This window comes from Globicephala melas, chromosome 7, assembly GCF_963455315.2.
Source record: "Globicephala melas chromosome 7, mGloMel1.2, whole genome shotgun sequence".
NCBI classification, from domain to species: Eukaryota; Metazoa; Chordata; class Mammalia; order Artiodactyla; family Delphinidae; genus Globicephala; species Globicephala melas.
In genome coordinates this window covers 31,818,389-31,890,477 of record NC_083320.1, presented here as the reverse complement: position 1 = coordinate 31,890,477, position 72,089 = coordinate 31,818,389, and the positions used below count along the sequence as shown (strand labels likewise).

The following is a 72,089-nucleotide window of genomic DNA, read 5'->3' as shown; positions in this document are numbered from 1 at the left end:
TGATTTCTAGACATACCTATTTCTAAACATATATGTTTAGAAAGATGGTGGAATAAATTAGAAATTATAACGATGCTCCTTGAGAACTTTTAAACTCTTATAAAGCCCATTTAGATGAATTCAATAAATATTTATTAGGTACCTTTTGTGAACCTAGTTTCTACCAATTACTCACAAGAAGACAGACCCTCTCCTCATAATCTTAAAGACCAAATCAATTATGGAGCAGTCAAGTAGGAATAGAAACTTCAAGTAAAAAGCTATGTTTCCCCATTTTCCTTGCTCTCTAAACCCCTCACTGTCTGCTGCGGTAGCTCCCTGTATCTGTCAGGGTCCAGTAGGGGGACAGAAACCACACTATTTGGACAGAGAGAATTTAACATAAAGAATTGTTAACCAGGCATAGTGATGTGAAGTAGGTAATTGAGAAGCAAAAAGAGAACTCTAATGTATCATGGAGGCAGCAACAGCAACGACCACCCCCGGGGGCAGGAGGAACAAGAAGAAGGGGTTAAAATGACTAAAACTTAGAAACTTACAGGAGGAGGCTTGTATGCCTGGGACCCAGACCTCTGAGGAGGGGTCTCCAGTCAGGGCTGGCATCTCTGGGGAGTGTGGGTAGGGGTAATGAAACTAGCTCTGCACATCTTAGAAAAAATTGCAATGTGGATTCAGCTGATGCTAATGGAAGGCATTGCTGCTGCCTCGGTGCCCTGGGGTGATGTTCACACAAACATGGGGCAGATGGAGAAGAGCAAGTCCCTTCTTCCTGCTTCAGCCTTGCAGTCTCCTTCTAGTGCCTCTATTGGCAAGAGCCAAAATGGATCCGGTTGTCAAAAGTAGAAACGTAGGGCTTCCCTTGTGGCGCAGTGGTTGAGAGTCCGCCTGCCGATGCAGGGGACGCTGGTTCGTGCCCCGGTCCTGGAAGATCCCACATGCCGCGGAGCGGCTGGGCCCGTGAGCCATGGCCGCTGGGCCTGCGTGTCCGGAGCCTGTGCTCCACGGCGGGAGAGGCCACAACAGTGAGAGGCCCGCGTACCGCAAAAAAAAAAAAAAAAAAAAAAGTAGAAACGTAGTTTTCAGCCTCCTAGCCTCAGCATCACAATGCAGAGTACAGAAGAATCAATTTGAGCTGAGAGACCATCACTTAATGACTGGTCCATCTAAATGCTTCTCCTGGGTCACATGTTGCCTTCTCCAATGGAACCCCCGCCCTGTACCAGAACGATCTTTCCAAAGCCCTGCAAATCTTCTCATGATCTCAGAATAAAGGCAAAGGTCCCTACCATGATGCACAGACCTGCATGATTTGACTCCTTCACGTTGTGTTTCCATCCTCATCCTGGACCTCGATGTATCTGGAGCCTGTTTGCCTGCCTGCCAGTCCTTGAATGTGCCATGTTCTCTTCTCCTTCAGGGCTTTTGTACACACTACTCCCTGTGCTTGGAATATTCTTCCCCTCCTCTTTGCCTAGTGTAGTCCTATTCAATGTTGAGATCTCGGCTCAAGAACGGTTAATTCTTTAGGAGAGCCTCTTCTGCTCCCTAGACTGGAGGCCTCTCTGTTAAACATTTCCATGGCTTCCTTGCTCTCTTCATGATTTGAAATTGGGTTGTTGTATTTGACTAACGTGTCTTTCCCCACTATATAGTGAGCAACTCAAGGGTAGGGATAATGTCTGGTTTGCTTCCCACTGTTTTTCAGTGTCTACAAGGTGTCTGGCACGTAGCAGGTGCTCAACGAACACTTATCACATGACCAAATGACTGAAACAAATTATTTTGTGAGGATGAAGGGTTTATTATAATAATTTAGGAAGCGATTGTCACAAATACTGTCATTTCACTATAAAGAAAAACAGTTGGTAAGGAGCACTCTGAAAACTTGTTAATTTTTCAGGGTCCAGGTTCAGAACAGTGAGTCCCAAACAGTGGGAGGCTTTTCCTTGTTAACTCATTCCAAGGTCCAGTTTCCCAGTGCTCTTTTTATTTCCTAGATTAGTTTATTTCTAAAGGAGGTCAATCCTGTTCACAGAGTAGATTATACACCATCACAACAGAATGTAACAGGCCAGTACTTTTACAGACAATACACATACAGAGGTATATGTGTATGGATAAGTGTGTGTGTGTGAGGTCTTATAGTTTCCCTTTCTGAATTCCAAAAGTAAAGGGCAGCTTGCTTATTGATTGCCTGACTGATGGATTGACTTAAAGCTTTCTCAGAGCTGGGGTCGCATGGGTTTCCACAGCACCACAAGTTGGGTTGTAATGACAGAGTTCTGACTGGGTGGCACGAAGCCCAGGCCAGTTGACTTTTCCGTGAAGTGAAATAGTCTGTACATCCTTCATTTTCAAGGTCCTAGCAACAGATTTTCTGCATGCCTCTCTTCATACAAAATCCTGCTCCATGGGAACCAGCGCAGACATGCAGGCCCAGCACCATCCAAGTTCATTCTTAGAAAAGAAACATTTCTTCAAAGGAAGCATGTTCTCCCCACCCTACAGACAACCTTTTACATTCTCAGAAGAGCAGTTCGTTTTCCTGGTGCGACACGTCTCAGACACCTGTATTTATTATTAGGGTCTTTGTTCTATAAACTGAAGGCCTACTCCAATAATTTCCCCAGAACCACAGACTGGTCTCTACCAAACATTCTTCTGAGTCTCCGCCTTGCGAGACAGAAAAGTGTTTACAGCCTTGAAGCGGCAGTTCCAGTTTTCACCCTTCCCATCAATGCCGCAAAGATGTGAAGGCTAAGTTACGGTCAGGGTTTAGGTTTAAAGTACCGTGAGTAACACGGCCCCCCAGCAGGCTCTGCAAGAAGAAAGTTTTTTACAAGCGTGTTTATTCATTTAGTCATCCACTCATTCAACCCACATTTACTGAGTGTTTACTATGTGTGAAGCATTGCTCTAGGCACTGGAACTATTGAGTTGATAGGGAGAAACACATCATAAATAAATAAGATAGTATCAGGCTATGATCAGCACCAAAATGAGTATAGGGAGGGACTTGTGGACCTGCACTGGCATGGGTGGTCACTGATGTCATTGATGAGATGAGCTTTAAGTAGAAATCTGAGTGACAAGAAGGCACCGATTATTAAGACGTGTGGGAAGAGCATTTCAGGTAGAAGGGGAAATTGTGCTAAAGCCCTCACGTGGAAGTGAATTCGGCTAAGCGTGGCTGGTGTGTAGCGGGTGAGGGGCCTGGGAAGGAGAACCCAGCCCAGAGGTGATGGCATAGAAGAGTGACTTACCTCCTCCACACTCTGTCCCATTTTGTCTTTTCCCTGTGCTGGGACTAATGCATTTTCTGTTCTATCCATTCATGATTTCTGCTTAGGTACAGTTGGAGCACCCATTTGCTCTATGACTATACTCCATCAGTTCAACTTTAAGTATAGTTTGAGAAAAAGATAATACAGTTCTGAGCTTAACCTTGGAATATTGTATAAGGCAGCTACTACATAATACACTTGGGTTTTAGAAAATAAGATAAGTAAAATTGGCTATGGGGCTGTATGTTCTGCCAGATAACCCCCTCCCCACTAATCCTCTGTTAGATTTTTACAGCCCATAAGAACAAATTCATGTGTTTATTAAGCCTTCAGCAAAGCTGTACATTCACTGACTTCCCAGCCTACCCTAGAACCATAGAGTCTGGGTTGGTACAAGCCTTAGGGTCACCTAATAATCTACACCAACCTCCCTCTAATTCTAATTGTTTTGTGTCCTGATGAGTGGTCATCCTGCCTTTGCTTGAACACGCGCAGTGGCTGTCTGCTTTTTGAGTCACCTTGTTTCATTGCTGGATAGCTCTGGTCATTAATACAAAGAGTGGCTTCCTAAGTTGAACTCTGCTACCCTATCTTTCACCCTTGGGGCAGGCAAGGACAAACAACAAAGGAACTTCCCAGTATGGCTTCTAGCTTTTTTGGACTCTTTGTAGGCTAATCGGAGGTACGGTATAACTGAACACTCTCACAAACACACACACACACACATTCAAAAGCAACTGTAAAATTGGAGTTAGGTTACAATTTTATCAGAGGACCTTAGGAGGGGGTACTTCTGTCACTGTTTTGTCTCAAATCTTTGCCGTTTTCAGAGCCAGCAGAAGTAATGAGGCCTGGGTGTCTCTGACTGACTATATGTTTTGGCTCCTCCTATGGCTGAGACCTGTAAGCACCAAGTCCTTTACTTTGGATTTCTGGGATCTAGAAGCAGACCTTTTATATTCCTCTCAAAACAAGGCCAGGGCTTCCAGAGGGTAGAAGATTGAAAGTATTGAGAAAGAGTGAAAACATGCTTGCAGTATTCTGTAGTTTGGCAAAATGGTGATTCTCACAGAATGTCTCCCCATCCCCCCTGCAGATGAATCACCTGGGACCATTTTTATTTTTAATTTTTAATTAATTTATTTTTTCCCAACCTTACAGTGTTTATTTGATCATTTTTTCATTTATCTGGTTGTGTTTACATGCATTAGATTCTTTATTCATTTGGTTTTTAAAAATTTTTTATTGGAATATAGTTGATTTACAATGTTGTGTTAGTTTCAGGTGTACAGCAAAGTGAATCAGTTATACATATATCCACTCTTTTTTAGCTTTTTTTTCCCTATATAGGCCATTACAGAGTACTGAGTAGAGTCCCCTGTGCAAACAGTAGGTCCTTATTAGTTATCTATTTTATATATAGTAGTGTATATATGTCAATCCCAATCTTCCAATTTATCCCTCCCCCTCCCCCCTTACCCCCTGGTAACCATAAGTTTGTTTTCTACATCTGTAACTCTATTTCTGTTTTGTAGATAAGTTCATTTGTACCCTTTTTTTTAGATTCCACATATAAGTGATATCATATGATATTTGTCTTTCTCTGTCTGACTTACTTCACTCAGTATGAAAATCTCTAGGTCCATCCATGTTGCTGCAAATGGCATTAAGGATCTTTTTTAAATGTACAGGTTCTTATGACTGGCTTCAGTCAAATGAATTCATATTTCTAGGGGCAGGGATCCCGTGTCTGAATTGTTTGTTTGTTTGTTTTTTGTTTTTTTGCGGTACGCAGGCCTCTCACTGTTGTGGCCTCTCCCGTTGTGGAGCACAGGCTCCAGACGCGCAGTCTCAGCAGCCATGGCTCATGGACCCAGCCGCTCCGCGGCATGTGGGATCTTCCCGGACTGGGGCACGAACCCGTGTCCCCTGCATCGGCAGGCGGACTCTCAACCACTGCGCCACCAGAGAAGCCCCCGTGTCTGAATTTTTAACCAGCTCTTCAGGAAGCCATAATGCTCATAAAATTATGAGAATACTGCTATAAAACATAAGGAAAAAGAAGAAAAAGGAATGAGGAATAGCTCTGATGAAGGAGAATAAGAAGGGAGGAAAGGCCTCCTACGAGTGGTCTCAGATAGAAAAAGGATCCCTTATGTAAGTTATGGTACAAACAACCATCATAAAATATAGCAAGCAAATGCTGTAGATGAATATATATTGACATGAAAATATATCGATGATATACTGCCAAGTGCAAAATAGTGTGATGAGATAATTCCATTTTATATGTGTATATGCATAGAAAAATCTCTCAATTCATGCAGCCTAAGGCTATTCTTTGAGTTAACAGTGGTGAACAAGACTGGTAGAGTACTTTGTTCACAGTCTAGTAAGTATACATTCAGCACTGTGTTAGCACACTACTTATGGATATAGAAATTTCTATTGCCTTTATGAATTTTCCAACTTATACATAGCTACCACATTGTTTTCATAATAAAAAATGAACATAAATGCTCTAATACAGTATATGCCTTACGTATTATGAATCATGTTCTTTTCTGCCCTCTTCTTCTTTTGCACTGGTTTTTTTTTTCGTCACGGTCTATCCTTTGTTTTCTATATCCAAGTCATCAGTAATATTCCACCAATTTTGTGTGGAGAAAAATCAAGTTCACTTCATTTATTATGCATATAACATGTATGGGTATATCGATATCCGGCTGCATAAGTATTGTTCATGACATCTTTCCTGTTGTTTTCTCTCCACTCTGGTGCTTTTTTCTGGTTCAGACTACATGATACACAAATGAGTAATAATTCCTGGTAAGGAAGCCAGGAGTCAGTGGCAGTACGTCTCAGTGTATTTCAGATCGGTCCGTAGTATGGGAGTACTCCCTGAGATTTTATGTCCAGTTCTAACTGGTCCCTCTTCCAGAACCAAACAAGACTGGACATGAACTAAAGGCAGTCAAGTGACTTTAACAGGGAAGCACCTTGAACTCAGCTGTATTGGCTGAAGGAGGAGCTGTACAGTGAAAGGGGAGAAGTAGCAATTGTGTCAGGCAGCCTTTCTGCCTTCCCTTCCCTCCTGACCAGACTTGGTTTAAAGACTCTCTTTTGTTTTATAGACATAGTTTCAATAATCCTGAATTTTATAGGCTATAGGAAGACTGAGCAGGTGCAACATCTTTTAAATTCAACTTTACTGGAGACTGAGACCTGAGGAAGTCTATTGCACAAGTATTCAGTTACCCCAGATGATGCAAATCTAGAAATGAGAAACATGTTTTCTTTCCTTTTTTCCTTCTTTCTGGTTTAGCAAAGTCACCAAAACTCTAGGTTATCATGTTGTAATATGTTTTCAACATATTTTCAGCTCACAGATGCCTTTGCTTGATTTCCTTCCAGCAGACCCTGTTCCTCATGCATTTCTAATGTTAAGTCATGGCCCACAGTCAAGCATAGGATAAGCCTTATGTTTCTTCTGGACCAATGTGAGTGAGGCTTAGACTTAGAGCTGTGGGAGAATGTAGATGGGAAGAGGAGTGAGGGGTTTCTCCCATACTCCAAGCCCACTGTTAAGCTATTACTATCCTGGGAATGATAGAGAGAACATTGCTGAGATATTTGCTGTGTGGGACCAGGGTTGTGTGTGTGTGTGTGTGTGTGTGTGTGTGTGTGTGTGTGTGATCCTGACAGTTATACCTTCACTTCAACATTGCTTTAAAGCAACATGTAAAGAGGCTGTGATGCAGGGATCTTAAGAACAGCATTTTATTATTCTTTTCTCAGCCCCAAACCATTAGAAATCTCTTTCCATGGACATCTGGAAACCATTTAGGACCTCCTCCTTGTGCATGTTGGAGACTGAACAAGTGCTATCAACTCTAATGCAGTTGGGAAGTTGCAAATTCATAAGAGCAGCTGTGATTCTTACCAGCATTCTTTCCAGCTTCCTAGTAAAAGTAGGGCTGTGTCCAGGTTAAAATGGAAAGTTCTGATTTGGTGTCCATATGTTTTTCAATTTAACATTCCACATCTAGATTTTAAAAAAGTCTCAGTGCCTGACTGTTAGAATATTCATTGTGATTTTTGATACCTGCCTGGAACCTCCAAACATGTGAACACAGATTGTTTGTACTTTTGGAAAGGTTTTGTTATTGCCTTTGAGAAGCCACCATAATGGAAGGCAGTCTGATAGAATGGATAAATGAGTGTGCTGATTGACCAAAGAAAAGAAATGCGAAGAGGGCAGATAAGGAAAAAAAATAAACATAAATGTAAAGCTATGCTACACGTTCCCACCTCCTCTGGGAGATAATCCTGAAGCAGTTTATTTATTTATTATGTGCGCACTCACTATTCAAAATGCTGATGACATGAAAATAAAAATGATATGGTCCCTGCCTTCAAGGAATAGAATATGGAGAGAAGACCTGTGAATTAACAAAAGTTGCTGATTAGGTACATCCTGGCAGAAGAAAAAGTGGTAAATCTATTGGGGTGGAGATGAGGGAGGGGGAAAGAAGAAAATAATTCATGGAAAAGTAGGCATTTGCCAGGCTAATGAAAAGGTAGGGCAGCCCAGACAGAAGGAGTTACGTGAGCAAAATAAGTTTCAAAGAGCCTGGTAGGTTAAATGGATTGGTCTTACCAAAGAGCAGGGTGCAGGAATGCGGAAGATTCAGGAGCTAGGCAGTAACCTCCAGAGAAGTTGGATCTTCATCCTCCTGACCATTCTGTGGAATATGATTAAACATTCCCCAGGCAGCAGCACCTCAGATTGCTGTTTCTCTTTAGTCAGTTAATGTTCAGTTTTATGAGCAAAAACTAATTAATAAAAACAGACTAAAATAATGAGAAAACTTTCACATTTATGAAATTCGTGGATATTAAAAAAAGATAGGAATATCAGAAAAGCTGCAAAATCTATATACTTCTGATGAGGATGTAAATGAATAGACTTGCCCAGAACTTTATATATGTATGTTAAAAGCCATACAATTCTTTGACTCATGGTCCCACTGCTGGAAATTAACCTTTTAGAATAAAATTAATCCTTGATTTTAAGATAAAATATGGGACTTAGTTTTTTTGTGTGTAACTTTAGGAACATGAATGACTGTCACACCACCAATGAAGAGGAGATTGGGAAAATTATGGCTTGTTATTTGAGAAAGCTTTAAGTAAGCCTACATGTGAGTGCATGGAGTTTGAATTAGAACTACCTGCATGAAGTAGGTAATCCAAATGGAAATAACATTAAAACTAGTCTTTATCTGGTAAAACACTTAGGGTTCCAGCAGAAGCAAATTAGAAACTGCTCGGTCGGGACATCTCCAAACCTGAACACCCTGGGATGCCAATGGTAAACAACTTCAGTGAAGATGAGCTCACAATAAATAAATAAATAAATAAATCACAAACTTCCAGGCTTCCAGATCTTCATCTACAAGGAGCATAATTGACCAAGGCCTCCAGATGCTGCACTCTAAAGCCCCTCAATCTGTTTTTACTGAAGCCAGTCTTCCCACAGGCTGCTCCCAGCTAATGCTTGAATGTGGCAGGGTTACCTAGGCAGGCATCCCTAGGTATGGGAGACACATGACACTGTTTATAGCTGTGTTTAGCATGAGGGTTCCCCAGAGGTTTGCTCAACCTTTCTTAGACTATGGAGCTTCTAACCAACCTTCCTTCCCTTCCACTTTCACTCAGGATTAGAGTTGCATGATAACCTGATGGCTCTCCCAGCCTTCTCCAGTTCCTTCCTCATTGTATCCCATGCATCTGTTTGAATAAAATCTTTAATTTCATTTTGGCATTTGTTTCTTCCGAGAAGAAGAAACCTTGATCTTGGAATTTGGGTCTAGCTTGTCCCATTAACCAGCAGGTGAAAGGACACAGTCCTCACTAGTAGATGCAGATAGTCCCTGACAAAAGGTCAATTGCTAAAGATTTCACCAATCATGACCTAAGAAAATGTCCAGGTGGAGGGGAGTACTGAGTAAGGTGCAATGATCCAGGCTATTAAAAAATATGGAAGGAATAATGCAAACAAAGATAGTGGGGTTGGCTGGCTACTACTATGTTGTATTAATGCCCCGCAGAAGGATACTGGCAGGCTGGGGCTGTTAGGAAGCATTGCTAAGTGTGAAAATCAGAGAACTTCTGTGGTAGCTCTCAAAGAGCCCTGTATCCCCTGCAGTAAAAGGACAGATGTAATTAAAGGCAGATTGAGGACCTAATTGTTAGAGTCACAGAACTCCAAAGACATTTGAATGTTCAGCCAAGGCAGGTCTATTATGAAAAGGTCAGGGATCTGGTGGGAAAATTTAGAATACTGAAACATGGGCTAAAGATATCTAGATAGTGCCCTGCGGATGTTGACTCTGCAACCTTCACAAACTCTCTTGGCTTGCAGAGGTGGCCCGCCTTCTGTATTAAGAGCTAGCAGTTCTATGGTGCTGAAGGATGCTGCAGAAATCTCACCTCCATAACAGAGGCCACCTTCAGGACCTGACCCCACCTCCTCTCCTTCCTGCCAAGCCATTAACTAAGGCTAAACCCCAGTATACCATAGTTGAGGTCATGCTGGGCCTCAACCCAGCATGAAAGAGACTTGACATCCAAAGAATTGTAATAATTATCTAGCATGTTTTGGCAGGAGCCAGGGGAATACTCATGGGATTGAATTCTGAGGGGGTTTGATCAAGGGGGCTGGAATGTAAGACTGGATAAGAAAGAATTAGTTGACTTAAGAGCGCTTTCTTGAGACATGGGATTTAGCAACCTAGTGAAGTTGGTAGGGGATGGGTCAAACTCACAAACTCTTAGAAGTCTGGATAAAGCAATGGCCACCACTCACAAAGTGGAAATGCCTGAGGTGCCCAGCAGATGGTAAAAGAAGGACTAAAGACCCTGAAGAAGTGGGCATGGGCAAATCATTCACCAAGGCCATAGGGAATGTGCTGAGGAGAGGGGCATCAGCAGCTCAGTGGTTGCCTCCTCTGGATGCCAGAGATTATGGTAGGACAGGCAGTCACAGATCTGGGCTTATTAACATCCATGGGGATGATGGAGCTCTGGGAAGCCATGAGACTGAAAGAAAAATGAGGCAAGAGTGGAGGATCAGGAGACTGAGGACTGTTGCTCCAATAAAAAGTCAAAATCCCTTTCTCAATTCCTTGACCTGAGCCAGTTTTCAGATCTGGAATCCATTAACTGAAGAGGTGACCAGGTACCTAGGAGGAAGGACCCTTCAGCACTGTGGCAAGAATATACTGTGACAATTACCTCTGTCTTTCTCCCAAGGGACTTATGACAACTTATTCAGATGGGGGAAAGGGGAATAACCAGATATACTGAGAGTTAATGGACATAGGGTCTGTTCTTAGAACCCCTAAGTGTCACCATGGTACCCTTTGTTAGAATTAGAGCCTATGGAGGCCAAGTAATAAATGGAATCCTGGAGGACTGCACAATTGGAGTTGATATATTTGGAAATGGAGTAAGTTCACACAGGTTTCCTGGTCTGTGGAATAAGAGTTATCATAGCAGGGAAGGCCAAGTGTAAACCTTTGAAATTTCCCAACCCCCTTTCTGTCCCATCCAAGATAATAGACCCCCCCAATATCATATCTTGGGGAAAGGGGATGGTGGAGATTAGTGTCATCATTAAAGACCTAAAGGACGCAGGGGTGGTAGTTGCTACCATATCTCCATTTAATTTACCAGAATAGTACCTTCTAGAAAATGGATGGATCCCAATAGTTCTGTAGATTACAATAGTAGTAGCAGCTCCAAGTGCAGCTGCTGTACCAGATGAGGAATCATTCCTAGAACAGATGAGTAAGGACTCAGGCTTGTAGTATGTAGCTATTGTCTTGGCAAATGAATTTTCTTTTTCCAGTTAGGAAAGAGGATCAGAAACAACATTCACGTGGCATGGGCAACAATATTCATTTACAATTTTGTCTCAGGTCTATCTCTCTCCCATTCTCTGTTGTAGAATAGTCTGAAGAGACCTGGACTGCCTGAACATCCCACAGGACATCAAGCCAATCCACCTCGGTCCACCTCGGCTCAAGGAACTTGACAGTCTGGCCAAAGCTTTCTTAGACTTCACGGGGGTCTAGAGCGCTTCCACTCAACCTTCCTTCCCTCCTTCCTTTCCTTGGGAGTAAGATTTGCATCCTGATCTGATGTTTATCCCAGAAATCCCTATCTCCTTCCCTATTTTCAGTCACAGATAATTCCCTGAACAAAACCCTTATATGTTTAATCACATTTTGGCCCCAAATGTCAATAGTCCTGAGGTTGAGAAACCCTGGCTTAGAAAGATAATAACAAGGGGAGTTGGGCATCAATATCGGCTTAATTATTTTGTGATTCCCTGGAGATAGAGCTCTCGGGGTTTGGTCCAGATAGCAGACACTGCACCAAGGAAAATCATGTTTCTGAGAAGCAGTTTGACTAAGAGTATCCTGTTCCTGAGGGCTTTGGTCAGAACTGGCTTGCTCTGAGAATGCATGGACTTAATAATCCTTGTCTGCTTGTTTGACTTCCCTCCCTCCCTCCCTCCCTCCTCCCTTCCTTCCTTCCTCCCTTCCTTCGTTCCTTCCTTCCTTCCTTTTTCCCTCCCTCCCTCCTTCCTTCCTTTTTCCCTCCCTCCCTCCCTCCTTCCTTCCTCCCTTCATTCCTTCCTCCCTCCCTCCTTCCTTTCTTCCTTCCTTTCTTCCTTCCTCTCTTCCTCCCTCCCTCTCCCCTCCCTCCCTCCCTCTCCCCTTCCTCCCTCCCTCCCTTCCTCCCTCCCTCTCTTCCTCCCTCCCTCTCTTCCTTCCTTCCTTCAAGCCTTCATTCTTTCTCTCTCTCCCTCTCCCTCCATACCCTCCCACTCTTTCTTTTCTGGCCCCAGTGACTTCTTGTCTCCTACCTCAACATAGTAGTAAGAAAATAACAATGATTACTTGATAGTTCCATCCTGAGAACGCAACTCTCATGCAAACAGTTAACAATGACTTATAGTTTGAAATTTCTCATGGTTCAGTTTCGGATAAAGGGTGAATGTTCTTGGAAAGTTTGCACTTAATCAGAAAAGTTATTTTCGAATTATGGTCTTAGAGTAATTGCTGGGCTTTTAGATTTGGAAATATTTTCTTACCAGGTATTGTCCACTCATTGCTCCGAGATTTGGGTTAATAATTTTATCACTTAATAATTTTTTCCTCCTCTTCAGTTCTTACACACTTGCACATATTTAGTTTCACTTCTACTGTGAGCACTGCACCCCCAAATTACAGCTGAATTCACGCCAACCTCAAGTTCTAACTGGGTCAGGTTTGTTCATAATCAAGCCCAGTTTAATCAACTTTTTCATAAAATTGATCTGGGTTTCAAGAACGTAATGAAACCAGAACATGGGGGAGTTTAGAATATAGTCTGGTCTCAATTTGCCTGCTCTTTGAAAACCACAGTGTGGTTTCAACCCATCTAAACTTGGATAGTTTAATTGAAAAAAAATGGTGACTGGAAAATCCCACCAACCAATGCAATGTAATAGCACCCTTCTAAGGACAATAACCCAGAGGGAAATGTTATTTTTCTTGTTAGGTTTGTCAGTAAAGTGATAGATATTCTACAATAAATGTATCAGAATTTATGAGTGCTGATCGCTTTAGAAAGTGACCTTGGACATCCAATCAGTCATTATTTAATATGAATAATCAAGAAACTGTCTTGATCAGTTTATTTCATCTGTGTTCCCAAGTGTCTCACCTCACCTTCAGACTCTGTTTTACCTCCTAAAATTCTCAGTCTTTCACTGAATGAGGCTTAGCATTAGTAACTATCCAAGACTTGGATCCAAAGAAGTTTTGACTATTGGGCTTACACCTTGGGAAATAGTCACTAGGCTCTCTCCATACTCAGGCAAGGCCCAGCTTTCTTCCAAGTCCCTTTGTCTGGATCTCAGGACTGAGTTTCTGCTTTGAGACTTCTGACTGTCTTGCTCTGTCTTGCCCTTTCCCTGAGGCCAGAAACTTTCTATCTTGGGACCTGGGACTCATTAGTCTGTGGGGAAACCTTCTGAATGAAGAAGAATCCAGTTACTATCTACCTGGATGCCTACTTTTTGTGTTCTACTCACCATATACAATCTTTTCCTTGGGCTTCAGTACTGCTACTTGTGCCTTGTGAAGGTTTGGAATTACCCCTCCTCTGATCCCCCAGGGGCCTGAAGCTTATCTGCAGTCCATCACTAGTGATGGGTAATGAGAGAATCAGCCTTCCTCTCCATCTCCACATGACTTGTGTGGCAGGATTATATCTCCTGCTCAAATCCAAGATGTGAGAGCTCATCCTTTGTTCTATGATGCCACCATTACTGAAAATGTTCTTGGTATTGAAAGGCCTGTAGCACAAGCCTTCCAACATTTTCAAAGGCAGCAGTTATTTGTTGTCTGAATATGAATATGGTATTTTTCCCTCAACAATTTCTTCATTAACTGAGGACCTTGGTGACCAAACCAGGTGTTTCCAATTTTGTATCAAAACCAAAATATAATTGTAAAGTAACAAGACACGGAATTTATTTTCTCCACCACAAAAGTGAGAAGAATTTCAAAAGAGGCATTCCAGGGATGTCTTAAACAATGACAGTGTCACTGGAAAAATACAGTCTTCCAAGATGGCATATTTGATGAACTGCCACCATTTGGATTGGCAGTTTTATGCTCATATCCAGCTGAAGATGAAGCAATTGAATCTTTCATCACTCAGAGCTTTTTTTTGTTTGTTTTGTTTTGTTTTCCCAGCTATAATGAGCTATGGGGAGCTAGTCATCCTCCCATTTCCTTGGGATTCTCCTTGTGACACAGTGACGATGTCTCCTCTAATGTTACTGTGTAACCTAAGTGTGGAGAACTAAAAGAACTCCCTGTGCTAAAGAAAGCTGAGTCTCTTCTTTTCCCCTTGCCTCTTTCTGCCAAAGAGGCTGGCATGGTTGAGGGCCTTAGACTACACTCCCATAGCATAAAGGGAAAAGTATCAAGTAGGAATACAATTTTGACATAGAGAAATTGGCCAGAGAATTTCTAAAATTGCTTAGGATTGGTCCTTTAATTTTCTGCCCTTGTTATGCTCAAGGTCATGTCTAATTTGTGTTACTGAATATGGGAATTTCTAGGAATTCTCTGATACCTGATTCTGACATTTTTACCCCTTGACACCTGAAGTCCACCTTAAATGGCAGGTCATCTGTTTGAATGACCTGCTTGGTATATCTTGTGTAGTTTCTATAAAGTTAGAAACCAAGGACGTGCATTCAGAGAATGGAAAGTTTTCAGTGGGATGTGAAGCCAGGCTTATCTACCTGCCTGGAAGGATCAGTTTCTCCTTGTCACAGCTAGTAAGAGATGGACTTTAAACTTAAGATTCCCACATTCAACATCTCAATGAATTAAGACCTGAATCAGACTACATTTAATAAACTTCCTTTTTTAAAATTTAGCCCACTAATGTCTCTCTCCTATGTTGGTCACATAATCCATTTATTTGCATGTCTAATTAACCATGTCCATAAACATTATGTATCTGTATGGTACATTATGTATGTAAGGAATGTGTTTCTTAATGTGTACAGTATTTTTCATAGTATTCTAGGAAAGTTAACACAAGAAATGCTTTTAGATTATTGTGATGGTGATGGGTAGCTGATGGCACAATATGTTGCGCTGGAGAAATTCTTCTTTGGTAGATATTTTAGAAACTGGAGTTCTTATATAGACTTATCTTGAATTTCAAATACCTGCATGAAAAGGAAGCTATATCCATATCTTATCTCCTTTAAACTTTTTACAAAAATAGGAATGCTAAAGTTCTGATAACTTGGCATACACTTAGTGCTCTATAAACATTAACAAGACCTTTAAGTTTTATTGTTTGCAATATCTTATCTGTTTTTCTGATCACAAATAGTACAGGTACATTCATAAAAATGGAAAATAGAGGTAGATGAAATAAGAAAATTAAAATTCTATGTAATCACCATTAACATGTCGCTGTATAAAATTCTGCATGTATTTTCACTTTATTTTTACAAAATGGATCATATTCTAAATACAATTTTCTAACCTGTTTTTTCCACTTACATATCATGAAAATTAGAGATTCTTCCTAATTGGGCCTCCTCATTTTCATAGATGAGAAAATTAAACTCTAGTGAAATTATATGACTAAAGTGGTTTCCACTTAGGTAGCATCAAAGCCACATCTATAACTCCAAACTCTTAAATCCCATGCCACCATTTTATGCATTTTTTTTTTTTTTTTTTTTTTTTTGGTGCGGTACGCTGGCCTCTCACTGTTGTGGCCTCTCCTGTTGCGGAGCACAGGCTCCGGACGCGCAGGCTCAGCGGCCATGGCTCACAGGCCCAGCCGCTCTGCGGCATGTGGGATCTTCCTGGACCGGGGCACGAACCTGTGTCCCCTGCATCGGCAGGCGGACTCTCAACCACTGCGCCACCAGGGAAGCCCCATTTTATGCATTTTATCTCTTATGTACTATAACTAAAGTCTGACTCAATAAGTTGGAATTAGGGAGCATGAGAAAGTCTTTATCTTCCCCTGATGTGTTTTATCTTGGCTGAATGTTTGCTGGGAAACACAGTGGGAAAGATTAACTAACTCAGAAGTTATTAAAAATATTTTATAGAAAATAATTTGTGAATTTTGTTGATTGGTTTTCAATCTTTAAAGCTTCAAATTGAGGCCTCTCTGCCAGAACAACTGGTTTTGCGGCATTAAATCTTGGTACATCCCAAACTGCTATAAATCTTAAAACTTTATTAGCTAAGCCAGTGTCAATAGAAATGTGGTTAAATCTAAGCAAGAGTTTCCTGACTTTTAAGCTAGTGAGTTAAAAAAAACATTTATACTGTGGTAATTTGAGTTAAAGGCTTAAAATATGTTTCTATGAATCAATCTTATCAATTACTATCAATTTTATTTGCTAAATTTAGTACTAGAGTGACATTATCTGTACATTCTTTGTATATAAACATCTAACAGAGCATCTTTTTTGGGGTTTTATGATATTAAGAGCTTTGTGGAATTTTATGAAAGTTCCACCCACAATCAAAACCAGTGTTCTCTGATTGTTGATTAATTCTGTCAGGTAGGTCAGAATTGATACTTTTTTGAATATATGCAAACTATCTTTCATTTAAAGTTTCTGTTTTAATAAATGCTGAAAAGGGTGTGGAGAAAGGGAACCCTCCTGCACTGTAAGTGGGAATGTAATTTGATACAGCCACTATGGAGAACAGTATGGAGATTCCTTAAAAAACTAAAAATAGAATTACCATATGACCCAGCAATCCCACTACTGGGCGTATACCCTAAGAAAATAATAATTCAAAAAGACACATGTACCACAATGTTCATTGCAGCACTATTTACAATAGGACATGGTTACAACCTAAATGTCCGACAGACAAATGGATTAAGAAGATGTGGCACATATATACAATGGAATATTACTCAGCCATAAAAAGGAATGAAATTGAGTTATTTGTAGTGAGGTTAGTGGACCTAGAGTCTGTCATACAGAGTGAAGTAAGTCAGAAAGAGAAAAGCAAATACCGTATGCTAATGCACATATATGGAATCTAGAAAAATGGTACTGATGAACCAGTGGTAGGGCAGGAATAAAGATGCAGATGTTGAGAACGGACTTGAGGACACAGCGGGGAAGGGGAGGCTGGGACATAGTGAGAGAGTAGCAATGACATACATATACTAACAAATGTAAAACAGATGGCTGGTGGGAAGCTGCCGCACAGCATGGGGAGATCAGCTCCATGATTTGTGACCACCTAGAGGGGTGGGATAGGGAGGGTGGGAGGGAGTCACAAGAGAGAGGTGATATGGGGATATGTGTGTGCATATAGCTGATTCACTTTGTTGTATGGCAGAAACTAACACAACATTTTGAAGCAATTATACTCCAATAAAGATATATTAAAAAAAGTTTCTGTTTTGCCTTCCTCTGCTCCATCCATTTGTCTCTCATTTCTCTTCTTCTTTCTTTTCATCTTCCTCTTTACTCCCATTCTCATAAAAATCCTGAGGATGTTTCCCCAAGTTTTTCTTTGCTATAAGAGATTTTGAAGTTAATCAATATGTTCAGATTATACAAATGGCATTCACTTAACATAGACATTTTATGACGCTAGTTAAAAGAAGGCCTGTATATCTAGAGAGCAAGCCAGAGAACTGAGAAGTGATTTATTTTCTCAAATGAAAAGAGTGCTTCCAAATGATGAGGAAAAAAATGTATTTACTCAACAATATTTATCACCATAAACTTGGTTACTGAATTTAACCTGTAAATCAGATAATAAATTCCAGTAGCAAAGACTTGATATTTATAAGTCATAACTTCCTTTAGCTCTTTTTTATATTGTGAATCAAAAATTCCTAACAAATTCATTTGGTTTTAAGCACACGTCTGTCTCTCTTATCCAGAGGGTGAAATGCAGGGGAGATAGTTGACCAATGCTTCTTGACCTTCGTATATTTGGGGAGGACAGGAAAAAAATGTTTCTGGTATTTTCTACTTGTCAGCATTTCTCAACCAATGTAAAAAAATGGCAAGAACTTTATGTGATCAGGCTGAATTTAAATAATGTTGAGAATTAACAAAAACACAAGAAATGGATTCCTCAGGGTTTTAAAGGCAGCTTCATTGCTGTAACATGATTCTCTTAGATGAGTACAGAAACTGGGCTCTACACATGTGCCAGACAAAACCTAAAGACCCTGGGTTTTAGTCATGGTGTATCACCCTTGCTGCCTTCAACAGGCCCTGATGTGACCAAGTAGGTGCCATTATTTAGCTTCCTACTCATAGATGAAGCTCTGGGCCAGAGACTTTCCTCTTGGAGCAGAATCCATGAAATAGAACCTGCTCACGAAAGCTGCTAAATGTAACCAACTGCTTCTAAATGATTTTCTCCTAAAGCATGCTTGAATAATACAGTTCACTGAGCCAAAGTTTCCTGCCATGGCCTCCCTCTATCTCATTTCGTTTTTCTACAACCAAGTAACCTATTAGAAAATTGTGCCCAGGAGAAGGTAGAGCCAAATGATGCATATTTTAGATTCTGGTTGGTAAATGGTTCAGCGTGACGTGTGGTCAGAATTGGAGGTGGTGAGGAGTAACCAGAATCTTTTCTCCCTTGCCTCAGTCAGATAATGACACGTTCACCAGTTCATCCCTTTTACTCTCGGAAAGAAGCAAAATTGGCTATGCGTTGTGTCCAGATTACACTCAGAGAAGAACAAAAAAGTATGGCCATATCAAGGATACGCTTTTTAAGATGGTGAATGCCACCCGAATCCATTGGCATGACCATATATTTGTGTGTGTGTATGGTAAATATAAACGTAACATAAAATTTACCATTTTAACCATTTTAAAGTGTACGATTCAGGTATTTATACATTCACTATGTTGTGCAACTATCACTACTGTCTAGTTCAAGAACGTTTTCATCACCCCCAAAAGAAATCCTGTACCCGTCAAGCAGTCATTCTTCATTTCCTGATTCTCCCCCCTGTCCCTGGCCATCCATAGACTGCTTTCTGTCTCTATGGACTTGTCTATTTTGGATATTTCATACAAATAGGATTATATAACGTATGGCCTTTTTTACTCAGCATAATGTTTTCAGGGTTCATCCGTGTTGTAGCATGCGTCAGTACTTCATTCCTTTTTATGGCCGAATAATATTCAATTGTATGGATATACCTCATTTTGTTTATCCATTCATCAGTTGATGAACACTTGGGTTGTTTCCATCTTTTGACTATTGTGATTAGTGTTGCTATAAGATCATGATTTTTTTTTAATTGAAATAAAATCTGATTTGCTGATTTGTGTTTTTGGGTACCCAAGCCCCACCAGGAAGTCTGATGGGGCTGGGTTTCAAGTTGCAAACTAGCAGGAAATTAGAGTCAGAAGCCCTGTTAATTTAGTAGGGCTTGGGAAGATGGGGAATGATGGTGAAGGCATGAGAAGAGAATTAAACTAGAGTTAAGGACTTTTGGGCTCTCATCTTGGCTCTGCTACTAACAGGATGTGCATGTAATTTTGGGTAGATCAGCCTGCCTCCCGGGGCCTTTGTTTACCGCCTATAAAATGGGAGAGCAGAACTCACATTTCCTCTAGGATTCAGTGCCTGCAACATGCTGTGCAAACCCGTGGTGTTCCTTATCATCTAACACACCTTTCTCCATCATCATAGCTGCTATCACTCACACTGCAAAGGACTAAAGATGCTCCTTTTCTGTATTCAAGGTGTGAATATAACAGTTTCCTTTGAACTGGATGTGTGGAGGAGGTCATGGCCTGAAATCATAAATGCTGCAGTAGCAGCAGGGCTTGAAATAACACAGCTCAAAATATGAAAACAGTGATTGTCTCTGTCACCAAGGATCTGAAATAAGTGCTTCAGGCTGAGATTACCCAGCCACAAATATCATGGGAAAAATGGGTTCCATTAAATATTTGACAGTTCCAATGTCCACTATTTATAGCTAGCAACTATTTGGGTGTCGGGTGGGTTATTCAGCATTAAAGACAATTTTGAATCATACTCCAAGGTTTCTTCCTCTTTCACTGAGGCAAGTAAACAGTGACTTGTGCAGTTTCTTCTTTTGTAAAATGGAAATGATACTGGGTCATCTCAACTTGTCCTAAATGGGAATCAGGCAGGCTCTTGAGTACCATTCAGGTGAAGAGAGCTGGGGTGCAGCATCACAGGTTAAATATTGGACTATTTATCCATCCCTTTCTGTCTATTTGTCCTTGATGATGAAGGAATAAGGCTTAGATGTGTGATCCTGGGCAAGCCAATTTACTTCTCAGCATCGGTTATCCAATCTATAAAAGTATCATCTATTGATATTTTGAAAACTTCTATTCTTGGTTTTTGATAAAGTCACTTACCTAAAATATTCATGGCTGGCTGTGTTGCAACAGGGGTGAAGGATTAAGGATAAAACACAGTTAACTTTAATTGTACTTTTTAGGTGTGAGAAGCTAAGAAGATTGAGAGATAATCAGTGATGATAATGGCTGAAACCAGAAATATGAGATCGTTATCCATAAATGGAGGTAAGATATTCAAAAGCACTCAATCATACGAAGTAAGGAGCTTGGGTAATTAGAACATAGATTCCCCCTTCACATTACTTTGTGATGGCTGTAGTCACAGTTGACTTTGTCATTTATTCATTCAAAAATATTTGTCTTCATCTCTGCATAAGTAAAGCTCTGATAGGTGAGGATTAACCTTCAGCTGAAGCAGCCCCTGCATTGCATTTTGTCATCCAGACCACCAAATAAAGCTCTGCTTCCCTGACAACAGTTTCCACTTTCCCCCCAGCGAGGGGACAATGTAGACTAAAAAGCCAGCAGGAATCTACTCTATTTCCCCGCTAAGGGACTGGCAGAAAGTCCACAGCTCAGAACCGTCCATTTTTACCTGACTTTATGATGTAGATTACAGTTTCCTAGGGACTGAAAATTCACCTACCACATTTATTTAAGTTCTTGCCCAGCCCATATTTTCACCCTTTAATGGTAATGAAGCTAAAATTTCTTTCCAGTCACTTTGCATATCATTTCCTTTCTCTTTAACTCTCTTTCGCAGTGAGATGATTGTTAGATCCTTCTTTAGCAATCACTTTGGTAGATGATTTTCTTTTTCCTTTGAAGTCCATTTTGAAAAGAGATGTACTGTGATGAGCTAATTACCATAAAAACACAGAACATATAACCTTAATTAGGCATGATTATAGGCTCAACGTAACGGGATGTCCTGAAACTGCACGCTATGCAAATATAGACTTTTCATTCTACCCGTTACGTCTGAAACCATCAAGCAAAGGATGTTTTGCAGTATGTACCACAGTCAATGCCAGGTGCAAATCTTTCAACAAAAGGTGTTTTTCTTTTTTTTTTGGTTGGGGGGTGGTTGGTGGTGTACCAGTTGGGGAAAGGATAATTAGGAGAAGGTTCAGAAAAAATAAAAACCTTTAAAAGTTCAATTAAGCTCAAGATGAGCTTTACAAATTCAGAGGAGTTTTACAATTAAGTAAAACAACACAGTTACCCTACCCGACCCATATCTCCTCTGGAATTCTGAAGGCACTCCACTCTAGGCATCATTGTGAATTATGCAAATCTTGAGAGATCTTTCAAATCCAGTAACCACTAAGAGTACTACAAAACCAGTCTGGGGTTTAGTCAAACTAGTAGGATATAGGAAGATGGTGAGGAAAGAAATCACAGTGAATCCCCAAACCCTAATTTTAGCCAATTATTTTCATTTCCTTTACCACCAACCTTTCTTTTCTAATTGGAGTGGTAAAAGTAAATAACAAAATTGATTTTCCCCTTCCTACCCTGAAATGAAAACATCCAAGGATGCAGTACGCTTAGACATTTAAATATTCAACCACTGAATAATTGAGATCTCACAATGGAGAAATCTTAGATTATGTCTAGCGTTGTGAGTTTTCAGACTGAATCAGGTAGCAAATAATAAGCTATTTGGTTCCAGATACTGATAGAGACAATGACAGCAGCAGAAATTCAATAAATGTGTGAGTTTTAGAAAAGAAAGTTAGTCTAATATACCATCCATTCACTAGCGCTGATAATGAAAGAAGGCTTTATATAACAGCTGAATTTTGAAATCCATAGTTTTCTCTGTATTTAATAGATGAGTTAACGTTTACCGGGCACGTACTGTATTCTAGGTCCAGTTTTCAACAATTTATTGGCATAGTTGAATGCCAATAACCATCGTTACAATAACCCTATAAGATGGTTATATAACTAGCCATATTTTATAGATGAGATAGCTGGGGATCAGAGAAGTTCGAAAACCTCACCCAGGATACATCTAGTAAGCAGCGGAGTCAGGATTTGAACTCAAGTCTGTCTGACTCCAGCCATGCTCTTAAGCACTGTGCTGGGCTCCTTGCTGTCTGTCAGTCCTCTGATGGAATCCTTACTTATTCGTACTTCTCCCAGAGCTGGAAATGAGATGCAAGAGACAGAAAAAGTGTTGAGAACAAAATTGAAATGCAGAAATCCTCCACCATTTTTTATGTACAAAGGAGGTCCTAGTTAGTTGCTAGGAGTGGCGTGAGGGTGCAAGATGGAATTATCAATAGAATTTGAAATAAGGGAGACAGAATTGCCCACAACTGTAATAAATACAAACCGGTATGACAAGACATGTTATTACTGTACATGACATAATAGGGGAAAAGTAGTACTGGGCGGGATGAGATCAGGATTTAAATCCGGTTTTCACCACATACTAGCTGAGGGACTGGGTCAATCAGAGACTCTACAGGAAACAGGTGGTTCAAATAAGAGACTCAGCGAAAGGACTACAGTTGACCCTTAAACAATGCAGGAGTTTGGGAAAATCTACAAATAATTTAGAGTCAACATTTGGTATCCATGGTTCCTTCATACATGTGGTTCAGCTTCTTTGGATTCAACCAACTGAGCATGGTGTGGTACTGTAGTGTTTATGATTGAAAACATCTGCATATAAATGGACCATTCAGTTCAAACCCCTATCGTTCAGGGGTCACTGTATTTTAGAGGTCTTAAGGAGGGCAGGGGCAGATGATATTAATGCTCTCAGACTCTAGAAACAGTGGAAGCTGATACCACTTACAGGACTGAAAAAAGCAGGGGAAGAGATAGTGAGAATTGGCATCATAGAAGTGGGGGTACCCGACAGGAACCACAGTTGTACAGAGCTACTGTCACTAGCAGAGACAGGGTCTGAATCTGGGAAAGAGCCGGGAAGAAATACCCCAACCTCCATCCTCATGCTCTCTGATCTTCCGCTGGTGCCTCAAATCAGCTGATCCCTCCAGGAAGCTAACCTGCCTGAGAACCCAATCTTCTGTGGGGGTCTGTCTCCCACATGGAGAATGGCTGTGAGGGAAGGGGTTGGAGAATAATCTTGAACAAGTCACCTCCTCTCTCTAAATTTCAGTTTGCTTATCTGTGCTATAGTGCCTACCATATTAATAGCGGCCCTATAATTTCTAATTTCAACTTTTGATTTTGAAAATTTTCAGTCTCACAAAAAATTTATAAGAAAAGTATTATGCACACAGTGATATAACCTTCACCTAGATTCTCCAGTTGTTAACATTTTGTCACTGTTGTTCTATTATTATTCTTCTTTCTCTCTGATGACACAAACATATACACATATTTTTGCTGAACCATTTGAGAGTTATTTGTCAACATCCTGAGACTTTATCCCTAAATATTTAAGCAAATATCACCCCCAAAGACATTTCCCTACATAACCCCAATAAGATGATAACACTCAGCAAATTTAAAATTAATGCAATACTATTATCAAATATAGTCTGTATTCAAATTTGCCCAAGTTTCTCAACAATATGCTTTATAGTTGATTTTTTTCAATCAAGGATTACACATTGGATTTTGTTGTCATGCCTCCTTAATCGCCTTTAATCTACAACAGTTTTTCAGGTTTTTTATTTTTTAATCTTTCAGGATATTAAGGCCAGTTTTGAAGGCCAGTTGTTTTGCAGAATGTTCCCACTATGGATTTTTCTAGTTGTTTTTTTCATAATTAGATTCAGTTTAAGCAATTTTGGCAATAATACTACAGAGGTGTGTTCTTCTCAGTGTATTGCATCTGGACTTGATGTCAGAATGCCCATCATAGGCGATCTTCAGTTTGATCACTTGGTTATGGCAGTATATGCTAGATTTATCCATTATTCTCTCCCCTTTGTAATTATCAAGTCATCTACGGGAGGATATATGTGAATATATCTTTTTCACCAACATCCTTTCACCCAGTGGTTTTTACAACTGTTGTTTGACAGAAATAGTCTCATAAAAGTATAATTAGGGGAGCTGGTAAGAGTTCTTCAAAAGTTTCTACTACGACCCTCATCTCTTTTTATGTTAAACTGTTTTCAGTCATTTATCTATTAAAATGTTTCTAGTGTGCTCATCACGTGCCTCGGCACTGTGAGATTTTTACCTGTGGCTTCATGGTTGCCGAAGCTGATATCTTTAGCTTGGCTCTATCTCCCGTGCTCCAGGTCCACACTGGCGGTTGCTTTTGAGGGTCTCCATGTTACCATCTGTGGATACCTTAAAGTCAACATGCCCGAATGGAACTCATCATCTTCACTTCCTGATCTGCTCTTCTTCTATTTTCTATTCCAGTAAATTACACTTCTGTTTTCTCAGTGACTCTGTAATAAAAAGGACTCCTAGTTACTGAGTGGCCAGCCTCCGTAATAGGTCTTTTATATACGTTACATGCATTATCTCATGAAATCCTTACAATAGAATTGCAGCTATTTTCTGAAGACCATTGGGCCCTTAGCCCCAGATAATCAGCTAGCAAGTCTTCATGCTAGGATTCAAATCCAGTTCTCTTCGGCTTCAAAGCCTTTGCTTTAGTATAGTGATTAACAGCATCATTGACTTCAAATCCTGGCTCTCCTACCAACGATGGGGGATTGGATAAGCCTCCTTAACTCTCAGTGCTTTGGTTTTCTCCTCTATAAATTGGGAAAGCCAATAATCCCTGCCTTGTAGGATGGTTTGGAGACTTGAATCAGATAAAACTTGACAAACATTTGAACAATTCCTGGCAGCACCAAGCCATAAATCTGGTGTCACCCTAAACTCCTCCATCCACTCACCGCTTGAGGATTAGCCCCCTTAGGGACCTTGTCACCACTGCTGTCATTGCCTTAGTTTAGACCTGGAGTTGGCAAACCATGGCCGGGAGGCCAAATCCAGCCTCCATCTGTTTTTGTAAATATTTCTTTTTTAAATTGAGGTATGATTGACATTAAAAATAAGGCGTTATTGGAACACAGCCATGCCCATTCATTTACATATTTTTTGTGATTGCTTTCACCTTACCACAGCAGCGTTGAGTAGTGGCAACAGAGACCACTCTGTTTGGCCTGCAAAGCCCAATATATTTACGGTCTGACCCTTTACAGAAAACAGTCTGCCAATTCCTGGTTGCCCGTGGTATTGCAATAGTCTCCTCCTTGGTTTTCCTGGTTATATCTTCTTCCTCCTTGAACTCATCCTCACCACCCCTCCTCCTGTGCCGGGGGAATCTCCCTAAAATGTGCACTTAATCATGCCTATTTGCTCCTTGTGGTGCATTGAAGACTATGAACCTAGTCTTCCACGTACTGGTGAGCCCCATACCAGGCTTGTTCTCTGGCTGTAATGAATGCTTTACGCCCTTTCTAGCCAGGCACACGCTGTTTTTCTGGTCTGAATACCCGCCTCTTGCCCCTTGTCCTTAACAAAAAGTTCAGCGTTTACTTCTCTGAGAAGCGCTTTCTGACTTCCACAGGCTGAACCAATGGCTTCTGCCCCTTTATGTCTTCAGCAATACTTCAACTTCAGCATTTATCCACAATTTCATGATCATGGGTTTAAATGTCTGCCTTGTGACTGCTGTGACTTCCTCTCAAGATTAGGAACATACATTTTTCACTTTTGTATCTGGATGTGGCCCTTAGTAAGCGTCCTTTAAGTTGTTACTGCCTGCTGGCATTTCAGGTGGGGTTTGAAGGCTTACATAAGGAGTTTGAGGAGTATGGGAAAGAGGCAGGTCAGGAGAGAGGTGGCACCTTAGCTAACAGCTGGAGGATAAAACAAGATAATGGGAGGGAGAAGGCAGTAGGAACAGTGTTGGTTAAGCTGATGAAACCTGAAAGAGGTGTGTTGGAGAGATGACGAGCAGAGGAAGGGGGCATGTGAGGGGATGCTGGAAGATAGTCTAAGAAGAGAGGCGTCAGGCCCGTACTCTACACAGCCTCCTTTGCTGTGCTGAGGAGTCTGGACAAGGGAAACCATGAAGGGCTGCAGGAAGCAAACACCATACTGTCTGCTCGTGTGTCGGTCTTCTGGAAGTCCTTTGAGGCATTGACTACGTTTTTGTTTTGTCGTCATTCAGTCCTACACGCACACAATTTCTGGCATATCATAGGCTCTCAATAAGTGTGTCTTTCATCGTTGAAATATAAGAAAAGTCCTCAGTTTTAAGAGTGGGTTAGTCTCCGGTGCTTAGTATTTTCTTAGAGGATGAACATTTGCTCTGTCTGCGACTTTCATAAATTTAAGAACTTCAGTCATATTTCACCTCAGTCCTTGGATTTTCTGCTTGAAAACTTCCCATTAGGAAAAAAGAGTCTATTCTCTGATGGAAGGTTTGAATTTCTTGGATCTTCTTCATTGACTTTTTCTTCTTCAATTCTGTTTTGTCTTTGTTGAGTTAAGGCTTTCAAGAGCACCAGAATTCTTTCCTGCAAAACCAGAGGCAGATCAATTTATTTCTTGTGATTTTGGTATTTTCTCCTAACAAAAATCTTAAATGGAGCTAGGAGAAATAAACTCTGATTTGCAAAGCGTGCCAAAGATGGTGCCTCACAGGTGGAATGCAAAGCCTTCATTAATGATGCCCAGACTAATTCTGTCTTTAGCACAAGGGCTCAGAGAGCCAGCAACTTAGCAGGTTTTTGTTGGGGGGTGGGGGCGCGTGTCAATGAAATAAATTGGGTCGTAAAATATGCCTAGACAATTGGATAAAACTGGGACTTAGGGGGACTCCTGCACTCCAGGGAATTCTCCAAGTCTCCACTTATCCTCAAAATGAACAAGAAGCTTCAGTTTCAAATTGAGTGCATTTTCCATCCATGGATTGGCTTGTTTTGTTCAGTTTTACTTTGAGTATTTGAGGTTATCTTTTCGACGTAACAGCTAAACCCACGGCTTCCTTTCTCGTAAAACCAAAACAAAAAGGCTAGAAATTCAGGTGCCTTCTGCGTGTGCACATGTGTTGTACATACCTGGGATCAAAGCCTGCTATATAAAGTCCTTGATTCTGTGTGGGTTCAAACACATTTCAAAGCTTCAGGATCCTGAAAGTTTTCGCTCTGCTTCCTGAAGACCTGAACACCGCTCCCATAAAGCCATGGCTTGCTTTGGCTTCCAGAGTCATGGGGCTCGGCTGGACCTGGCTTCTGGGACCTGGCCCTGTACTGCCCTGTTTTCTCTTCTCTTCATCCCCGTTTTCTCTAAAGGTGAGTGAGGCTATTGGAGCATGGAGGTGGAGGAGGTGTTTCTCCCACCTGGGTTTCATTCCTTTTAGCAGTCAAGGGCAGTGATTTATAGCAAATCCAGAAACTAAAGGTGAGACTCCAATCTCCTGGAGTGGGCAGCTCTGTATTCCAAGGCAGGCAGGGGACAGCTGACAGCAGCAAATCAGCAGAGACACAGCTCTTAGCAGTTTGCTGGGCATGGAGTGGGAGCTTAATGAATACGTGTGAGTTGGTCTGGGAGACATGAGCAATTTCAGACACTTCTATAAGATGAGAAGAAAATACTGCAAAGTTAAGTGATTTAAGAGAGCAAAGATACCCACCATCTTAAATCCATTTGGGCTTGGAATCAGGGTTAGCTCAAGATTTCCCTTTTTCTGACTTACTTCACTCTGGATGACAGACTCTAGGTCCATCCACCTCATTACAAATAGCTCAATTTCGTTTCTTTTTATGGCTGAGTAATATTCCATTGTATATGTGTGCCACATCTTAAGTCAGAAAGAGAAAGACAAATACTGTATGCTAACACATATATATGGAATTTAAGAAAAAAAATATGTCATGAAGACCCTAGGGGTAAGATGGGAATAAAGACACAGACCTACTAGAGAACGGACTTGAGGATATAGGGAGGGGGAAGGGTAAGCTGGGACAAAATGAGAGAGTGGCATGGACATATATACACTACCAAACGTAAAATAGATAGCTAGTGGGAAGCAGCCGCATAGCACAGGGAGATCAGCTCGGTGCTTTGTGACCACCTAGAGGGGTGGGATAGGGAGGGTGGGAGGGAGGGAGATGCAAGAGGGAAGAGATATGGGAACATATGTATATGTATAACTGATTCACTTTGTTATAAAGCAGAAACTAGCACACCATTGTAAAGCAATTATACTCCAATAAAGATGTAAAAAAAAAAAATTTCCCTTTTTGAAGAACACTGATTTAGGCAAATTATGGGAAGTTTCTTTCCTACCCAATTCAAGGTTTTAAGGTCCTCTGATCCACTTTTATAAACGGGTTAGCCTGCTTGTTTAAACTTTCAGCATTCTTTACTCAATGCAGGGTTTTAGGGTCCTCTTAATCAACTCTATAGTTAGCTAATTATTTAAAAAAATGAAAGCAATTTGAAGTAGTAAAACAAACAAACAAAAATAAATGAAAAAAAGAAAGGAAGAAAGAACAAAAGAATGAAAGAAAGAAAGAGCCATAGGTCTGTTTGGGATAAGATACTTAATTGCCTCCTGACTTATCTCTGGACTTTAGGTGCAGATTCCCCAGTTTTCAGATGAAATAAAGCTCTTTAGAGGTTGATACTTGGTCTGTTACAATGGTGTGAAATGGTGACTGTTTTACCAGAAGGTGAATTTCAACCTTCTCTCCCTCTAGAGCTTCTCGGTTGAAAAACCAAGTGGTTTATACAAAGTAGGTGCTCAAAAGATATTTGATTATTAATTTTTACTGTATAAGAAATATTCATACACATTTTCTTATTTTACATGTTTTGAACATGTACAGTTAAATACCAGAGAAATAACCAAATTTACTTTTAAGAAAATTTATCTCAACCTGTAAATGGGATCCTCCCATGGTGGATATTGGAAAATTGTGTAACCAGATTTAGTGGTGATAATTGGGAGCTTGCCTCGGCGGAGGGCAGGAAACTTGGTCTTCTTTAAGCTTAGAGTCAACACAACAAATGGGCAGGATATAATGATTAATGCACAAAAAACCTTTAATACAGGGCTGAATTTGATTAAGTACTGCGGTGGAGTTATAATAGTACAAAGGAGGCTCAGAGGGCATCTCTGATAGACAGAAATGAGGGTTGGGAAAGAAAACTACTGTCTAGCCAACCAAGGCTGCTGGATTAACCATGGCAATGGCTGCTGCCGTGTTATTCTCTCTTCTAAGGGCACAGGTTGCCTACTACAGGTGCCTGGGGGAAAGCACTAATGTTTTCAGAATAAAGTGATTTATGCACAGGAAGAGGTGTCCTGAAAGCTCAGATTGGAGTGGTAAGATAGGATCAGATTATGGAGACACAGTGAAAGTTATTTGTTTTTGTAATCAGTGGTATATAAGGCATGAAAGGGTTTGAACAGAAGGAGTGACATGGTTCAATTCAAGTTTTGAGTGTCACTTGTGTGATTGATTGACTAGAGAGGGGCCCAGTTAGTTACAGGAAAGTAATTTGTCATGAAGCCACTATTTTTTAGACGATGTGAGCCCTTTTGTATGAAAAGCTGGCCTCCCTTCTCCTGTAGAAGCCAGAGGGAAAAGAACAAAGGAACACAAGGTGTTCGAGTGAAGGAGAGAGGGCGGTGGAAGAGGTGATGACAGTGGCAGGGGAAGCCCATAGAAGTGAACAGCAGGGTTGCCTCAGCCTACAGAGGAAATGACCCGGTGCCCTCGGCTCGGTGGCTTCCTTCATCAAGCAGCATCCCTCATTCTCTGGTGATAATGCAGGGAAGGGGGTGGCCGGCACCATGGGCCAAGACTCAGCTCCTCGTGGGCGATTGAGGTCCAGGGCCAGATCAATGCGGGTAGAGGTTATTAAGGTATACTTTGAGGGATAAAGCAAGACTCTATACCTCAGCCTCCAAACTTTCCCCTACTACTCTTATAGGTCCCACAGCTCTATCATAACCTTAGAATACCAGAGTGGGAAGGCACTCTGATGTCATCTGATCTAATCCCCTCTTTTGCATGTGAGGAAAAAATGAAGTCCACGGGGGAGGCATGGCTTTCCCCAAATCACCTATTTCACGGTAGAGCCAGCCTTTCTCTTTGTCACATCAGTGTTCTTCATGCCACAGACAACTGCCGTCAAGGCACTGTTTTCCAATAAGGAAGCACCTTCATGGAGAGTAACCGGAAGACAGTGGCGAGATGGAGGGGGTGCTGGGGTGGGTGGAGAAGGAAAGGGGTAGGGGAGGGTGATGGGTTTGTTGATGGGGGGAGAGAAAGGCTGACAGGTGAAACTGGAGGGGGTCATCAAAGATCAACTTTGCCCGGCCTGAGGGTTTTGCCTGGACCTGGTCATGGGCAAGCATGAGTTCACTGAGTTCCCTTTGGTTTTCCTGCTTTAGGGGTGCACGTGGCCCAGCCCGCAGTGGTGCTGGCCAGCAGTCGGGGTGTTGCCAGCTTCGTCTGTGAATATGGGTCGTCAGGCAAAGCCACCGAGGTCCGGGTGACGGTGTTGCGGAAGGCAGGCGGCCAGCTGAACGAAGTCTGCGCCGCGACCTACATGGTGGAAGATGAGCTGACCTTCCTGGAGGATTCCACTTGCACTGGCACCTCCAGTGGGAACAAAGTGAACCTCACCATCCAAGGGCTGAGGGCCACGGACTCCGGGCTCTACATCTGCAAGGTGGAGCTCATGTACCCGCCGCCCTACTATGTGGGCATGGGCAATGGAACCCAAATTTACGTCATTGGTGAGCATCATTGACGACGCCTTTTGCATTGCTGTCTCTTCTCTGTGTGCAAACAGTTTTGCTCCTTGATTTCAGGTCGTTCATGTTTAGGATTGTGGGAATTCTCTTTAAGAGTTCTCTGGCATACTGCATGAGTCCTACTCAGTATGGGTGGCGAGGCAAACGGCATTCTGTTTATAAAATAAAAGGAGCTGGAGAAGGTGTGTTTCCTCCCGGCAGGTTGGGGCACTCACACTGGAGTGATACCCAGCATGAAATTTGGTCTTGGCCTTTGATCTGAAACTCTTGGCAAAGTAGCCCCAACAGTCAGACTTACCTGGGGTCCAGCGATTCCAATTAGGGGTGGACATCAAGGTCTGGAAGCTTGAACTTTTTCCTTCTCTCACCAGTTGGGGGAGTACCGCCCTAGAATTTAGAAAGCATCTCAGGGAAATTCTGCTTTCTTCTCTGTTGCAGATCCAGAACCATGCCCGGATTCTGATTTCCTCCTCTGGATCCTGGCAGCAGTTAGTTCAGGGTTGTTTTTCTACAGCTTCCTCATCACAGCTGTTTCTTTGAGCAAAATGGTGAGTGCCGTGCTGCTAACGCGCCATCCTTGGTCAGAATACCTTTAGTGATAACAACTGGCCAAATGATGCTGTTGAGTCGCGTTTTCTTGAGATGAAGCGATAAATGAAGAAGAGGAAGGACAGTGGTAAAGAACACACTAGAACCCTTGGCATTGGCCTTTGAGGTTTCAGGTTGACTAATATTTTATATGAGTGTGTTTGACATTGAATGTTTGTGTGATTTTGCATAGGGTTTCATTTTGAGTAGCTGAACAACACGGGACAGCTGTTTTGCTCTTTATCTTCATGACAATTGTACTTAAGTTAATAACCCTGAAACATTAGGTTGGGCAAAATGCTGCTGGAGAAGACCACAGGGGTGGTTAATGTCCCTCTACTTGAGCCTTCCTTGACCAAGCTGTAGGCATCCACGTAACACATGCCCAGGGCGCCCTGTTACCCATTCTGCTCGACTGGCAAGCCTCATGCTCTTCTCCAGCCCAGTAAATGAGAACCCAGTTTTCATTTACTACAGTTGTTGTAGAAGAAGCAGAGGTATGGAATCCGGACTTCTGTCAAGATTTCTGACAGTCGCTTGCAACCTCCTTTGCCTGAGGCTGGCTTTGCCATTCACAAACCTCTCCCTCACCTTCCTCTCTCCCTCCCCTTCTCTTCCACTCCCTTACTCCCTCCCTCTCTCCCTCCCGCGCCCCTACACTGTATTCCAGGATCCTCTACTCGGTCTGTTCTGTTGCTGTAGCTTCTTTCTACCTCATTTGCTACAAAGTGCCACACTAACTAGTAGACTAGACCTCAATTTACTGAGGTGATAAAAACTGGGAACTAATGTGGACCGAGAAAAAAAGTAATAAAGAGTATGTGAGGAGTAGAGATGAGACATACTGCTCCCAAAGAGAATAATTGAAGTTTATTATCTTATCCAGCTCATCCCCTCACAAACAAGACCCAGTCAATTATCATAGGCATTTTGGGTGTTCTTTCTAAAGCTTTCTTGAAGTTTCTTTCTGCTATCTCCCAGTCAGGGAAAATGATTTCTATCTTAAGTCAATAGCACAGAGTTATTTACCCGAAATGAATTTTAATAGCTGAATCAAGAAAATCTCCTGGGGCTTATAATTCTGTATGTTGTGAACATCTATTTTTCAGTGGGGTAGGAACCCAATATTTGTTGAATCCTATTATAGTTAGAAGTGGCTTCTGTATTCCTCGATACTAATTACTGTTTCTTTTCATGTTTGGCAGCTAAAGAAAAGAAGCCCTCTTACTACAGGGGTCTATGTGAAAATGCCCCCAACAGAGCCAGAATGTGAAAAGCAATTTCAGCCTTATTTCATTCCCATCAATTGAGAGACCATTATGAAGAAAAAAGACTATTTTCCAATTTGTAAGAGCTGAGGCAATGCTAACTTTTTGCTACCCAGCTATTTTTGTTTGTTTGTGTATTTTGGGGGATTCATCTCTCTTTAATATAAAGCAGGATGCAGAACCCAAATTAAGCGTACTACAATTTAAAACAAAGGAGCAGAAAAACAGAGCCGGGCTGGTTCTGTCACATCTGATCGAATTTTAGTAAAAGCCTCACTTGGGAGCAATATTGGGATGCAGCATTACAATGTGGAGTCAAGACGTAAGTTAGGGAATGGTACAGTCCCAAGAAAGCAAAGGAAGAATTAAGAGCGAGGATGGTATTATATACATCTTGTATTTACCTGTGAGAAGTTTATAGCTGAAATGATGTTTTCAAGTAAAATTTTTATGCTGTGTTATTTTTCTTAACAAATATATAATTACATAAAGACTTAAAAAATACTCACATGGCTATATTTTAGCCAGTGATTCCAAAGGTTGTATTGTAACAATATGTATTTTTTATTTGATAGTATTGTGCATGGGGGCCACATGTGCTTTTGTGTATTTGCTGGTAGTTTGAGTATAAACACTATATGGCAGTGTCTTCCCACCATGGGTTCAGGGGAAGTTTTGTGGAGAGACTCAGGACACTAATACACCAGGTAGAGTACAAGGTCACTTGCCAACTGGCTTGGAAACTGGATAGGGTCATAGCTCATTCTTGCAGACATGTTGGGCTGAGTTGGTGTTGACATGGGCTTTGGGCTTTTATGCCAGCTCCTTCCACTGGTTTGCAAGGAAGCCAAAGCTGGTGGTATCTGAGTTAACTTGATAGAGCACCATCATCGTCGAGAAAATGGCTCATTTCAGGAGTCTTGTGGGTATGAACCTCAAGGAAGCTCCAGTTCCATGGGGGCCCCAATTCCTTACACATGGTTAATGCCACAGACAGAAAAAAGCAGCAGATGGCAGAACAGGATGCGAGGGTCTCTGAAAACTAACACTGTTGGTGTTTTTTAACTTGATATTTTCCGTGAAAATGCAACAACATGTATAATATTTTTAATTAAATAAAAATCTGAGGTGGTCGTTTTCCAGAGTTGTTTTTGACATTCCTTATATGTGAGTATTGTTTGAGTTTATTTTTGATTGATTCATTTAGCAGTTGGTTGAGTCTCCAATATTAGGAATACTGAGAACAAATCGAAAAAACCCAAAAGTGGGGCTTCCCTGGTGGCGCAGTGGTTGAGAGTCCGCCTGCCGATGCAGAGGACACGGGTTCGTGCCCCGGTCCGGGAGGATCTCACATGTCACGGAGCGGCTGGGCCCGTGAGCCATGGCCGCCGAGCCTGCGAGTCCGGAGAAAACCCCAAAGGGCAAATAATGCTTCATGAATCAGCCCTTTACCTGCAAGCCATTCTTGGAAGGAATTCATCCTCTGTCCTTTTGATTGCTTCCCCAATGTTTGGGATATGAAGCGATCTACCACAGCTACAGCAGCCCTTGATAAATCACACAGCGTCCTCTTTAGCACAGGTTCTTTACCCCCTCTTTCTCACCCAGACCTTTCCCAGCTCTACTCGAGCACTGATTACAGTTGCCATGGCAACTCCAGTGTTGTCAACCGTGGTCCTTGCAGCCATTCTGCTCTGCTTCTGTGGTAAACGGAGCTTTCCCTTGCAGCTTCCAGAGGGACTCTTTCACAAATGTGAGGAACACATCCCCTCTGTGATTCTTGGTTAACCAGTATGTAGCCTCAGCCTGCTTGGTTTCCATTTAAGGTTTCTCATTCTTGACCTCCATATCCTGTTGTTGTTCTGTGCAACGATTCTCAGGGTGGCCAGGGATCACCTATAATTGAATCAACTGGGTCACTTCCTAAAAAGGCTGATTCAAGTGCTTAACCTCAGATGCACTGGATCAGAACCTTTGGGCGATGGGGTCAGGAGTTTGCTCTCCCAACAGCCTCCTCAGTTCTTCTTAGACCCCTCAGGTTTTGAGGATCGCTGTTTAGGCAGCTCTCTCTCTTGCTCACTAAAACTCTCTCTTATTTTGCAAGCAAGTGCTAACAAACAAATGAGAGAGCACATAGTGAGCATTCCAGAAAGATGTGTTAAATAAAAAGGAATAGGTCTTCCAAATATGGTAATGGCACTTACCTAGAATAAATTCCTACTATGCAGAAGACTGTTTCTCTTGATTTCTTGGTCTTTGGTTGGAAGCCATGAAGAAACACACAGTTTATGAGGCCCAACAGATAGTCTGATACCATTTCTGCTCCTCCAAATGTCTTTAGAGAGATCATTCTTCTCCATAGTTGATGGAAGATCTAAATGACAGAGGGCCTTAGGCAAGGGATCTCTCGGGCATCTTTCAGACACCATTAGACAATGGACTACTTTACATAAGCTTAATGTCTCCTCTACTATTATCTGAAATTCTACCATTAGCTATTCATTGAGTTAAGCATTGCCTACTTCACTCAGTCTCAATTTTGAAGACATATTAATACAATACTCTTTGGCTCCAAAGAGTTTCTCCTGTGATAGAAGAAATAGGCAAGAAAGACTGTGACCTGAAAGGGTGGAAAGCAAATACGGGGTAGGGGTGTCTGGGGACCAAAGGAAAGTCTTTTCTAATCCCTAACTTGTTTATGAGGGTAGATCCATTATCTGCAATACTCAGAGAGATGCATAGCCTCAAACCAGGGGACCAATGGCTTTATGGCCTTCCAGCCTTCATCACCATCACCATCTCTGGGATCAAGGTCTTGGGGAAGCCCCAAGACTCCAGTCATCATCAAATGAGGCTTGGTCCACCGTGGCTGAGAGGGGAGAGGTCCACTGTGCCCCTCCTCTCGGAACCACTAGTCTCAGGTAGGAATGTGGAGACAAGAGGAGCAAGAGAGAGCTACCAGGGGTTGCCTGGGTCAACCCCAACTCTTACCAGTTCCCAGCACATACCTCTGCTCATCTCCCTTATTCCAATATGGTACTCTCATTTCTGCCACTTCCTGTTTCCCTATTCATCACCCCCAAATATCTTTATCCCTCATTTTTGCATCCATAAACACTCATTTCAAATTCTGCCTCGTCCATCGGATGTGCTGACACTTCAAGCCTACATGGATTTTTCTCTTCTGTTTTGCAGCTATATTCAGTTTCGTCTCTAATAATTTCAGATGCCTATGTCTTTTCTCCCTAGCTTGGATGGAAACTTCTCCAAAATAGGCATCACCACAACTTTAGGCACACAATAGATGCTCAAACAAGTGTATTGGAGAGTTGGGGAGCTAGGACATCTGGGACAATGAGAGGGACATGTCTTCTATGCAGAACATGGCTGTTTTGAACGGGGAATGACCCCAATTTACAAGGAGCATGCTATGGTTGTATCTTCCCATTGGCTGTATTACTGGTTTCCATTTTCCCCATTTTTGAGTGAGAAGTTCTAATGCTTCAAACCTAATCTCCTTCCTCTTTGACCAGGAGAATTATGTGTAGGTCAATCTGTTTCTCAGCTTAAACCTTTAAGACTGGAATGTGAGCTCCCTCTGGCTCCCTTGCCCCACGCATTCTACTTTTATCTCAATCTAATCTTCCAATATTTTTGTGGGGGGGAGGGAGATGAATTCTCATTTTTATTCTCTGTATTTTGAACTGTGGGTTGCTGCTAAAACTGACTATATTTTTATACTGAGTCTGTACCTTCTTTTGTCTCCACAGTTGATACACACTTACTTTACTTGGGACCAAAACTTGCAAACTGTTGATGTCACTGTGCTGTTAATTGGAGCAAAGCCAGTTGGGAAGGTTAAGAATTTAGACACTTAAGTTATTGTTTTTGGAGTTTTCAAAGTGAAGGAGAAGCTGGCTTTCTCTGGAAAGCTATTTCTATTGTTTTACTTCTCTTTTGCCCCTGGTTAGAGCGATGATTTAGGCGGCTTAGAGACCTTGTTTTATTTTATAAATTTGTTTTTCTCAGCTCAGGTCAATTTTCTTTGTTCAGACCAGAAAGATAACACATCCTATTGGTGGAGACGGAGGAAAGGTTCTTTACTTCCTCTTGTATGTGTCCTTGTCTACAGGCTGGGATAAGAGTTAATAGGTAGGTTTGCCAGATTCAGCCAAAAGAAAAAAAAACAAAAAACCCCAAAACCCAAAAACAGGATGCCCTGTGTTTGATCTGACAACCTTATCAGCAGGAAACTTTGTACCTTAATATGGTGTGAATAAAAAGTGTTCTGGAGACCCCTCCCCAGGAGTTTCTGGGCAGGAACAGCCTGAGACCGGGGCTGCTGCTTCAGTACTAACACAATCTCCTGTTCTCACTCCCGGGCACATGTTGGAAGGATGCTCAGTATCGCCGGGGGCTAATGGGTCCTACAAAGGTGGCAGTTACTTATCTATTACATTTTTTTCTTAGAAGTCAACTCACTTTGTTCTATACGGTGAGGAGTCTGACATTCAGACCCTTCTTGGAAATCTTTGCTTTCCTGGGTGCACTCTATTACAGCTGTTCTTACACTGATTGTGCACAATAATTATCTGGAACATTTGGAAAAAATGTGGATTGGGGTGCCTCAGATCCAGAGCTTCTCGTTTATAAGATCTGAGGCAGGGCCTGAGGGATTTTAATTCTTCAGTGAGTCTCTGAGATCTTACTCTCAGATGCCCTGGTCTAACTCAGGATCCTACCATCACAGATGACTAGGACTGGAGAAAGGACCTTGGAAATTGTTTTCACGTTTTAGAAGAAAACGAGCCTCAGAGACATTAGGAAACTTGTCCAAGGTAACAAAGTCTGAGAAGACAGGTCTGTAGATTTTCACATCAGGGCTGTGCTGTGGGTGACACTTTGAGCCTTTCAGCTCAGGGACTGTCCTTTTTAGGCTGCTTCTGGAACATCACTGCCATCACCCCAGGCTACCTCTAGCAAACCTGTTTTTCCTCTCACCTCCACCCCAGCTGCTCTGTTAAGTCTCAGTGTTACCATCACTACTCTTTCCTGCCTGATGTTGGCTCCATCGTTTCTATCTCTGCCTTAACCTTCCGGGGCCCTAGCAAGAGGGTCTCGGGTGATTCTCAGCAATCCGGCAGAAGGATGCAGCAGAAGAGAAGACGAAACAACTGCTGCCAACCTTCTGTCAGCAAAGCCTACGGTGCCCTGAGAAAGCTTCTCAATTCTGCTGGAAGTCATGGAACAACCCAGTGAAACGATACATGTTCTTTTTTTTGTATCACATGCTATCAGGTTACCATAGCAACCAACCTTGCTTTAAAAACATGATATTAGTCACCCAAAGTAATATTATCTATCTGAACAAAAAGAGGAGGCTCTCTCTGGGAGAAACTGTAGGAAATATATTTCAGGAGGTGACTTCAAACTTTAGAATGCAACGAAAGTGATGTCTTACACTTTTCTGAGGACATTGCCTTTTTCTTCTTGCTTCATCTTGACAACATTTTAGTTTGTTCTGTAGTCCTCACATTGTTATTTTCTTTAATGCATTGAACACGAGCCTTGCTTTCCTTCCTTGCAGTTAACTGCAAGTCAGACATAGTCTTTAGTCTCCCGTGAGCATCGGTTTGCCCCTGGCACAACAAAGTTATCCTTAACCATGACTATAAGGACAGGAAGCTTGGATTTGTGAATGAAGACTAGCATTCTCTAGTGTTGCTTTCCTATTGAGGAAGCCGCCATGCTGGATACAGTTCATGAGCTCCTTATTTGGATTGAAGAGGGAAAGGAAACCAACTCATGAAGGCTTCAACACTGCATGGGTGTAAATTAGCTACAGTAATCCTCACAAGATCCCTGGAGAAGAGATACTGACAACACCCGCATTTTACAGTTGAGGAAGCTGAGGTTTTAGGGGGTTTTATTACTTGGCAATCTCACACAGCTAGTAAGTGGCAGAGTCAGGATTAGAACTGATGTTGAATTCCAAAGCTCAGGCTCTTTTCAGATGACCACGTCTGAATTCTGGGGGTCTATCTGCAAAAGGAAAAGGGTAAAATGGAAAGTGAATGGGGACCAAAGTGCTAGAGAAGCAAAGCGTGTTTCATGGGGGTTACACGTGAGGGGTTACACATGGGGGGTTAAGCAAATATTCTTGGGGGTTACACATAGGGGTTACACATGTGGGTGAAGCAAATTTTCTTATTTTGAATAACTATTTCAAAACAAGTGTTTTAAAAGGGTTTTTGAAGGTGTTCATTATGAGATTAGCTCCAGCAGCTGAGAATTGTCACCAGAGAATGAGGAAAACAGGAAATCGAAGACATGTAAAAGTGGACCATGGGTGGCAGTCCACAGTTTACATAGTAGCTGCTTTCCCAGTCACTGGCGCTGAAGTCCATGCAGCAATGTTGCTGGCTGGCCTTGGGTATTAGAACTTCTCACTCAAAAATGGGGAAAATGAAACCAGTAATACAGCCAATGGGAAGATTCGATTCTTGCATAACCATAGCATGCTCCTTGTAAATTGGGGTCATTCCCGTTCAAAACAGGCTGGAGGTAAAAGAAAGTAATGACCAGTGGAAGTCAGTGGGAGTGACCTTGCATGTATACCTGTGACCCCTGGAATGGGGCTAGTTTCTAAAAGGATAATAAACAGCTTGGAATAGAAGGTGAGTTTGGGGGATGGGGGTAAAGAGAAGGGAGAGTCTCTGAGTTGGGGCTGAGGGGTGCTGGAAAATATCAATGAGTCCCTTTGAGGAGAACAAAAGAAAGAAAACAAAAGACAGAAGCCTGGAGTTCCCCCCAAATGGCAAATGAAGTAGACCAATATTCTGTGAACAAAATTATCAAGCAAGACCCAATGCCACAGGTCACATAGAAGATTGAGAGAAGCCCAGGTCAGAAGCAGGGGACCATCCAGCTGAGACTGTGACTGAGGAAGCCATGTAGACGTAATTCCTACCAGAAGTCAAAGTGTGGGAACCACCGGAAAAAAACCCTTCCCTGCCAGGAATGAATATGAAAGGCAATGGTTCCGCTCGGGATGGGTGGTGCTGGAGGCAGGTATGTGTGTGGGACAGGCTGGGCACTGCGCAGGGGTGAAAGCTGATTATGGGGGAGCATCACAAAAGAACTGCTGAATGGAGAGCCTTAAGCCTGTGCGCAGCTGAGCACCCTGCACTGGGCTTGTGCCGATTTGAGTGTTCATGGTGTTTGTAATTTGAGCTTGAGGAGATGATTTAGGAAGGGCATGAGAGCTGTGTTCAAGACATGAAGGGCTGTCATGTGAAAGAGGAACTAGATTTGCTTTGTGGGCTTCCTGGAGCACTCAGCCCTGGTGTTCCAAGGAGCACGTGATAGAAAGGAGGTTTAGCACGATTTTCCTTCTAATGTGTGCACTTGGATTCAGAGCCAGGGAGAGTGCATTCTGATGGGTCATATTGCAGATTGGCTTGGGGCAGGCCTGCTGGAGCCTCATCAACATCACTGGTGGGGAAGGAAAATAATCAGGGGAAGCGGAATCCTGGACTCCACCCTCAGAAACTTTCCTCTTGTGTGGTGTTTATATACACTGGGATCAAACTAGTCTGGATGACTCTGGCTTTTTCCAACTCTCTTAACACTTTTGGCTTCATCAGTCACAGCTGTACTAATGCTGTCTAACTTGGCTGCCTAACCTATAAATTTTTTCAAATCAGACATCACTATGCCTAGTGAAACTGAGAGAATTATTTTATAATCTCACTCTCTGGAAACAAAATAGTCAATGGAAATTTTTAATACAAAAAGAATGTGGTAGAAACACAAATTTAAGTCATGAATTGAAAACATGCAGCAAAATCTTTATCCACTAGACTCTACAATATTCTGTGACCATCTGTGGAAATATAGATGTATTAAATTAGATACGGGCTGGTTTTTCTCTTTGCAGAACATAACAGAAACCTAACTGGAAAACCCACAGCAATAATATAAAACCAAATGTGATGTCTAGTCTCTTCAAGGTCAAAATTCATGTGCAAATGAGAAGAAAATTACATGCTTTGCCCTTGAACAAAAGGACCTCTGTTAATATTCTTATTAAATACTTCATGTTTCTAAGAGATGGTTAAGAAAGCAAATGTACCATCTACCCGGAGTCTAAATTATATTCAAAAGTGATGATAATAGAGACAAATGTGTAATATCCAAGGTTGGTCTTACTTTGCTTGTATTCCATTGTTGGAATGTTTTCCTGTGCATATAAGTTTATGTTCAGTTCCTTAAAAAAAAAAGTTACTGTCTTTTCCACAGAATCAACAAAATGAGTGCAAAAAATTGATCCATTTGACAAGAGAGCATATCAGTGTGTCCTGGCCTGAGGGCAGGAGGCTGGCCAAGGTGACCCCCTAAGGTCCTGTCCTGTGGAGTGAGGTACTAGATCTGTCCTTTGGAAGCCTGTCTCCAAGGAAACGTCTGTGGAGCCCTGAAAAGTGAATTGTCAAGGGTAAATGGACTAGTAGCCCTTGTTTGGAGCTAGGAGACCTCTTTCTGCTCTTGGCTCTGCCCCAGTGGGTTTGCAGTTGCCTGAAGCCATTTCTGGGTTAAGCACCCTTTAAGAGCCATCCTGGTCTCTTTGTTGATGGCTCTAGCCCCCCTAAACTCCCATCCCCAGACTTATTCTTACACCGTCTTGTACTTATGTAATTTGTTATTGTTTAATGCTCATAATTAAGTACCCAGGCATTAATATTACTGTGTCCCCAAATACAAAATGAATTCCCCAAGGGACTTTCACTTCCTGGAGGCAGTGTGGGGTAATAGTTCAGCATGGCCTCTGCTGCAAGGGGCCTGGGGCTAATCCTGCCCCGTACTCTATGCCTCTGTTTCCTCTTCTGTAGGACGACGTTGCAGACTGAATGAGTTGGTGTTTATAAAGTGCTTAGCATGGGCCTGGCATGGGCTGAACACTGTGTTGTGTAGCAATATACATAGTAACTGTATGACTACAGAATACTTGTATTATTTCTTCATGACCCCTTATAGTACTTGGCACGGTGCCTGGCACAGGCCAGGTCTACATTTTTCCTGTTTGCCTTCCTTTCTTGCACCTTTCCTTCATTTCCCCTTCAGCAAATATTTGCTAGGCAGACAGAGCCTTTTAAATAAGACTGATACTGGTTAAAATGGACATGGGCATTAGTTTGGGTGACTGAATTCACTGTATCCCCTAGTTATTCTCCTGCAAATCTACTCTGCATGCTCTCCTACTCTGCTCTGTGTGGGGAAAGCTGACCTGAATGGACCACAGCACCTGCCTTCCTTGCCCTCTGGAAATCACGATGGATGGAAGGCACCAGCAGGAGATGGGCGTGGAGAGACAGTGATTGGAGTATTTCTTCCAGTCATCCCTGCTTTAACACAGCATCCAGGGCAGTAGTTGCATCCTTCCCTGACTTCAGCTCTGGTTGGGTGGCTGCTTCTCCTCATTTCCTGCCCTCACTGAGCTCTGGTCACTACTTTTGCCCCTTCTCCTTGAGCTCTAGGGAAAATAAAGTATTTCTGTGGTTGTTGGTTGCTGAGGAATCTCGACATCCACTGTTTGCCCTTAACGCTGTCCACACCTCTGTAAGAAGTCCCTTTATTCAAGTTTCTTCAGTTGAACCATCTGAGATGAACTCTGCTTTGTGCTGAGATCCTAACTGATAAATCACAGATCCTTGGAAATGTCCTCTGTGCCTCTGGATCCCCATTTCCTTCTCTAGAGTGGAAGGGGGCTGGTCCGACTCGCTACCTCCAAGGTCCCTTCTAGGTCTGAAAGCCTATGGAACTAGCATTAGAATTCAGAGCAACCTTGAGAAGCTGCAGAGATTTTCAGATATAAACAAGGTGAATTTCAATGAAGAACAAGTGTAGAGGGGTGTGCTTGGGGAGGAAAAACAAAATTATAGAAATGTCAGGTGGTAAACGGCTGGCTGTGTGCAATTACATCAGCAAAAAGAAAGAAAGAAGCAAAAAATTCCAGGATGAGTAAGCTGTGCTGATGCTGTTCACATTGAGTAAATCTGGGGGACAGACACAGCGTGTGCTCTGTAGGAAGTACAAGGCGGTCCCCTGGAGTTGCTTGTCACTGCACACACTAGGCTAGGGTGTGGTGATCTGATTCAGCTCAGTAATTTAGAAGAGCTGAACTTAAGAGAAAAGAAACCCAGAGTTAGATTGAAAATCATAACCGACTTCTACAAAGATCAATTTCTTCTGTCCTTCCTCCCTTTGTTAGAGCCTGAAGGTAGATCCAGGAGCAGTCATCATTCATATGAAGGGATATCTCAAGTCCCTGTGTCCGGGAAATGAACTACGTAGAACAAGTTGTATCTTGGCCAATTATGAGTGTAATCCTGGACATAAATTACAATGTACAGGGATTGGTGTGTTGTCATTGGTGGTGTCAGGGTCTTGAGAATATATTCTTTTCACTCTGCCCAATTCTTTCCACTTTAACGGCTTGGACACTGAACAGTTACTGACACAGAGTAGGTTTTCAGTAAGTATCTCTAGAAGAATGAGTGCCTGATTGAATATGAAAATGGGGCTATAATCATTCAACGGAGTTGAATGAAGCTAAGACCAATATAAGAGGGAACCTCAAAGACTTGTAGGGCCTTTATTTACTAGGTATAGACCTGCAACCTACTTCCCAGGAAATGATATAAGAATAAGCTGTAATCTAGAATTCTGCACATTTAAAGAAGAAACCTCAAGCACAAGACTACATTAATAGAGTTCCTCCAGTGACTGGAAGAAGACCTGGCTTGTGGTCAATGCCAGAGGAGGCCTTGGGTAGCAGAAGAGCAGGCAGAAATTCACGTCTCCTTGGTGGAGGATTTGGGGAGGAGTGTGTCACCCAGAGAAGGACCACCTAGGACTGTGTCTACACGTTTCTCAAACATTAGTTTCAAAGCAGAATACTCAGTCATTTTAGGTAGAAGAGGACTCTTCAAATAGATCTGTTCCGCATTGTGATGTTAAACTCTTTCCATTCCTTTTGGGTGGTAAAGACCTGAGTGTAGTGCTTATTTCTAAAGCATGTCTTTTCAAATTGCTATCTTGGTTTCACAATTGGTTCACAAAGAGAAATTGGAAAGATGACAGAATCTCCTGAGAAAATACTGCTGGACTGTAAATAAAGACTCCTAGCTCTGAGTCCCAGACCCATCACTAGTCAGCCTGCCAGTTTTACACAAGCCACTTAACTTTTCCAGGCTTGAATTTTCTCAACACCTTCCACTTGAGGAACATATGCCTGTTTTAAAAGCATTTTCATGTACATAGCTGAAATGCAAGTAGTCAAAGAAAATGGTATTTCCTTTGATCATCATCACTACCCTAAGAAGTAGGCAGTGCCAAGCTGGTCATGGCTTAGAGACGAGAAGTTCAAGGTTGAAGGATGTCAATTAACTTAGTTAAGAAAAAGGCTCATATTAGCCCAGACCTTCTTACAGGAAGGGTTTACTTGATCAATCATTTTCAGCTTCATTTTATTGTGGTACTGACTTTGTGATAGATTTGATAAGGAACATAAATGTTAACATAGTTGCTGTCCTGTAAGTTTTAAAATAAGCAGGTAAAATTTATACAACATGGGCTGTATTCTAGTTCCTTCTTGCTAGAACATTAATCTTTATTATTGAATGAAAAGAAAGTCATGTGATTTTTTTGATAGATGCCCTTTTCTCCTCCCTCCCTACCTCCCCCCCCACCCCCAGACCTCAGAGCTTTGCTTTCTGGAAAGAATTCAGTACATAAGCTCCATAACAAATTAGACTTGAGACCGCACACTTGAAACAGTCAGAATGGGTTTGATGAGGTGTGCTAATCAAGAGAGGAAAGGAGCACAATTCATTTCTGAATTGGTTATCAAATTCTTCTTGTAAGTGACATGATTGAAACTGCCAATTGGTTTTGTAATCTGCTGAGTCCATATTTCTACATCTGTGAAAGCTCAGCAAATGAGCCCTTCTAAGCAAAGCAAGAGCGTTTCACCAGCAAGAAATGTGATGAGGTGTTGCACCCTGTGGCCAACCATTTCTCAAGAGACCTCTTTCTGTTTCACCTATCGAATTCCTTTATGATTGACAGGCAGCTTCACTCATTACTCAGATTTTCCTTCATGTTATCTCCTTGGCCAATCTGGTCACCACAATACTTTTCAAAAGCAGTCACATTATTATTATGGAATCATTCAACCCTAGAGCTTGGAGGGACTCAAAAGGTCATAAGGTCTCTTCTCCCAAGAGCAGTCATTAAGTTTTCACATGTTGAATCCTTATCAGGTGGACCCCACTGTCCTTCTCTTCATCTCTGTTGACATATTCCATCAGGAAGTCCTCTCCGATTTCTTTCCATACTGCCATTCAAAATCTTAGGCTCCCTGAACTACACAATGGTGCCTTGAGTGATTTGTTTTACTACAAATTATGATAACGAAGATATTCATTTTCTTTGAGCTAGAGGATTTGTTTTGCCATTTTTAGCATTATAAGAGGAGCAGAAGCATTTTCATAAGGGCCAAGGTATCCTGAGAAGGTCTATCGATGCAATAAGAAATAAAAGCTAATCCACTTGGATTCAATCTCAGGACAGTCTACTACTCTTTTGGTGACTACATCTTTCATAAAGACATTCTGAGGAGTAGGATGTGTTTAATATTTGGGTAGGGGGCAAAGAGCATTAAGAAAAAATGATATACACTTAATTGTTTTCTTCTGGGTGTTTTTCTTCCTTCCAGACGTTATAAGTTTGTTTCAAAGACACACTTCTCATAACAGAACAGCTACAGCTGCTTGAATAAACACATTGTCCATTTGAAAGAACACTATTCAGACTGCTGGAAACAGAGCTGAGTTAAACAATAGGTGCACAGAACCAGGAGAGTGGCATTTTGCCACTTAATGAATTACAAGAAACAGATGTGAGTTTTTTAAAAGGACGCATAGCCTGAACTCGGCCAGCTTATCAAGAATTAGCAAAAGGACTTCAGATTCATGATTTAGAGAAAAGCCATTGACTCATTTGTGTATACACATGCCTTTGATGATCCCATCATATGATTTGATGGCTTTTCTCATTCAAAGACCCACTTATTATTGGAGATACTTAATGCTTTTGCTGGGTTGGGGTTGGGAATATAGGGAATTTATTTAGCATCCATTTACTGTCACCCTATTACACCATAACATCATTTTCCACACATGGAATTTACTAACCGTTTTCTTAGAACATAGTAGAGTGAGTGGGAGGTGCTGTTTATTAGAGGAGGTGAATATTCATAAGCTTCCTGAGGTCAAGCCTATGCCTTGCATTTCTGCTGTATCTCCTGGAGCACCTAACACAGTGCTACCAGGGCAAGTACACATCATGCTTAATAAGAACACATGGCACAAACGTATTCTTGGTAGCATCTCTCCTTGAAACTTGCACAGAATCTGATCATTTACCTCCACACAGCCATTAAGTTAAGACATATCTGGGAAGGACAGAGAAGCAGCAAAGGCATGAGATTTTGTGAGATGAAAGAGAAGAACTAAGATGGGGGCTGGTGGGGTGAGGACTGTCGAGGGGAGTGAGCAGGCGGAGATCATTCGGTAATTTGCGGCTGCATAAGAAGCCAGAATTAAGTAAATGTTTTCAGCCCTAAACTACTGTATCAATCCAAGTCCAGAGCTATCAGGTGAACTGCTGTGATTTCGAGATCAGGAAAGGCTGAGGGATAGGTCACGGAAAAAGAATACTGTTGAACATTTGTCAAAAACTGGATTGGGCTGCCTGTTGGCTGGAACCCTTGGAAGCCTGTGCAAAGCTCGACTGGGAACCTATGGGATATCCATTCATGGTCTTAGCAGCCATTTTTGAGTAATAGCTTGATTCTGTAGTCACTCTGGAGCTGTGATATCTGCCCCAATTTTACAAATTTTCTGTTTGTCCTAACAACTTTTGACTGGGAATTATAGCCTTCTTTCTATAGGGTTATGCTGTCATGACCCTTGGTAGTCTGTTTGGCTTCAAGTCCTAGTGCTTGAGAAGAGGGCAAAGTGGGAGGACAGGAGATGAACACTAGTCTATGTTGTTGAGATTTAGCCATGCTCTGAGATTCCCCAGTGCAGCTTCTCCAGCAGAGTTACACCCGAAAAATCTTCAGCCATCCCTCATTGATTATGTATCTAGTTGAAGAGCCCCGAACTGTCTCTGTACAGCTGCAGAATCAACATTCTCTCCTGTTGCTGGTAGGTTGGCAGAAAGGACTTTCTCAGACCGAGAATGGAGGGATGGCTTCTGGGTCAAAGGGGCTAAGCTTAGATTCAGTTATGATGCCTCTGAGTGTCTTATTGACTGTGTGATAAAGAAACTCTGAGGTGGGTGATCACAAAGGCTGCCCTGTCCAAGGAACTTCAGGAAAAATGATGGACTCAGCACTCTAAGAGAAGACCCTGACAAAGACTACGTAATTAACCTACAGGTTCTAGAATTATCAAGATGTATCCAATGAAAATGGCATTTCTATAACATTGGCAGTGATAACTTTTTGTTTGTGTGTGTCTAGGAAACACCCTTCAGAGTCTTCAGGGATAATAATTACAAATATTTAGGGCTTCCCTGGTGGCTCAGTGGTTGAGAGTCCGCCTGTTGATGCAGGGGACACGGGTTCGTGCCCCGGTCCGGGAAGATGCCACATGCCGCGGAGCAGCTGAGCCTGCGCGTCCGGAGCCTGTGCTCCGCAATGGGAGAGGCCACAACAGTGAGAGGCCCGTGTACCGCAAACAAAAAACAAAAAACAAAAAACAAATATTTAGAGCTGGCTATGCACCCAAACTGTTTTAGACCCTTAAAGTTGAATTATTTAGTTTATCTTCCTACGATGGGGTAGGAACTATTATTACCTTCATCCATGAGATTAGAATTGGGGAGCAGGCATCACAAAGACAGTGAAGACCTGTGTGACTGTGTGGGGTTTAGGGAAGGGGGAATATTTCAAGTGACCTAACTAAGCTTGTGGAAGAGTATCTAGGCTAAGCAGGCTGAGAATGTTTCTATCCTTGCCTATAACCTAGATTCAGGTTTCTGACTTGTTAGAAAATCTTGGGTCTGTGGTTTTTCCTTTTATAGTCGCTGTCTTGAAAACTTAGAGATGAGATTCTTGTCAGTTATTTAGTGTCTGCAGAGTCCTTGGCATTCTTCTAGATGTGGATAGTAAAAATTGATCTTATCAGGCTTCCCTGGTGGCGCAGTGGTTGAGAGTCCGCCTGCCAATGCAGGGGACACAGGTTCGTGCCCCCATCTGGGAGGATCCCACATGCCGCTGAGCGGCTGGGCCTGTGAGCCATGGCCGCTGAGCCTGTGCGTCCGGAGCGCCTGTGCTCCGCAACGGGAGAGGCCACAACGGTGAGAGGCCCACATACCGCAAAAAAAAAAGAAAGAAAAAAAAAATTGATCTTACCACTTCATTCTTTTTGCTTTGAGTTTAATGTGTACAGTACCCAGTAAAATCATCTGGGCAGTGAGCTAAATAGAGCTATGATGGAAAAGGAAGGAAGGAAGTAAGGAAGTCATTCTTATCAGGAGTAAGATTGACGTTGAAATAAGAACCAGGATCACAACCCTGCCATTTATGATTGAGCATTAAAATCATATCTCTTCCCTGTTTTCTTATATACTTAAATTTCCAAGCCCAGTATAAAAAAAAAATCTTTTTTAAGAGAAAGAAAGCAACAAAACAGGATTTGTGGGTGGTAAGTTAGTACTTTTGAGCAGTCACTGTTAAAGTGAGATGTGAAATCATGTCACTTTCAGATGAGAAGAAATGCAGAAGCTGTTGTTTGAAGTGTGTCTTAGCCAGTGGGAGAGAGACCTCTGCAGCAACAAACAGAATCCTATACGGCTGCCTCTCAGAGGGAGCCTGATGCCTTCGCTAGGGTTTGTCCTGTGCTTCCAGTAGGAAGTGGTTATTATTCATCTATTTCTTAATATAACACCTCCCCTTCCAAATTATCAAAAGGGAGAGGTTTAGGAATATTTTTAGCAGCACGAACTATAATGTTGAAAATAATGAGGACCTAGGGCTGTTGAAAGGCTATTTTCAATTTCAGTTAACACCCGGGCATGTCTGGTTATAGCACAGCTGCCAGAGGTGAACTTCACACTTCAAAACGTAGCATCCCAGATTTCACAGTGGTCCTGGAGCTTCAAAACTCTTAACGCCTTCACAGCCCTTGTAAAAGCACGTTCGGCAGCTGTCTGCCTTCCAGGGTCAGCTTTCTGGTGGGAAGGATGGAATTCGTGCAGGCTGGATCTTTGGAGTAATCGGAGGAAACGGGATCTGGTAAAAGCTATTATTAAGGGCCCTGTCTTAGGTCACATTTTACTGATTCAAATAGTTTTCTGCCTTTCGCTATTCAAACTAGCACACTAAAATAAAGAAAGGGAGTTGTTTCAGTGTTTCATTAAATATGCGGGTGATTCAGACAACCAGTCAGCCAGCAGACGGTATTCATAGAGACTGCTGTATGCCACGCATGGCCCCAGATACTTCAAGGATGCTTAGCTCCCAAGGAATACTGAATGAATAGTATTTTAGACTCCCTAGTATTTTGAAGTGTCGATTCCTACTGGAGTTGATCATGCAAGGCAATGCAACACAACACTTTTTGGATGGAGAGCAGTTATGAATTTTAGGGAGGGATAATATATATTTCAGTTCATTTTCTTAATTTTAGTAACTCAATTTCAGATTTTGATTTCTGACTGCAAGCTTCATTCTGCTAGGCTAGTGGAAAGAAATCTTAACCTCAGTCCCTCCTGGGGTTTCCCCATCTCTCCCCAGGATTGTGTCACACTTCTGGACCTTGTGCAATATTAAGACACTGGGGTAGGCTGATATCAGGTCTTTCCACACCTGTCCAGTTTCTTTCTTTCTTTTTGTTTTTTGTCTTCTTCACCCTTCGGGTACGGTGGGTCTCAGCCACAGCCATGCGCAGCTTGGGCAGGGGGGTCTTGGATGAGGCTGTTTCTGGTCTCATTGGCCTGTGTGTGCCCTACAGCCATTCCCAGCCTTCTCTGTGGTATCGATGTTTTCCAGGTGGTGTCTCCAGGGAACGAGGCATAGGTACCCTCTGCTCCCTGACCTCTCTCTCTCTCCCCCGACCTCTGCGGGAGTCTCTTTCGGGGCTGAGGGAAATCCTCAGTTCACACTTCTTTGAGAGCCTCCCGTACCCTGAGGACTTCTGTTTAAAAAAAAGCAGAAAGCCCAGTGGGAGTAGTTTTGCCTTTTTCTCTGGCACATTCTTTCCTTGAGGCAAATAAGAGCAAAAGCGAGTTATGAGAACATTGTGGGGTGGGGGGTGGGGGGTGGAGGGAGTAGAGAGAAGAAATGAAAGGGAATAAATTACTATTTCAAAATATTATTCTTTAAAACCCCTATGAATGTAAATGTACACATTCATCAAAATGACAGGGGATGTAAAAAGAGAGGAAAAGGGGACTAGGAAGAAATAATCCAACTCACAGGGGATTGAGGGGGCGGTTCTCCGCGTGTTAAGACATAGCTGCACATGCTCAGTGGTACCTTTTAAAATTGGATGACATACAAATGGGTCATTCTTAAAAATGACTGTTTAATATGGGATGGCTCCGTAGTATAGCGGGCAATCATCAAATGGCCTGTGGGGCAATCGTAATGTAGGAAGACTTTGGGGGAGAGGAATGAGTAAGTAGAAGGAAGAGAGAGAAAATTTCTCTACAATCATTTCTCCTACTATTTTGTGAAGATTAGAACCACTGTCTCAAAGAGTATTAGTGCTAAGGAAAGATTGTTGGAGAGCCTATAGTTTTATCACTTAATTTTCTAAAGGATGGAAAGCTAATAACATTTGCTCCAAGTTTTCTAGTCCATGGCAAGAAAAGAACTAATTCTAAGTCTTTGGGTCCTTGTTCTTTGTGCTCTCCAGGACATTCTTATGTATCGCAAAGGTCTTTAACAATTCAGTTACTTTAGGGATAAGAACAAACTGAAAAAGAACATCTCCATCAATGCCAATAAAATAGCATTTGAGTGGATTTCAAGACAAAACCCTTTGTCAATATAACTCTTCCTGGTAGTCTATTTCCAGGAACCGAAGGTGTCATCTAAGGACTTGGATGGCGTGCAGTGAATCATCATTGTGTTCTCAGACTCAGAAGCCCAGGCCAGCTGCATAGCCAGATGGCCCTCTGGCCCCAGTGGACCTATCCTGCTGGCCTGAGAATTGGAAGCAGAGCAGAGCAGAGAGAGAGAGGGAGAGAGAAAGAGAAAGAGAAATTAGAGCCAGTGGCTGCTGCAACTCCAGCTGTTGATACGATTCCAGACATGAGCACAATGATGATTTGGCTGCCAAAAGAATAACACATATTCTAGCCAGAGAGAGAACTGCTAAGGGTCTGGATGATTTGCTTCAATAAATGTGTGTTGTCTCATGAGCATCCCGTAGAGGAGTGCAGCTCAGTTTAATTATTTTCTTCAGTATTATTTGAAGGAATGTATGTTGTGATTTTGTTATGACTTTGCTACTCAAAGTATCGTTCCCAGCAGCATCGGTGCCACTGGGAGCAGGTTAGAAATGCGGACCCTTCGTCCCCACCCCAAACCCAGTGACTCAGATTTTGCATTTTTAATAAGACCCCCAGGTGATTCACAGGCACCTTGGGATTAAGAAAGCACTTTAGGGGCTTCCCTGGTGGCGCAGTGGTTGAGAGTCCGCCTGCCGATGCAGGGGACACGGGTTCGTGCCCCGGTCCGGGAAGATCCCACGTGCCGCGGAGCGGCTGGGCCCGTGAGCCATGGCCGCTGAGCCTGCGCGTCCGGAGCCTGTGCTCCGCAACGGGAGAGGCCATAACAGTGAGAGGCCATAACAATGAGAGGCCCGCGTACCGCAAAAAACAACAACAACAAAAAAAACAAAAAAAAAGAAAGCACTTTAGGTGGTAAATAAATGCAGGTCTTAATACGGGGCCAATAGGATTGGGTAGGCAAAACTTGACTGTAGGCAGCCTTGGGGGTGCAAAGAAGACCAGATTGAGATACGAGACCTGGTTCTAGACCCAGTTCTGCCATTTTCCTTCAGTGTGATCCTGAGCAAATCACTCCCTCTCCTTAGGTATTGATTTCCTCTTCTTTAAAATGGGAGAATAATATCGGACTGGTTTACCCTAGGACTGTGGTGAGGATGGAATGAGACACTGTCAAGAAAATGATCTGTAAAGTAGAATGCACTTTTCAAATGCAAGAGCATGAAGACTGCTGTAATTGTTCAGATCTACCTAAAATGGAATTTGGGCTTTTTTGACTTTTGAAATGAGTCATGGCATGTCTAAGTCAATTATGAAGAAAACGTACGTGACAGGCAAGAGCAACTCATGAACCGAGGAAACATCTCCTCTGAGCCACTTTTCTCTGAGATGAACATAGAATTCTGACTCTTAAAAATGGCTACAGTCAGGCACTGTTCATGAAGTTAGCAGTGGTTCTCAGCCTGAGCTGTTCATTACAATCATCATCTCGGGGGATCTTTTAAAAACTATCGTTGCTTGGGTTCCAGCTCACATCATTTGAATCAGAACCACCAGGGCTGGGACACAGCCATTCGTTTTTCAAAAGCTCCCCTGGTGATTCTAATGTGTAGCCAGGGTTAAGAACCACAGATAAAGGGCTCAATGAGAACAAGCTGCTATGTGCAACTGAATATTGCTTGTCATGGCCAATTGTGGAATAAAACTAGGGCAGGGAAATACTTCTGTGTTTTTTCCTCCTGCTTCCAGAATCCCTCTTAAAGGAATTCATTTTCAAATGTGAACTTGGATGACTGAGGAAGAAGATAACAATCTCATTTCACAGCACCAGAAACACTGAACATAAAGAATTCTTTCAGCGATCTATTGTGATGTGATAGGGTCAAGTGGGGCACCACCATTCTGGTTTATTAGGCTTTAGAAATGGGACTTATCAAAAGAAAGATGCTGAGAACTAAGGAATGGGCACTCAAACTCAGAGGGAATCCAGGACAAAAAAAAAAAAAAAAAAAATGTACTGGTCAGGGAAAGGCTGATGGCTATGAATCAGGAAGACTCAGGAATTTGGAGATTGCTCAGCAAGAACTGGGACCGACACAGTTAGTCACTTTGGAGCCAGGTGAACTTTCTGAGACCCTGCGTCTTTGCTCTGGGTCACTGAGGCTGGGGACTCTCATACTGCTTTCTGGTCCCTCTGCTCCAGGGACCACCCCTTTTCTGATCAGGGCTCTGGCTTAGCTGAGGATGTGATCCACCCTTTTCACACCATTTCTACGGAATGTGAGTAGAAAGCCTCCATATTTCTAGTTAAGCAAGTTCCCTAAAATGAGAGTAGTCTGCCAAGAGGAGGAACCAGGTCACAGTGGTTACATTCGCCCTAGTACCTAGAATGCTTTGTGTTCCAAACCATGATACACGAGGACATTGGCTGTGGGAAAAGCATCCCTGTCTCATGTGGACACAGGGATATATTGCCTCAATTTCCTTTTCCTGAACAGCCTTTTCCTATATCCCTCCAAGTACCTGATGACCCAAGGTCTTCTTGGCCACCTTTGTTAATGAACATGTTTGTCTTTCTGGCAGAAAACGCCATGCCCTCGCCCATCATCTGAACTTTGCTGGTCAAGAATCAGACACCTCCTGTTGTCCCTTTCAGAACTGGTGTGGACTCAGGAAGCGAACATGCTGGACTTAGACTGTCCAAAGCAGAGACTGCACATAACTCCCTTCCTGTGAAGGGTTGTGGACTCAGCCTCTTCTATATGTCTTTCCTCATCAGACTGTCTCTCACTGGCTACAGTGAAAACCCCTGGGATTTGGGACCAACACTGTTTTCCAAGTCCTCTTTAATGGAGCACATTTATTAGTAAAGCAAAAGAGAGTTATAGCTTTATTTTCTCTGTACTTTTTACCCTGGGTGGGGGGGGGGGAGGAAAACTTGATAGATCAGCAGCAGTTTTAGGGGTTGTTAAAAAATGTAGGATATCGGGCTTCCCTGGTGGCGTAGTGGTTAGGAGTCCGCCTGCCGATGCAGGGGACACGGGTTCGTGCCCCGGTCCGGGAAGATCCCACATGCCGCGGAGCGGCTGGGCCTGTGAGCCATGGCCGCTGAGCCTGCGCGTCCGGACCCTGTGCTCCGCAACGGGAGGGGCCGCAACAGTGAGAGGTCTGCGTACCGCAAAAAAAAAAAAAAAAAAAAAAAAAAAAGTAGGATATCATTAGCACAAGATTGCTTACAAATGTGCATATTGTCTGTTATTATTTACACAATGTCTGGCACTTTCCTAGTGTCCAGGAGACTTAAAAAGTTATAGGGAAAAAGAGAAACAAATGTAAAGAAACAAATGTCTTTTTAAGTTTCCTGTATTTTGTTCTGCCTCTCCTGTCCCCTGTCTCAATTCTGAAGCAATGGTAAGTGGAAGGAGCAAATCCTCTGGAATCAGAAGGGCAGCCTTACCACCCAGCCAGGCCTCAAACTTACTGCTCGACAGTTTTATTCATTTCTTTGAGCCCCACTTTCCTTTTGTGAGGTTTCCATGTACCTCCATGTCTTTGGCCTTGCCAGTAGTTTTAAGTATTTTAAGCAGTCGAAACACAAGAGATTTATTTTCTCATATACAATTTATACAATCACGTCTCCAAACACCACAGCATTTAATTCTTGTTAAAAAACAAACAAACAACCCCCCCCCAGAAAACCCTAAACCCTTATTCCCTGAGGTTAAAATATATAGTATATCAATTTTAATGGAATCATCTGGCTTGGAAACCATCAACTAAGATTTATGCACTTCCCCCCAACCCCTACCATTCTCTTGCCCTTACTTCGGGCCTGTGCTTAGCTCCTGTGGGTCCCAGGAGCTGTGTGCCAGTTATGGTGGTGATGAGATTGCTCTGGAGGAGAGAATCTTGAAAAACTAACACTGCTGAGCTGATAATAACTCAGTTCCTTGGTAATGGCCTGGACAGTAAGCAGATACTGGACATTTTTACTTCTGTCTCTTTCATTTCATTTATAGACCAGTTCCAGATATGTTGCTTCCAATCTTTGACCCTTTGCCACAGCTCTGAAGGGGTCAGGCAAACAAGGGGCCATTTCTGGGGGCCTGGAAAATCAGATACCCTTTCTCCCCCTTTTTTCTGATGTGGCAGAAGGTGAAAAGTTGAATTCTCAGATAGGATGGGGGTTACATGCACCTTTTTGGGGAAGTTTCCAGGTGCATTTTTTAGTAGGAAGATTGTCAGCCTAGAAGGGTGTAACCAGATTTGATCTCCAAAGTATGGTAATTAACCAACCTCTCTTTAATTTTTTAAAAACAGGATATTGCTGCTCAGGTGTGTAACACTTGTGGTCTTCTTGGGTGTTCTCCCTAACATCAGTGCTGGCATGAGCCAGAGAATCACATCCTCAGACAATAGCCAAGCCTCTTTCCTGCCTCCGACTGGATTCTTTATGCCTTGTAATCTGTTTGATGGCCTGAAAATTCACTGTATTTGCAGCCTAGGCAAAGAAATTGCAAAATGTACTTGACCTAAAAATAATTCCTGTTCATCACTCAAAAGGTTCAGAGGAAATTTTATTGAAGGCCATGAATAGAACCTTCATTTCCATGGGGCCTCTCTTGATTTCTTTAAATAGTAAGTTTTTCGTCTGTCTTTCACTTCCCATTAGAAAGTGCTGACATTTCTTCTAATTTTTTGTAAACTTAGTACTCTATGTGGCTTCCATAGAGCACCTTCTTATTTTTTCTTCCTGTTATCTTGATTTTTGAACATTTACAGGGCGTTAGGTGTCAATGATAATTAACCCCAACCATAGGCCTTTAATCTTTTCATAATGGGGCCCTAAGATCTTTGTAATTACGAGCAGAGAGCTCTGTAACTGGCCAAAATTGCAATTAGTAAGGAAGAGCCCCTTCCTCCACTCTATTTTCTATTATGGCTTTTTCCCCTCCCTGCTCCACCGCACTGGTGAGCACAAGACTCTGGAGGAATGATAAGTGCCTCCTTCTCATCAAAACTGGGGGACCCTTGCTTTCCAGAAAAACCACAGAGACACAGTGCTATTCTCATAACACTCTCTGCCTTTCCAAAATTCCCTCTATGACTTGTGTAAATTTCTCTAAGCTATATCATACTTTTTATTCTTTTTTCCATTTAATTTTTTTTGCGGTATGTGGTCCTCTCACTGCCGTGGCCTCTTCCATTGTGGAGCGCAGGCCCAGCAGCTATGGCTCACAGGTCCAGCCGCTCCACGGCATGCGGGATCCTCCTGGATCGGGGCACGAACCCGTGTCCCCCGCATCTGCAGGCGGACTCCCAACCACTGCGCCACCAGGGAAGCCCCTCCATTTCATTTTTAAATGTCAGGATTGACATTTCAAATGCTACTGTAAACGGGGTTTATCCATCTTCTTCCCCAAATCCAAAAGAACAGGCTCAGAAAGGAGACCTTGGTACCTCTTCTTTTCCTGGCACTGCAATCCTTCATAGCTTCTAAGCCAGGGACACTTGTCAAAGATAGATGTGTTAGGGGCTGTATGTGCAACTCTGCCTCCCTTTTACCCAGACCCAGAAACCCAGTGATGACAGATTATGATGGTTAATTTTGGGTCAATTTGACCGGGCCACGGAGTGCCCAGATATTTGGTCAAACTTTACTCTGGGTGTGTGTGAGGGTGTTTCTGGATGTAACTGACATTTAAGTTGGTAGGCGGAGTAAAGCAGATTGCCCTCTCTAACATGGGTGGGCCTCCTCCAACCAGTTGAAGACCTGAATAGAACAAAATGGCTGACCCTCCTGTGAAGAAGTAACTCCTCCTGCCTGATTGCCTTTGAACTGTGACAGTGGTTTTTTCCTGCCTTCAGACTCAAAATGAAACATTGGTTCTTCTGGGTTTCCAGCCTGCTGATGGCAGATCCTGGGACTTGTCAGCCTCTAGACTGGCATGAGTCAACTCCTAATAATCTTTCTCTCTCATCGTATTGGTTATATTTCTCTGAAGAACACTGACTAATACACAGATGTAATGATTTTATGCCTGGATATAACAAAATCTCTTGGTGTTCAAAGGGAAGTCTTGATTTCTAGGTTTTCATGAAAAGCACTGTTGGGAGACCGTGTATCCTAGTGCGTAGGCTTTGGATCACTTGTTTCAGTATCTAGACTTGTATTTGAGACCCAGTGTCTAATTCCATCTCTACCACCAAGTAGCTGTATAATTAGAGACAAATTACCTCTCTTGGAGCTCCATTTTTTCATCCACTGAATGAAGGAATTGTGGTAGATTATCTCTAATGTCTCTTTTCCCTCTAAAGTCCTGTGGTTTTTAAAACTAAAATAATTAATACTCATTCAGACACCTTTATATTTGAAATCTGAGAGGGAGTTGAAGAGGATCAAGGGAAGGACAGGGTATTCAGGGATCTGAGGAAACATGTTCTGCGATCTTATCTTCCCAGCTATTCTCTTTTTCCTCCTCTCATCTGCCCTGGACTCATTACCATATGGATCAATTAGAATTTGGGCTTTGGGTTATAGGTAACTGAAAATACTGATTCACATTAGCTTCAAGGGTGATGAAAGTTATTACCCCACGTAGCAATAAGTTCAGAGGCGGGATGGGCTTCAGGTGGGATGCAATTAAGGGTCTGGTTTCACTTCCCTGTGGCCCCCTGACTCTGCTTCCTCTTTGTGTTAGTTCATATAGCAAGATGGCTGAAGTAGTTTCTTGGGGGCCAGAGAGACGAGGAGACTTCTCTCCAGAGCCTTCAACAGATTTTCCCTTATATCTCATTGGCTAGAATTACATCACATACCCTCTTCTAAAGCAGCAATTGGTAAGGGGAATGAAGCTATTATGACGGGTCTGACAAGGAATTGGCAAACTATAGCCTATGAGTCAAATCCAGCCTGTGGCCTGTGTTTGAATGACACATGACCTAAAAAAAGGTTCTTACATGTGTAAAGGGTTATAAAAAACAAAACCAAAAACCAAAGACTATGTGACAGACACTTAGGGAGCTGAAACTCTAAAATATTGATTATCTGGCTCTTATAATAAAAGTGTGCTGGTCCTCAGCTTAGATGAGTCAAGATCTAGTTCTAGAGCTGAGAATGGGGTCAACATCCCCCTGAGTTGCCTGAAGGGCAGGGTTGGACATCTGAACAAAAACTGAGTTCTGTTAGAAGGAAGAAGGGGACATGGAGGTTGGTTGTGTAGGCAGCCAGTTGGGTGCACAGCACTACCTCTTCTTAGCCTCTCCACTCCTCTTGGATGCAGGAGATAGGTCTCCACTGCCGAATGGAAGCATTAGCAGTGAGCCGTCAAATACAAGCTCTGAAGAGAATTTATGTTCCCCGATGGAAAGTATTTTCTCTCCTGAATGTTCTGTTTCTCTGCTTAGCAACAGATTTTCAGGTAATAGTCAGCTCTTCTCTTTCTTCCGGAGATCTGCACAGAGTATTTTTAGACCACAGACACAGACACGCTGTCTCAGACACACACTCACACACTGACATAGAAAGACGTACACAGAGACACCCACCTTGAGCTGCTCACTCAGAGAACATTCGACAAACATCCAGGAACTTAAACGTGTACACACTGTTAGAATGGTTTTTAAAGGGAAAAGCTAGTTGTAGTTCCTGGTTCCGTTTTGGGTAAACACAGGTTGTATTAGGACTAAGTGAGCCTGCATATAACTGATAATATCTCTAATTAGACACCTGTGCTCTTTTCTGGGTCCCTAAGTAACCCACTGAGTGTAATTGGTTGTTAAATATACCCAAAAGCCAAGAAGATCCTGTTATCACCCTTTGAAAGTGCTGGTCTTCGGGCATTGTTTACGACCCTAGAAGAGTTTGTATTGGGGATTAGCATTCACAGACGTGAAGAGCTGAATACTAATGAGCACTTTTTCTTTAAGCCTATTATTGACGTTGTCATATCAGCTCATGTTCAGCAGTGCTATAAATTCTTAATACCAGCTGAGGACATTGTTATTACAGCCTCTGCGTACTGGTCAAGAACAGTGAGGGTGAAACAGCCTGGCTGTACCACCAGAAATTCATAGTTGACATTTATTCTGCCTGTGCTCAGCATGCTGGGCGAGGGTATGGTTTTCCTTGTCTTCTACTAAGACTTTCAAGGGGAAAGTAAATATGAAGTGCTTTAACGAGGTTATTGATAAAGCAAGGCAGCTTCTAGTTACTTATTTATTCACTCAACAACTCTGTGTTTGCTGCACTGAGATGTAGCCGGTCCGGTTCTGGGCTCTGAAGATGCACCAGGAAAGAAGCAGACAAGGATTCCTGCCCTCATAGGGCTTATACTCTAGTAGGCTGGAGAGAAAGTTTAGGAGTTGCAGTATCTGGATGGTATTTAAAGCTATGACACTGGATAAGATCACCAAGAAAGTGAATGTAGATAGAAAAGAGATTTCCGAGGACTGAGGGGCACTCTAATAATATGTGGTAAGAGAGATGAGGAAGAGACAGACACAGAGCAGCTGGTGAGGATGGAGGAAGTCCAAGACAGGAAGGTGTTCTGTAAACTGAGTGAAGTTTTTCAAAGAGGGGAAAATACACTGATATTCTGATGCTGAGAATTAACCACAGAATTTCATTATGCGGAGGTCATTGTTGATCCCAATAAAAGGGATTTTGCTGGAGGAGGAGGAGAGAGGAGTTGACGGAATTGTGTTCAAGAGAGAGTGAAAAGAGAGAAACAAATGGCTGGGGAAAAAAGCCCCATTAAGACAATGTTCTGTAAAGGATATTACTTATCTGGTCTTTTTGCTCATTTGTTGTGTGATACCAAAATTGTGACTAAAATTGAAAGCCGCAGCGTGTTAGATAAAAATGTCTTTAACAATATCTTGAGGTTTTTGTTTTTGTTTTTAAACCTGGAATTTTAGACAAAGATTGTATTACTTAGGATATTAATTTGGCTGCTATAACAAAGGCCAAAATAGCAGTGGGTCAAACAAGATGGAAATTTATTTCTCTCTTACTTAATGGTCTGAGTGAAAGGATTCAAGAAGATCAGTGATGTTGGGGATCTGGGGTCCTTCTTGCTCTGCCGTGCTCAACACATGGCTTCCATATTGTGATCTGTGAAAGCTGCTTTAACTTCCACCTTGACTTCTACATTCCAACAGACAGGAATAAAGAATAGGGAAGAAGATATTCCTATATTTTTAAGAGTATGACTTATAAATTGCACATCACCTTCTCTCATTTCCTACTGGCCAAAACCCGGTGACATGACCACATCTAGGTACAAAGGTGGCTGAGAGATGTAGGCTTTGGTGGCGGAGTTATATGTCCAGCTAAATTTTTCTATTATGAAAAAAGGAAAAGGGACAAGATGCTGGGGGACAATTAGCAAACTCTGTCACAAAGACTGATTGAAAACAACTGAACTGTGACTATGGACTGAAAACTTTGTAAATTTTTTTCCTGTACAGTTAAGCATAATTATATTCAATGACTAATTTAATATTAAACTTAAGTTTTGCTCCATTAAGAATTAGGTATCAGGTCATGCTGGTCATTTTCAGTGCTACAATGGTTATTTCCTTGGGTCTAGCTTGTATCTTGTATCTACCAATTGTGTAAGATTCTTATTTTCTGAAAGCACATTTATTTATAGTATAGTCTACAAAATGCCTGTTGTCAGTTATTTGTTTAATAGGGCACAGCTTCTCTTTATTTTTCTATCACCTTTTGAGCTCTTCTTGTTGCTTCTGTCCATTGCCTCTTGCATCAGTATCTCCCCAAAGAAGATTTCCTCCTAACTCATTTTACGAGGATGGTATTACCCTAATACCCAAACCAGGCAAGGACATCAGAAGAAAAGAAAACTACAGACCAATATCCCTCATAAATATAGATGCAGACATCCTCAACAAAATAGTAACAAACTAAATCCATCAGCATATATGAAGGATTATATACTGGGACTAAATCAAATTTGTCCCAGGAATGCAAATTTGGTTCAACATACAAAAATCAGTGTATAATGCACCATATTAATGGAATAAAAGATCATCTCAATAGATGCAGAAAAAGCATTTGACAAAATCTAGTACTCTTTCATGATGAAAACACTCACAAAACTAGAAATAGAAGGAAACTCTCTCAACCTGATAAAGGTCATCTCTAAAAACCCTAGTTAACATCATACTTAATAGTGAAAAACTGAAAGCTTTTTCTCTGAAAACAGAAGCAAGACAGGGATGTCTCTTCTTGCCACTTCTAATCAACACTGTACTGGAGGTTCTAGCTAGGGAAATTAAGCAAGAAAAAGAAATATAAGCCTCTAGATTGGAAAGGAAGAAATAAAACTCTTTCATTTGTGTATGAAATGATCATATATGTAGAAAAATCCTAAAGAGTCCACCAAAAAACTATAAGCACTAATACACAAAGTCAGCAAGGTTGCAGGATACAAGATCGACAGTTGTAGCTAAAGTATGGTGAAGGTTAGTGGTTTGCTTCTTTTGGAAAATACAGTCACTTTCTGATGGGGGTTCAAATTAAGAAGGCTCTGTAGACTTACACGTGCCAGGGGTTTCCTATGCAGCACTGTGAAAGCACCCTCTGCTGGCTGCATCTTGGGCTCTCCTGTTTAATTTCATGCTCACAGTGGAGAAGTCTGGTGGTTTTCAAACGCCAGCACTAGGAGGAGGAGTGCTTTTCTTTGATAAAATTTCACTGGACTGTAGTAAGATGAAAACAAAGTATGATTATATAGCACAGCTTTAATTCCATTTAAAGAATTGTCCTTATCTTAAGAATATAGTCTTCCTAATTTTTTGGTGTCAGATGTGTCCCTTTCTTTCTATGAATTTGTCATGGTAGTTTATACTAGGATCTTTGCTGTTTTTACAATTTTATTTACTCAGTGCTATTACTTGGCAGAGTGAAAAGCTAATGAGGTTCCCCAGTTTTTATTTATTTTTGAAAATTTACTTTGTGAACTTTGAGAATCTGTGAAAAGCAGGTTTCAGTTACATTAGCTATGTTTACTAGGTTTCTAGGGTTCTCTCCGGCAAGCTATCTGATTACAAAACATTTTGATGACTTACCCCAAATTCCTGTATGATTCTTACTGCACCGTGTGTGCTCGTGAACTTTCCAACTTCTTTACGTAAGGTGTATAAATAGACACTGACCCATGGGCTTTCAAAAATGTACTTTGACCAGAAAAGAGACAAAAAAGAATAATACCCATAGTTTGAATGACTTCATTTTTAATGTTCTGGGTTTTTTTTTTGTTTGTTTGTCCGATGTCTTCTTTCTTTTTTATTTGAATTTTTGAATTTATTTTTTTATACAGCAGGTTCTTATTAGTTATCTATTTTATACATATTAATGTACATATGTCAATTCCAATAATGTTCTGTTGACTTCAATTATTTTATGATTATCTTGTTCATAATGATAAAACCTGGTCAACCTTCTGCAGGCAAAGCCAACAAAAGTTTTGGTGATCCTGGAGTGTTCTTTTCCCTTGTCTTCAGAATAGTGAAATAAATATCACTATCTAAAATGTCATGTAGTTTTATAACATTGGACCTCACATCACAGCAATGGTTCTCTTGCTCTGAATGGCACTCTGTTCCTTTTGAGCTAAAAAATGTTCTCCAACTCTCTATTTATGCAATGATAGGAGTGAAGGCCCACAGAGGTTAACCATCTTGCTTGAGGTAATGAAATTAGGATCCGAGCCAGATTTCCTGATTTCTAGCCTATTGTTCTTTCCACAACGCCAGACTGTCTTCCTCAGATTTCTGTTCTGAAGAAACAAACTCTGAAGAGAAAGAGTCAAGCAGAGTGAGAGAAATCTCTGAAAGCCTTTTTATTTTGGATGAACTGTGCTACTATTTGGTTTACAAAATGGAGCTCTGGCACCGTGCAGTTCAACGAAAGTTGATTGATCAGACTCGCCTGTGTTCACAGACTTGTGGAGTGTTGGAGTCTGGGGGACTTTTGAGATTGTCCAGTCTAGAAGCTTCTGAATGATCCAAAGCTGCACAACTCTTTCTTCAAATGAACCCTTCCATAGAAACTCAGTCCAAGAAGCAATGGTTCCAAGTGAAGCTTCTCTCACAGAGGCAGGGGGTGGGTGGGGGGAGCTGGGATCTGTCCCAATCTCTCCATCACCCCTCACCTCCAGGGACCCTGGCACCTATGTCCGAGCACTGGGCTCTGTGGTGAGCAGATTCAAAAATGAAAGGCCTGGTTTTGGCCCTCATTTTTTCTCTGAAGAAATTGAGGCCATACCTTTATTCTCTAAATTATATCCTCAAGTACCTTCTTAAGAAACGGTGTTTGGAAGGCAAAAACTCTATTCCTTGCAAGTCTGAAAAAAGTTTTTATTTTGCCCTCCCATTTGATTAAGGATATGTAAGTTGAAAATAATTTTCTTTCCGAACTTTGATGGCATATCTTCATTGGCATAGAAGTCTGATGCCATCTGATGTTCTCATTCCTTTTGTGAGGAATATATTTCTTTCCCTCTCTCTGGACAGTTAGAATCTGATTTTAATTTTTAAATTTCCTTTTGCTACATGCTTGGCCCTTAATACTTGCAATTTTTTGTATTATGTGTAAAGACACATGTACATAAGTGTGTGTATGTGCATGAATGTGTGTGTACCCTTACCATGCTAATGTTCCACATAGTCCTTACTTCTTGGGTCTGATTTCACCTGTGTTTCTGCAGAGAAATGATTTGCTTTCACAGCAGCCAGTGTTGTCAATCCCTCTCCCATTTCTAGAGGTGAGAGCCCCCTGCTGTTTTTGTTGCTGCCCTAGAACCCACTTTAAAAACCACCTGGAGCTATTAAATAATCTGTGGTTTCAGAGGCACGGGAAGGGCAGGTATCATAAAAACAGGAACAAGTCGGGACCAATTCTGAAGCTAGATCCTTAGCAAGGACAGTCCTACCTATTCCCATATGGTTCTGATGATTTATTTATGTGTCATCTTGACTGGGCCACAGGTGCTAAGACATTGGGACAAATGTTATTCTGGGTGTGTCTGTGCGGGTGTTTTTGGATGAGATTAACATTTAAATTGGTAAACTGAGGAAAGCAGATTGCCCTCCCTAATGTGAGTGGGCCTCATTCAATCAGTTGAAGAGCTGAATAGAAGAGAAGGGCTAAGCTTCCCATGAGTAAGAGGGAATTCCTTTCGCTTGCCTGAGTGCTTTTGAACTAGGACATCAATTTTTCCAGTCTTTAGACTTGAACTGAAACATCAGCTCTTCCTTGGCGTAGAACCTGTTGGTCTTCAAAACAGAATTATACCATTAGCTTCCCTGGATCTCAGGTCTTTGAACTTGGAATGGAGCTATCCCATGAGCTCTCCTGGGTCTCCAGCTTGCCAACTGAATATCCTAGGGCTTGTCAGCTCCCAGAATTGTGTGAGCCAATTCCATATAATACACACGCACACACATACGCTCTCACACGCTGTTGGTCTGGTTTTCCTGGAGAAACTTGACAAATACAATGGTGTCCAAACTGACATTTATCTGTATGTTTTAATATTTATTTTATTTCATTGACTGGAATTCTATTAATTAGTGCCTCATTTAGTTTAACAAGCATATTCCTTTAAAATACAAAGAAACAGACTTCCAGTCACTGGTCCAGCATGTAAGCAGCTTAGAAGTCACCCTACCATCCTGAATACAAGGAAAAAGCTGAGCAAACTGAAAAATCAACAGATATCTTGAGTTTGTCAGAGAGGTAAGATCACAGGGCCAACTGCTATTCCTAAAATTAGAATGACAGGCAGGCAGATACAGGGAATCACAACTAAGCAGAGTAGAAACCTCTGCAGAAGCCAGTGCCAGGGTAGGAAAACCTGAGCTGTAATTGACAAATTCCTGGACACTCAGTGTAGACAACTGTGAGAGTTAAAAACTTCAGAGAGACCCAGTCATTGGGAAGCCCGCACACTTTTGTGTTTTAACTCTAGGAGTTCTACCAGGTCTCACGGTGAATCTTGGAGAAAAATCTTCTTGTGCTTCTAGAAGGAGAGGTAAAAGAACCATTTTGAAATATGTGAGAGCATTCTGTTCTCCTGTTCTCAGAAGAAACTATGTTACCAGAGCTTAATCTGCTCAAGATTTATCAGAGCATAACCTACCTGAGGGAAGAGAAATACCCAACTTCAGTCTGCTCTAGCCTTCCATGTAGGGGAAGGAAACACCCAATCCTCCCCCCTCCCCCCATCCTGTCCCACCTAAGGGGAGAAAAAAAATGAGAGGCATTGGAAAAATTCATAGTGCAGGGGGACACATTATTATTTAAATTAGCACCCTCAGAAATGAAATACGTCCATATAGGTCTAACAAAATACATACAAGATGTATATGAGGAAAACTACAAAACTATATGATGAAAATACCAAAGAAGAACTAAATAAACAGAGAGATAATCCATATTCATGGATAAAAAGACTCAATATTGTCAAGACATGAGCTCTTGAATATAGCCAATATTTTATAATAACTATGAATGGAGTATAACCTTTAAAAATTGTGAATCACTATGCTGTACACCTGTAACTTACATAATATTGTACAGTAACTATACTTCAATTAAAAAAAAGATACCAGTTCTTCCCAATATCATACATAGATTCAACACAATTCCAATCAACATCTGAGAAAGTTATTTTATGGATGTGGACAAACTGATTTTAAAGTTATTGTGGAGAGGCAAAAGACCTATAATAGCCACCTCAGTATTGAAGAACAGAGTTGGTGGACTGAGATGACCTGACTTCAAGACATTATAAAGCTACTGTAGCCAAAACATTGTGGTGTTGGTGAAATAATAGACAAATAGATCAATGGAACAGAATAGAGAGTCCAGAAATAGACCCACATAAATATAGTTAACTGGTCTTTGACAAAGGCGCAAAGGCAATAAAATGGAATTTTAGGGGTCATTCCCATTTTAGTGTGAATTAGTTTGTATGTGGGGGGTCATTTTCTTCTACTAAGGAGGAAAGGAAGAAGAGGGTAATTTTAGGGCTTAGAGAAACATAATAGCACTAAGACTTGGAGGGGTAGAAACTAGTAGGTGATAGGTAGTAAAGGAGTTAAAATGGCACCAATGTTAATTTTTGCCAGTTGAAAAGTGGTATCTAGGATTGGTCCTATGTTTTGTAAAGGCATTGTTGTGTTGATGTATATATGCTTTTTTTTTCTTTTATAACAGAATCATTTGAACATGCAATATTGTGTCTTCCTTTCTAATGCTTTCACCTTCTTAATTCCTTTTCTTGTCTTATTGCATGAACTAGAACTTGTAGAACAATGTTGAATAATAGAGAATAATAGTTGGATTCCTGGTCTTGTTCCTGACTTTAACTTGAATACACCCAGAATTTTAAACTGAAATATAATGCTTTTGATTTCTGTTAATATCCCAGAATTAGAAAGACACATCCATAACAATAAGGTGTTCTAAGAGCTTTAACTAAAAATGACTATTGACTTTTATTAAATACCTATTAATGTATTTAAATTAGTTTATTTTTATTTATTTTAACTTTTGTATAAATTGCATAACTATATGTACATATCCTCACACACATGCATAATTTTCACATATGGGAAAAATGTGTGATGTATGTACTTTTTACATCCTGACCACATATTCTCCCTCTCTTTTGTTTTTTTTTTTTACATACAGTATGATCCATTTTATATACAATTTGAACAAAGGAAAAGGGAAGTCATTTATTGTTTGGGGTTACATATATAGGTGATAAAACTAAAAGGAGAAAATATGAATGATTTAAAAGATAATTATTACCTTGAGGAGGTTTACGTGCATAGATTTGATTGGGGAGAGTCGTACAAGGAGGTTTCAAGGTATGAATTGGTAATATTCTATTTTGTGACCTATGTGGTTGGTACATGGGTGTTCAACTTAGTATGATTGTTTATCTTTACACACTCTCTTGTATATATATATATAACCTACTTCACAACGTTAATTTTAATTAAACATTTACAATTCTGTAAAGTGAACATTTGGACATTTTCTTTCATTATTTACAAACACGTGTCTCAAAGCCTTTTAATAAATTAGAAATCACATTCATAAGTAAAAATAACATTAACACTACACGTATTCTCTTATAACCTAGATTAACAACCTCAGATGTTTCCTCCTATGTTTTTTCCATGTTAATGTAATTCTTTACATATGTATATTTTAGGTAATTTTTGGCTTTGGCTTTTTTTTAATTCAATAATACTTCATGGAAATCCCTCCAAGTTAAACAAATGTTACATTTTTAGTCTTGCCTCTGCTAGTTATTAATTGCATGCCCTTGGGTAGGTTAAGTAACGTTTCTGGCACAAGTATTCCCATCTAAACATGAGGATAATTATTCCTTCCTCCCAGGACTACTGTGAGAACCAAATGATATCATAAATATAAAGCACTAAACATGGACCTGGCAAATAATAAGCTCTAAACAAGCGTTACTTAATTTCATGCCTGGTACAGGGAGAGAACGCCCTTTCTTTCCCTTTTGACACTCATGGCCTTTAGCCAGAGGATTTGTAACTCAGCCAGTGCCTGAGCATTTGCTGAGGGGCACTGGGTAGTTGTTTGTTCCACAGCAACTATTCTGCAGCCCCATGGCCTGGCTTTGAGAATAAAATAGGGAAAGGTATGGTTGGTGGTGTATACAGTAAGTGCTCAGTGCAGGCTGCTTCCCTCTGCTCCTGATATGGTCTAGCCTACGGATTGCATGTGCTTTGATTGGCAGCCTAAGGACTCTTAACTGTCCTTCATACTTTTCTCAATTCCAAATGTGGGCCTGCCAGTGAACTTCCAGAGTGTATGTTCTCAGTGAGTTGGGGCATGCCTGAGTCCTGACTGTCCCTTCACTGATTCATGGCATATCCCAGCGGCCGCTGGGGTCATGCTCTGTTCTCAGCCTTTGCCCTTCCTTTTGTTTTCTCCCTGCATGTGGGAATACGAATTTTGTTTCAAGTTACTCATCTTGTTTTGTGGGGTGCAGATCTACCGCTGATCAGGCAAGCACTATAAAGTGCGTTTACGGTTAGAGGAGGTAGTAATGGACCAAGATGAGCCTGACGGGATGCATAGCAATTTCAGTTGGTTTTCTTGCCTTCACTGGGATATCGCAATCCTCCAAGGACATCTCAGTTTCCTTCTCAAATCTCTGTGTGTGGAAGCGTTCCCACTACCCTGCCACACCCCCTCACGCCCCAAAGCAAAGCACGACAAAACATGCACAGGTTTTCAGGCAGTCATCTCCTTCAATGCAAATACAAAATTCTTTTAAGAGAACAATTCAAGCGCAGGTATCACCACATCAATCTGGCCATCTGGCTGAGACTTACTTGCATCTGTTGGCAATACAGGAATTCATTGCAGTTGCTCTATAGGCCTGTACTGCAAACTGTTAAAACAACAAAACAAAAGCAAACAAACAAACAAAATCTTACACTGAATTGCACGCAAACCCGTGGAAATTGTTCCTGATTTTTTTTTTTTTTTGGTTGCAGCAAAGGAACAAAAGCATTTATACAGCTGTGGGTTTTGCTAGTTAAGTATGATTCAGCAGCAACCCCTAGCGGCTATATTTGGGAATTGTAGAAGTCTCTGAGACTTCTTGCGATGTCAAAGTAGGACACCCTTGGAAATATTTTCTTTTTAATACCTAATAATATCAGCCACCCACAACTGATCCAAGTATGTTTAATTACACCGGACTTTAAAAAATCACCGAATTACCTTTTTTTAAAGGCAGCCAAATTGAACAAATAGAAACAACTACATTTCTCTGCTTTGGTCTCGGGAGTCCTTGGAATATTCCATTTGGACCACACTCTGCCTGTCTCCACTTAAGGAGCACAGCCCCAGGAAGTGGTGCCCAGTTCTACTCCTTTATTAAGGAAGAGTCTGTCATTCAGCCACTGGAGTGGGTCTTGATGAACACAATGGATTCTGTATTCAACCACAGGGAGCTAGCTCCATTTTGAACATCAGGGTCATTACCAGTCATCATAAAACCTGATGATGGATAGAATCCCTACAGTAGAGAACCAATTTTTCAAAATTATTAAAACATTAAAAAGTTGATAAAATAAAACACTTAGGCAGTTGAGCTAACTGGAGCATATGTGAATATAATGGGAAGATAGGCAAATACGTGACTCCCAGCCTCTGCCAGTCGTTATTTTCTCGAGCCTCAATTTTCTTATCTGTATAATAGAACTTCTGTGAGCATTTAATGAGATAACGTTTGTTAAAATCTTAGCACAGTGTATGGAAGCTTAAATAAAGGTCAATTCTCCCACTCTATGTCATGTAGAAAAAAAGTTAAAACAGAGTTTACAGTTGGTAAATCTTGAGCTGTGGAATTTGAATGAACTGATGCCAGAGACTAAGGGAACTAAACTTGATGTTGTATCTTGGATTGGATCCAGGGACAACAACAAAAGAGGAGATCAGTGGAAAAAAGTGAAATTTGAGTACAGTTCGCAGTTTAGTTCATGGTACTGTATCAATACTAATTTATTGCTTTTGATAATTGTACTGTGGTTATAGAAGACACTGACTTGAGAGGAAGCTAGGTGAAGAATATACGGGAACTCCGTACAGCTGTGCAACTTTTCTGTAAGTCTAAAACTGCTTCAAAATAAAATAATTTAAAAGTTAAAAAGAAACAAGCGAGTTTAGTATTAGCAACATTTGATTTAACCCAATATATCCAAAGTATTATCATTTCAACATGTATTCATTGTAGAATTATTTAAATGAGATTTTACCTCTTTTTGGTTACTGTCCTAAAAAAATTTGGTGTGTATTTTACACTGAGGTGCATCTCCAAGTTGGACTAGCGATTTTCAAGTACTCAGTAGCCACGTGTGTCTGGAGGCTGCCATATTGGACAGTGCAGGGGTGGATGCAGTGATGGGATGTCATCCAGTGGCCCAGTGACTACTTGGCAGTGTTTCTCTGGGGTGGTGCTTCTCCCAGCTCCGATCCTGGACTTCCTCTTATAAACTCTTAGAACTCCCAGAGGTGATTAACTCCTAGAAGGGAGCTCAGGTTAACTAAAGTCTGGTGACACTGATGACTCTTCTAAGGAGAAAATGTATTAATTTATAAAGAGCAAGGTCCCTTCTAGAAAATAAAATGCTCACAGCCACAGTGCTTTTCAAAGCTAGTGGATACCACTAGCTTTAGGGGGTATAAGAAAAAAAAATGAGTTCAGATAGAACTTGGACATGACAAAAAATCACATTGACACACAAAGTGAGAATATTTTTTCTCATTTCAGTTCTCTTTCATTCTTTTTGATTATATTTAAGAACAAGTCTCATGCAGTCCTCTTATATCTTTACCACTCCCCTAACATTTGCTAATCTCAAACACACTCTCTGGCTAGAATTTACTGCATTGTTTCAATTTTATTTATTTTGGTCATCACCTTTTATTTATGGGAAATAATACTGGCTTTCCATTTAATTACTGATATGAAATTCCTTTAATTTTAAAATAAAGATATAAATAAAAGGACAAATTTAGTAAAAATACAAATATTAAGGTAATCATAGCCCAAGTGGCACTGGGAAATAATGAAAACAGAAATAAAACCCCAAAGCAAAAACGAAACCAAAAATCATCTGGTGACTACAAGAAGGTTTAAAATTTGGGGAGCTTGTAGCTCAATGCTTAGTTTCAGAGGTGCCCTCTTACAGAAGCCTTTAAGAAACCAATTGAGCCTGCCGAGGTGGAGTGGGATGTTCTCAATAAATCAGTTCCCTTGTTAGATCTTTCCCTAGAAAGACTGCTTTCCTTCTCCCAGTCCTCTCTTCCTCTAGCTGTTGTCTCTCCCTTCCCTTTCACTTTACTTCTCAACCCTCGAGTCCTTTCGCCATTCCCTCTCACGTTTTCCTCTCATCTCCCACCAAAGTTTCGGCTGTCCTCACCCACCAATCACTGCCCACCTCTGATGGGGCATGTACTGCCCTCTGACCAATCAGGGTGCTGCTTTCGGCTTCCTCTGATATCTTCAAAAGAAGACCAACGTACACACAGAAATTTCCCTGGATATTTTGAATCCCTTTAAGGTTACTTTAACAATTTCTGGGTTCCAATTCTGGGCACCTGGAGGGTACTATGCCCCAATGACAGCATTGCCCATGATGCAGTCACCCTAGACTTCCTTGGGCCAGACAGGTGGGTTTTCGAGGTTATGGAGCACACTGTTTTATCTATTTTAGGCACAGTTTGGACATCAAAATGGATCCGGCTTGGATAATTGATGTCCTTAAAGAACTGGTATTATTGCATTAAATTCTGGGGGTGTTTAGGGAAAACACTGCCAAAGTGAAACTAGATATATCCAACAAGGCAGTCAACTTGGAAATTATTTTTGGGAAAGTAATTACTATTTCCTTCTCTTCCATCATTGTTATGGATGGAGTCTGATGGGAAGGAAAGCTTCAAGGAACTTTTTCCCACTATGAGATAATATAAGAAAACTTTCCACCTCAGACCTGAAAATAAATTCAAATTCAAATTCTGCATTTAGCTTTCTTCACACCTCTCTTCCTTTCTCACATTTCACATTTCACGTTAGTTGTCTTCTTTCTATATTCAGCTTGGAGCGCACATAATAAGGAATAGCTTTAAATTTTGGCTAAATCTTATAGGTCAAGCAAGAAAAAGTTTGAAGTGGTTCTTTTTAGTGGTAATTAAGCAACCTCTGCATCTTCAGAACAAAACCCACCAAGAAAGCTTGTGCCACAAAACCTCACCACCATCACCACAGGCCTGGTTCAGGAGCCCAAAAGACAGCTTGAGGCATCTACCAGCTAACCACGGGGTCACTGTGCAATTCACACAGGCACCCTTGGTCCTTCCATTGGCTGTTTGACTGAAATAGGAGGCCGACCTGAGCAGTGTGGAAAAGAGGCGAGAGTCACAATCTGTTTCTCTGTGCTTAACACCAGCTGCAGCTAATACTTATTGAGCAAACAAAATATATTAGATGGAAATACATTTACTGTGTTAATTTAATTACCACATCAAACTAAGGAGGCAGGTATTGTCATTATTATTTTCATTTTACAGATGAGAAAACTGA

The 72,089-nt window shown here is 41.5% G+C and overlaps 1 protein-coding gene across 2 annotated transcripts; it reads left to right on the top strand.

The window, feature by feature from the left end:
• Nucleotides 1-27,388: 27,388 nt before the first annotated feature.
• Nucleotides 27,389-32,874, top strand: CTLA4 (cytotoxic T-lymphocyte associated protein 4). Of its 2 annotated transcripts, XM_030854087.2 has the most exons (4): nt 27,389-27,497; nt 30,611-30,958; nt 31,415-31,524; nt 32,770-32,874. In XM_030854087.2, exons 1-4 carry the CDS (start codon nt 27,389-27,391, stop codon nt 32,872-32,874), a joined length of 672 nt encoding a protein of 223 aa, XP_030709947.1. The 2 variants fall into 2 exon arrangements, with proteins under 2 accessions (XP_030709947.1, XP_030709952.1); XM_030854092.2 differs by lacking the exon at nt 31,415-31,524 and having other exon boundaries at nt 32,770-32,837.
• The last annotated feature ends 39,215 nt before the right edge of the window (nt 32,875-72,089 follow it).

What these genes read in the sequence shown, in the direction of transcription:
- CTLA4 (XM_030854087.2), top strand. Translation starts at nt 27,389, where the DNA reads ATGGCTTGCTTTGGCTTCCAGAGTCATGGGGCTCGGCTGGACCTGGCT. An exon ending in AACCCAAATTTACGTCATTG is followed by an intron (nt 30,959 to 31,414) that starts GTGAGCATCATT and finishes TCTCTGTTGCAG; the next exon opens with ATCCAGAACCATGCCCGGAT. An exon ending in CTGTTTCTTTGAGCAAAATG is followed by an intron (nt 31,525 to 32,769) that starts GTGAGTGCCGTG and finishes CATGTTTGGCAG; the next exon opens with CTAAAGAAAAGAAGCCCTCT.